This window comes from Triticum aestivum, chromosome 5B (genome assembly GCF_018294505.1).
Source record: "Triticum aestivum cultivar Chinese Spring chromosome 5B, IWGSC CS RefSeq v2.1, whole genome shotgun sequence".
NCBI lineage: Eukaryota > Viridiplantae > Streptophyta > Magnoliopsida > Poales > Poaceae > Triticum > Triticum aestivum.
Genome location: NC_057807.1, coordinates 542559089 through 542631177, shown reverse-complemented (window position 1 = coordinate 542631177; position 72089 = coordinate 542559089). Strand labels below are relative to the sequence as shown.

Sequence of the window (72089 nt, the reverse complement as noted above, 5' to 3'; positions counted from 1 at the left end):
TAGATGGTAACATTACCATCCACGTCCGTCTTCTTTTTAAAGATCCATTTGTTTTCTATCGCCCGCTGATCATCGGGCAAGTCTGTCAAAGTTCATACTTCGTTTTCATAAATGGATCCTATCTCGAATTGCATGGCTTCAAGCCATTTGTTGGAATCTGGGCCCGCCATCGCTTCTTCATAGTTCGAAGGTTCACCGTTGTCTAACAACATGATTTCCAGGACAGGGTTGCCATACCACTCTGGAGTGGAACGTGTCCGTGTGGACCTAGGAAGTTCAGTAGTAACTTGATCCAAAGTACCTTGATCATCATCATTAACTTCCTCTTCAGTTGGTGCTGGCACCACAGGAACATCTTCCTGAGCTGCGCTACTCACCGGTTCAAGAGGTAGTACTTCATCAAGTTCCACCTTCCTCCCACTTAATTCTTTCGAGAGAAACTCTTTCTCCATAAAGGACCCGTTCTTGGCAACAAAGATCTTGCCCTTGGATCTTAAGTAGAAGGTATACCCAATGGTTTCCTTAGGGTATCCTATGAAGACACATTTTTCCGACTTGGGTTCGAGCTTTTCAGGTTGAAGTTTCTTGACATAAGCATTGCATCCCCAAACTTTTAGAAACGACAGCTTAGGTTTCTTCCCAAACCATAATTCATATGGTGTCGTCTCAACGGATTTAGACGGTGCCCTATTTAAAGTGAATGTAGCTGTCTCTAGAGCGTATCTCCAAAATGATAGCGGTAAATCAGTAAGAGACATCATAGATCGCACCATATCCAATAAAGTGCGATTACGACGTTCGGACACACCGTTATGCTGAGGTGTTCCAGGCGGCGTGAATTGTGAAATGATTCCACATTTCCTTAAGTGCGTACCAAATTCGTGACTTAAATATTCTCCTCCATGATCTGATCGTAAGAATTTTATCTTTCGGTCACGTTGATTCTCTACCTCATTCTGAAATTCCTTGAACTTTTCAAAGGTCTTAGACTTGTGTTTCATTAAGTAGACATACCCATATCTACTCAAGTTGTTAGTGAGAGTGAGAACATAACGATATCCTTCACGAGGCTCAACGCTCATTGGACCGCACACATCAGTGTGTATGATTTCCAATAAGTTGGTTGCTCGCTCCATTGTTCCGGAGAACGGAGTCTTGGTCATTTTGTCCATGAGGCATGGTTCACATGTGTCAAATGATTCATACTCGAGAGACTCTAAAAGTCCATCAGCATGGAGCTTCTTCATGCGCTTGACACCAATGTGACCAAGGCGGCAGTGCCACAAGTATGTTGGACTATCGTTATCAACTTTACATCTTTTGGTATTCACACTATGAATATGTGTAACATTACGCTCGAGATTCATTAAGAATAAACCATTCACCAGCGAGGCATGACCATAAAACATATCTCTCATATAAATAGAACAACCATTATTCTCGGATTTAAATGAGTAGCCATCTCGAATTAAACGAGATCCTGATACAATGTTCATGCTCAAAGCTGGTACTAAATAACAATTATTGAGGTTTAAAACTAATCCCATAGGTAAATTTAGAGGTAGCGTGCCGACGGCGATCACATCGACCTTGGAACCATTCCCGACGCGCATCGTCACCTCGTCCTTCGCCAGTATCCGCTTATTCCGCAGCTCCTGCTTTGAGTTACAAATATGAGCAACCGCACCGTTATCAAATACCCAAGAGCTACTACAAGTACTGGTAAGGTACACATCAATTACATGTATATCACATATACCTTTGGTTTTGCCGGCCTTCTTGTCCTCTAAGTACTTGGGGCAGTTCCGCTTCCAGTGACCACTTCCCTTGCAATAAAAGCACTCAGTTTCAGGCTTGGGTCCATTGTTTGACTTCTTCCCGGCAACTGGCTTGCCGGGCGCGGCAACTCCCTTGCCGTCCTTCTTGAAGTTCTTCTTACCCTTGCCTTTCTTGAACTTAGTGGTTTTATTCACCATCAACACTTGATGTTCCTTTTTGATCTCTACCTCTGCCGATTTCAGCATTGAATATACCTCAGGAATGGTCTTTTCCATCCCCTGCATATTGAAGTTCATCACAAAGCTCTTGCAGCTCGGTAGGAGCGACTGAAGGATTCTGTCAATGACCGCGTCATCCGGGAGATTAACTCCCAGCTGAGTCAAGAGGTTGTGCAACCCAGACATCTTGAGTATGTGCTCACTGATAGAACTATTTTCCTCCATCTTACAGCTGAAGAACTTGTCGGAGACTTCATATCTCTCGACCCGGGCATGAGCTTGGAAAACCATTTTCAGCTCCTCGAACATCTCATATGCTCCGTGTTGCTTAAAACGCTTTTGGAGCCCCGTTCTAAGCTGTAAAGCATGCCGCACTGAATGAGGGAGTAATCATCAGCACGAGACTGCCAAGCATTCATAACGTCTTGGTTCTCTGGGATTGGTGCTTCACCTAGCGGTGCTTCTAGGACATAATCTTTCTTGGCAGCTATGAGGATGATCCTCAGGTTCCGGACCCAGTCCGTATAGTTGTTGCCATCATCTTTCAACTTGGTTTTCTCAAGGAACGCACTGAAGTTGAGGGTAACATGGGCCATTTGATCTATAAGACATATTGTAAAGATTTTAGACTAAGTTCATGATAATTAAGTTCATCTAATCAAATTATTTAATGAACTCCCACTCAGATTAGACATCCCTCTAGTCATCTAAGTGAAACATGATCCGAGTCAACTAGACCGTGTCCGATCATCACGTGAGACGAACTAGTTGACATCAGTGAACATCTCCATGTTGATCGTATCTTCTATATGACTCATGCTCGACCTTTCGGTCCTCCGTGTTCCGAGGCCATGTCTGTACATGCTAGGCTCGTCAAGTCAACCTAAGTGTATTGCATGTGTAAATCTGGCTTACACCCGTTGTATTCGAACATTAGGATCTATCACACCCGATCATCACATGGTGCTTCGAAACAACGAACCTTCGCAATGGTGCACAGTTAGGGGGGACACTTTTCTTGAAATTATTATGAGGGATCATCTTATTTACTACTGTTGTTCTAAGTAAACAAGATGAAAAACATGATAAACATCACATGCAATCAAATAGTGACATGATATGGCCAATATCATATAGCTCCTTTGATCTCCATCTTCGGGGATCCATGATCATCTTCGTCACTGGCATGACACCATGATCTCCATCATCGTGTCTCCATGAAGTTGCTCGCCAACTATTACTTCTACTACTATGGCTAACGCGTTTAGCAATAAAGTAAAGTACTTTACATGGCGTTTCTCAATGACACGCAGGTCATACAAAAAATAAAGACAACTCCTATGGCTCCTGCCGGTTGTCATACTCATCGACATGCAAGTCGTGATTCCTATTACAAGAACATGATCTCATACATCACATATATATCATTCATCATTCATCACAACTTTTGGCCATATCACATCACAAATCATATGCTGCAAAAACAAGTTAGACGTCCTCTAATTGTTGTTGCATGTTTTATGTGGCTGCAATAAGGTTCTAGCAAGAACGTTTTCTTACCTACGTAAAAGCCACAACGTGATTTGCCAACTTCTATTTACCCTTCATAAGGACCCTTTTCATCGAATCCGCTCCAACTAAAGTGGGAGAGACAGACACCCGCTAGCCACCTTATGCAACTAGTGCATGCCAGTCGGTGGAACCTGTCTCACGTAACCGTACGTGTAAGGTCGGTCCGGGCAGCTTCATCCCACAATACCGCTGAAGCAAAATAAGACTAGTAGTGGCAAGAAAGTTGACAACATCTACGCCCACAACAAATTCGTGTTCTACTCGTGCAAAGAGAACTACGCATAGACCTAGCTCTGCTACCACTGTTGGGGAACGTTGTAGAAAATAAAAAAAATTATACGCTTTCACCAAGATCAATCTATGAGTTCATCTAAGCAACGAGAGAAAGGAGTGCATCTACATACCATTGTAGATCGCGAGCGGAAGCGTTCAAGAGAACGGGGTTGAAGGAGTCGTACTCGTCGTGATCCAAATCACCGATGATCCTAGTGCTGAACGGATAGCACCTCCACGTTCAACACACGTACGGTTGAGGAAGACGTCTCCTCCTTCTTGATCCAGCAAGGGGGAAGGAGAGGTTGACGGAGATCCAGCAACACGACGGCGTGGTGGTGGATGCAGCGGCAATCTCGGCAGAGCTTCGCCGAGCTTCTACGAGAGGGAGAGGTGTAGCAATGGGAGAGGGAGGCGCCAAGAGCATGGGTGCGGCTGCCCTCCCTCCCCCTCTTTATATAGGCCCCCTAGGGGGGGCGCCGGCCCTAGGAGATGGAATCTCCAAGGGGGCGGCGGCCAGGGGGGAGGCTTGCCCCCCAAGGCAAGTGGAGGCGCCCCCCCACTCTAGGGTTTCCAACCCTAGGCCCAGGGGGGCAAGGGGGGCGCACCAGCCCACCAGGGGCTGGTTCCCCTCCCCACTTCAGCCCACGGGGCCCTCCGGGATAGGTGGCCCCACCCGGTGGACCCCCGGGACCCTTCCGGTGGTCCCGGTACAATACCGGTGACCCCCGAAACTTTCCCGATGGCCGAAACTACACTTCCTATATATAATTCTTCACCTCCGGACCATTCTGGAACTCCTCGTGACATCTAGGATCTCATCCGGGACTCCGAACAACTTTCGGGTTACTGCATACTAATATCTCTACAACCCTAGCGTTACCGAACCTTAAGTGTGTAGACCCTACGGGTTCGGGAGACATGCAAACATGACCGAGACGCCTCTCGGTCAATAACCAACAGCGGGATCTGGATACCCATGTTGGCTCCCACATGCTCCTCGATGATCTCATCGGATGAACCACGATGTCGAGGATTCAATCAACCCCGTATACAATTCCCTTTGTCAATCGGTACGTTACTTGCCCGAGACTCGATCGTCGGTATCCCAATACCTCATTTAATCTTGTTACCGGCAAGTCACTTTACTCGTACCGTAATGCATGATCCCATGACCAGCCACTTGGTCACATTGAGCTCATTATGATGATGCATTACCGAGTGGGCCCAGAGATACCTCTCCGTCATACGGAGTGACAAATCCCAGTCTCGATTCGTGCCAACCCAACAGACACTTTCGGAGATACCCGTAGTGCACCTTTATAGTCACCCAGTTATGTTGTGACGTTTGGCACACCCAAAGCACTCCTACGGTATCTGGGAGTTGCACAATCTCATGGTCTAAGGAAATGATACTTGACATTTGGAAAGATCTAGCTAAACGAACTACAGGATCTTTGAGCTATGCTTAGGATTGGGTCTTGTCCATCACATCATTCTCCTAATGATGTGATCCTGTTATCAACGACATCGAATGCCCATAGTCAGGAAACCATGACTATCTGTTGATTAATGAGCTAGTCAACTAGAGGCTTACTAGGGACATGTCGTGGTCTATGTATTCACATGTGCATTACGATTTCCGGATAACACAATTATAGCATGAATAACAGACAATTATCATGAACAAAGAAATATAATAATAACCATTTCATTATTGCCTCTAGGGCATATTTCCAACATCTGCTTCTTTAGGGTCCTCGCGATAGTGATAAGCCTTCTGTGGAGGTTCTCTTGTTCGAGGAGTTTTTCTGGGATGATGAGTGCATCATCGTCTGGGCTGTTCTCTTCTCCGGAGATGGGTTGGTGAATTTTACCCTCGGGATCGGCGTTATCATCGTCCCCTGGCTCATCCTGCTCCATCGCTGGGTCCAGGGGGTCGCTGTTTCCTTTGGAATCAACCGAGGTATTATTATTTCTTGCACTGTTGTCGTTGTTTTTACTGTGGCGGGATTTAGAGCGGCGTCTACGGCGCTGCTTTGGTGGCTTATTGAGGGGATTATCCTTCGTTGTATCGTCACCATCGCTTTCTTTTGGTGTGTCCACCATATATATATCATATGATGAGGTGGCTGTCCAGCACCCTATAGGTGGTGGTTCCTGTTCTTCTATAGCATCATCGTCCATACCGTCGATGTCTTCGGAGTCAAAGTCAAGCACGTCGGTTAAGTCATCGACAGTGGCTATGACGTGGGTGGTGGGTGGGGGACGAATTTCTTCATCGTCCGCTCCCCACTCGAGCCGGACATAGTTCAGCCAAGAGTCTCCTGACAAGGAAAGAGACCTTAATGAGTTTAGCACGACAACTAAGGGCGAGTGCTGAAAAATATCCGCGGCGGTAAACTCCATGACCGGTGCCCCATCAGATTCGATAGGCACGGATGCATGCAGTTCGGATCTTCTGGCCGGAGACGAGTCCGAGGGTCCGATGACACCACTCTCACAGGAGGTGGAATCAGTGTTCGGCTCCGACGCTGATGAGTGTGCGGCCTCCGCGATGGGGTCCATCCACCCGTCCTCGGAAGGCACGATCTGCTCCGGATTGATTCTTGGCACCACCGCGGGCGCAATCTCCCGAATACTGTCCGACGATAGATCAAAGTCATGCCCGCCGTGACCGTTCGGCGCACCCAACATGGGTTCAAATCAGTCAAAGGTCAAGTCTCCGCAGATATCGGTAGTATAGTTTAAGCTTCCAAACCTGACCTGATGTCCAGGGGCGTAGCTATCGATCGCTCTAGATGGCCAAGTGAATTGGCCCGCAGTACAAAGCCGCCGAATATTAAGGTCTGTCCGGGAAGGAAAACCTCCCCTTGGACTGCGTCGTTGAAGATGATTCAAGGAGCCATCAAGCCTTACAGTGACGACACAGTGGAACTCTCAATGAGAGCACCAATATCGGTGTCAAAACCGGCGGATCTCGGGTAGGGGGTCCCGAACTGTGCGTCTAAGGCTAATGGTAACATGAGGCAGGGGACACGATGCTTTACCCAGGTTTGGGCCCTCTCGATGGAGGTAATACCCTACTTCCTGCTTGATTGATCTTGATGATATGAGTATTACAAGAGTTGATAAACCACGAGATCATAGAGGCTAAACCCTAGAAGCTAGCCTATGATTATGATTGTTGTTGTCCTGCGGTCTAAACCCTCCGGTTTATATAGACACCGGAGGGGGCTAGGGTTACACAGAGTCGGTTATAGAGAAGGAAATATACATATCCGAATATCCAAGCTTGCCTTCCATGCAATGGAGAGTCCCATCCAGATATGGGACGAAGTCTTCAATCTTGTATCTTCATAGTCCAACAGTCCGGCCAAAGTATATAGTCCGGCTGTCCGAGGACCCCTTAATCCAGGACTCCCTCACCCCCCCTACTAGGCGTGCCCCCTGTCTCGTGGGCCCCCTGGTGCCCTCCGGTGCCCATCTTTTGCTATATGAAGTCTCTTACCCTGGAAAAAATCATAAGCAAGCTTACGGGATGACACTCCGCCGCCACGAGGCGGAACCTTGGCGAAACCAATCTAGGGCTCCGGCGGAGCTGTTCTGCCGGGGAAACTTCCCTCCGGGAGGGGGAAATCATCACCATCGTCATCACCAACGATCCTCTCATCGGGAAGGGGTCAATCTCCGTCAACATCTTCACCAGCACCATCTCCTCTCAAAACCCTAGTTCATCTCTTGTATCCAATCATGTATCAAAACCACAAATTGGTACCTGTGGGTTGTTAGTAGTGTTGATTACTCCTTGTAGTTGATGCTAATTGGTTTACTTGGTGGAAGATCATATGTTTAGATCCTTATTTCATATTAATACTCCTCTGATCATAAACATGAATATGCTTTGTGAGTAGTTACGTTTGTTCCTGAGGACATGGGTGAAGTCTTGCTATTAGTAGTCATGTGAATTTGGTATTCATTCGATATTTTGATGATATGTATGTTGTCTCTCCTTTAGTGGTGTTATGTGAACGTTGACTACATGACACTTCACCATTATATGGGCCTAGAGGAAGTCATTGGGAAGTAATAAGTAGATGATGGGTTGCTAGAGTGACAGAAGCTTAAACCCTAGTTTATGCGTTGCTTCGTAAGGGCTGATTTGGATCCACTAGTTTCATGCTATGGCTAGGTTTACCTTAATACTTCTTTTGTAGTTGCGAATGCTTGCAATAGGGGTTAATCATAAGTGGGATGCTTGTCCAAGAAAGGGCAGTACCCAAGCAACGGTCCACCCACATATCAAATTATCAAAGTACCGAACGCGAATCATATGAGCGTGATGAAAACTAGCTTGACGATAATTCCCATGTGTCCTCGGGAGCATTTTTTTCATTATAAGAAATTGTCCAGGCTTGTCCTTTGCTACAAAAAGGATTTGACCACCTTTCTGCACTTTATTTACTTTCATTGCTTATTACCCGTTACAAATTATCTTATCACAAAACTATCTGTTACCTACAATTTCAGTGCTTGCAAAGAATACCTTACTGAAAACCGCTTGTCATTTCCTTCTGCTCCTCATTAGGTTTGACACTCTTACTTATCGAAAGGACTATGATAGATCCCCTATACTTGTGGGTCATCAAGACTCTTTTCTGGCGCCGTTGCCGGGGAGTGAAGCGCCTTTGGTGAGTGGAACTTGGTAAGGAAATATTTATATAGTGTGCTGAAATTTTCTGTCACTTGTTATTATGGAAACTAATCCTTTTTGAGGGGCTTGTTCGGGGTATCTTCGCCCCGGCCAGTAGAGTAAAGAGTTGCTCCTCAACCTACTGAACCTATTGAAAATGTTTACTTTGAGATTCCTTCGGGTATGATAGAGAAACTGCTAGCTAATCCCTTTGCAGGAGATGGAACATTGCATCCCGATTTACACCTTATCTTTGTGGATGAAGTTTGTGGATTATTTAAGCTTGCAGGTATTCCTGATGATGTTGTTAAGAGGAAGGTCTTCCCTTTATCTTTGAAGGGAGACTCATTGACATGGTATAGGCTATGTGATGATACGGGATCTTGGAACTATAAACGATTGAAGTTGGAATTTCACCAGAAGTTCTATCCTATGCATCTTGTTCATCGTGATCGTAATTACATATATAATTTTTGGCCTCGCGAAGGAGAAAGCATCGCTCAAGCTTGGGGGAGGCTTAAGTCAATGTTATATTCATGCCCCAATCATGAGCTCTCAAGAGAAATGATTATTCAAAAAATTTATGCTCGGCTTTCTCTCAATGATCGCACCATGCTCGATACTTCCTGTGTTGGTTCTTATATGCTGAAGACTATTGAATTCAAGTGGGATTTATTGGAAAGAATTAAACACAACTCTGAAGATTGGGGTTCCAACGATGGTAAGGAGTCAGGTATGACACCTAAGTTTGATTGTGTTAAATCTTTTATGGATACCGATGCTTTTCATGGATTTAGCGCTAAATATGGACTTGACTCTGAGATAGTAGCTTCTTTCTGTGAATCTTTTGCTTCTCACGTTGATCTTCCTAAGGAGAAGTGGTTTAAATATAATCCTCCCATTGAAGTAAAAGTAGTTGCACCTGTTACAGTTGAAGAAAAGACTATCACTTATAATGATCCTATTGTTCCTACTACTTATGTTGAGAAACCACCTTTTTCTGTTAGAATAAAGGATCATGCTAAAGCTTCAACTGTGGTTCGTAAGAGTAATACTAGAACATATACACCTCTTGAGCAAATAAAAGTTGAACCTAGTATTGCTATGGTTAAAGATCTCTTGGATGATAATATAGATGGGCATGGTATTTACTTCTGTGAACAGGCTGCTAATATTGCTAGACCCGATGCTAAGATACATAGACCTGTTGTAGGCATGCCTGTTATTTCTGTTAAAATAGGAGATCATTGTTATCATGGCTTATGTGATATGGGTGCTAGTGCTAGTGCAATACCTCATTCCCTATATGAAGAAATTATGCATGATATCGCACCTGCTGAAATAGAAGGTATTGATGTTACTATTAAGCTTGCCAATAGAGATACTATTGTACCAGTTGGGATTGTTAGAGATGTTGAAGTCTTGTGTGGGAAAGTTAAATATCTTGCTGATTTTCTTGTTCTTGGTTCCCCACAAGATGACTTTTGTCCCATTATATTTGGTAGACCCTTCCTGAATACTATTAATGCTAAGATTGATTGCAAAAAGGATGTTGTTACAATTGGCTTAGGGGATATGTCTCATGAGTTTAATTTTGCTAAGTTTCGTAGACAACCCTGTGATAAAGAATTGCCTAGTAAGGATGAAATTATTGGTCTTGCTTCTATTGCCGTACCTCCTACTGATCCATTAGAACAATATTTGCTAGACCATGAAAATGATATGTTTAGGAATGAAAGAAGGGAAATAGATGAAGTATTCCTTCAACAGGGTCCTATTCTGAAACACAACTTACCTGTTGAAATCCTAGGGGATCCCCCTCCACCCAAGGGTGATCCCGTGTTTGAGCTCAAACCTTTACCTAATAAACTTAAATATGCTTATCTTCATGAAAAGAAGATATATCTTGTTATTATTAGTGCTAACCTTTCAGAGCAAGAAGAGGAAAGATTATTGAAAACTCTAAAGAAGCACAGTGCTGCTATTGGATGTACTCTGGATGATCTTAAGGGCATTAGTCCCACTCTATGCCAACACAAAATAAAATTGGAGTAAGATGCCAAACCAGTTAGAGATCCTCAACGACGGTTAAATCCTAAGATGAAAGAAGTGGTAAGAAAGGAGATACTAAAGCTCCTTGAGGCATGTATAATTTATCCCGTTGCTGATAGTGATTGGGTAAGTCTTGTCCATTGCGTCCCTAAGAAGGGAGGTATTACTGTTGTTCCTAATGATAAAGATGAATTGATTTTGCAAAGAATTATTACAGGTTATAGGATGGTAATTGATTTCTGTAAATTAAATAAAGCTACTAAGAAAGATCATTACCCTTTACCTTTTATTGATCAAATGCTAGAAAGACTATCCAAACAAACACATTTCTGCTTTCTAGATGGTTATTCTAGTTTCTCTCAAATACCTGTGTCAATGGAGGATCAATCAAAAACTACTTTTACTTGCCCTTTCGGTACTTTTGCTTATAGACGTATGCCTTTTGGTTTATGTAATGCACCTGCTACCTTTCAAAGATGCATGATGGCTATATTCTCTGACTTTTGTGAAAAGATTTGTGAGGTATTCATGGATGACTTCTCCGTTTATGGATACTCTTTTGATGATTGCTTGAGCAACCTAGATCGAGTTTTGCAGAGATGTGAAGACACTAGTCTCGTCTTGAACTGGGAAAAGTGCCACTTTATGGTTAATGAAGGCATTGTCTTGGGGCATAAAATTTCTGAAAGAGGTATTGAAGTTGATAAAGCTAAAATTAATGCTATTGAAAAGATGCCATGTCCCAAGGACACTAAAGGTATAAGAAGTTTCCTTGGTCATGCCGGTTTTTATAGGAGGTTCATTAAGGACTTTTCTAAAATCTCTAGGCCTCTGACTAATTTATTGCAAAAAGATATTCCTTTTGTCTTTGATGATGATTGTGTAGAAGCATCTGAAATACTTAAGAAAGCTTTGATCACTGCACCTATTGTTCAGCCACCTGATTGGAATTTACCCTTTGAAATTATGTGTGATGCTAGTGATTATGCTGTAGGTGCTGTTCTAGGGCAAAGAGTTGATAAGAAATTAAATGCTATCCAGTATGCTAGTAAAACTCTCGATACTGCCCAGAGAAATTATGCTACTACTGAAAAAGAATTCTTAGCAGTTGTATTTGCTTGTGATAAGTTCAGACCTTATATTATTGATTCTAAAGTAACTATTCACACTAATCATGCTGCTATTAAATACCTTATGGAAAAGAAAGATGCTAAACCTAGACTTATTAGATGGGTTCTCTTGCTCCAAGAATTTGATTTGCATATTATTGGTAGAAGGGAGCTGAGAACCCCGTTGCAGACAACTCGTCTAGGTTAGAGAATGTTCTTGATGACCCACTATTTATTGATGATAGCTTTCCTGATGAACAATTAGCGGTCATTAATACTTCTCGTACTGCTCCATGGTATGCTGATTATGCTAATTACATTGTTGCTAAATTTATACCACCTAGTTTCACATACCAGCAAAAGAAAAAGTTATTTTATGATTTAAGACATTACTTCTGGGATGATCCACACCTTTATAAAGAAGGAGTAGATGGTGTTATTAGACGTTGTGTACCTGAGCATGAACAGGAACATATCCTATGCAAGTGTCACTTTGAACCATATGGAGGACACCACGCTGGAGATAGAAATGCACACAAGGTATTGCAATCCGGTTTTTATTGGCCTACTCTCTTCAAAGATGCTCCTAAGTTTGTCTTGTCTTGTGATGAATGTCAAAGAATTGGTAATATTAGTAGACGTCAAGAAATGCCTATGAATTATTCTCTTGTTATTGAACCATTTGATGTTTGGGGCTTTGATTATATGGGACCTTTTCCTGCTTCTAATGGGTATACACATATTTTAGTTGCCGTTGATTACGTTACTAAGTGGGTAGAAGCTATTCCAACTAGTAGTGTTGATCATAACACCTCTATTAAGATGCTTAAAGAAGTTATTTTTCTGAGGTTTGGAGTCCCTAGATATCTTATGACTGATGGTGGTTCACATTTTATTCATGGTGTTTTTCATAAAATGCTTGCTAAGTATGATGTTAATCATAGAATTGCATCTCCTTATCACCCACAGTCTAGCGGTCAAGTAGAGTTGAGCAATAGAGAGCTCAAATTAATTTTGCAAAAGACTGTCAATAAATCTAGAAAGAATTGGTCCAAGAAACTTGATGATGCGTTATGGGCCTATAGAACTGCATATAAAAATCCTATGGGTATGTCTCTGTATAAGATGGTTTATGGGAAAGCTTGTCACTTACCTCTCGAACTTGAACATAAAGCATATTGGGCTATTAAAGAGCTCAACTATGACTTCAAACTTGCCGGTGAGAAGAGGTTATTTGATATTAGCTCAGTTGATGAATGGAGAACCCAAGCCTATGAGAATGCCAAGCTGTTCAAAGAAAAAGTTAAAAGATGGCATGACAAAAGAATACAAAAGCGTGAGTTTAACGTAGGTGATTATGTGTTGCTATTCAACTCTCGTTTAAAATTTTTTGCAGGAAAACTTCTCTCTAAATGGGAGGTCCTTACGTTATCGAGGAGGTCTATCATTCAGGTGCCATAAAAATCAACAACTTCGAAGGCACAAGTCCGAGGGTGGTGAACGGTCAAAGAATCAAACACTATATCTTAGGTAATCCTGTAAATGTTGAAACTAATATTATTGAAACCGTAACCCCGGAGGAATACATAAGGGACACTTTCCAGAACATTTCAGACTCCAAAAAGGAATAGGTATGTGGTACGGTAAGTAAACCGACTCCAGAACAGTTCTAATGGCATTTTTTCTCCGTTTTGGAATATTTAAGAATTTTGGGAAGCAAGAAGTAATCCGAGAAGGACACGAGGCCTCCACGAGGGTGGAGGGCGCGCCCACCCTTACTGGGCGCACCCCCTGTCTCGTGGGCACCTCGTGTGCCTCCCGGACTCCGTTTTCTTGCACGTTACTTCTTTTGGTCGGTAAAAATTCATTATATAATCTCCCGAAAGTTTTGACCACCGTATCACGCAAAAATCTTCTGTTTTCGTTTCGAGTTGTTTCTGCCGCAGATTAGAGCAACATGTCATCCCAGGATTCAGAGGGAGAAAGCTATGTGGCTGATTACCTTGCAGACCCTAAGGTCTACGGGGACTTGGAGCATTCTGGTTGGACCACTAAAGAAGAGGAAGACTACAAGCCTAAGGGAAAGGAGGAGACGAGCTCAGATGAGGATGAAGTCCCATTACCTCAACCTGGGGACATGCATGTGGAGTTTAAAAAGTCAAGCCTCCCTAATAGAGCAAAGAAGCCAAAGATCGAGTTTATCCCTTTTTGTCTCTTACAGGAAAACAAACAGGAACTATGCAAAAGAATATTAAGCCTTGAATAGGAGATCGATGATCTAAAGGAGCCAAATACTATCCTCAAGCGTAAATTGAGGAACAAGCCTACATCATCAACAACTCCTTCTTCACCACCTCCGAGGACATAATCACTTGGGTATGGGCACTCCCCTTGGCAACTGCCAAGCTTGGGGGAGGTGCCCCGGTATCGTATCACCATCACACTCCTATCTTTACCGTTTTACTTAGTTCGATCCTTTTAGTAATATCTTAATCTAGTAGGTTGAACTTTTGGTATGAATTAGTTTTGAGTTTTGCTTTGTGATCCCTTAAAGTAATCGAGTCCGTGATCTATATAATAAGGATTAGTGTTGAGTCAAGGGCTTTGCTATCCTGTTATGATCTTGAGAAAAATAGAAAGAATAAAAAGAAATAAAAGAGTTCATATTGATCTTATGGATAGTAAAGACTTCACATATAGAAAGTATGAGGCTTAAAAGTTGTTGAGAGTTGATGAACATAGCTTTGGTCATCGTTGCAATTAATAGGAAGTAATAAAGAAAGAGAGGTTCTCACATATAAATATACTATCTTGGACGTCTTTTATGATTGTGAGCACTCATTAAAGTATGACATGCTAAAGAGTTGATGTTGGACAAGGAAGACACCATAATGGGTTATGTTTTCTCACATCTCAGTTAAAGTATATTGTCATGGATCATTCGAACATGTTGAGCTTGCCTTTCCCCCTCATGCTAGCCAAATTCCTTGCACCAAGTAGAGATACTACTTGTGCTTCCAAATATCCTTAAACCCAGTTTTGCCATGAGAGTCCACCATACCTACCTATGGATTGAGTAAGATCCTTCAAGTAAGTTGTCATGTTCTAAGCAATAAAAATTGCTCTCTAAATATGTATGACTTATTAGTGCGGAGAAAATAAGCTTTATACGATCATGTGATATGGAAGTAATAAAGGAGATGGACTACATAATAAAGGTTCATATCACAAGTGGCAATATAAAGTGACGTTCTTTTGCATTAAGATTTTGTGCATCCAACCCTAAAAGCACATGACAACCTCTGCTTCCCTCGCGATGGGCCTATCTTTTACTTTATGTCTTTTACATTATGCAAGAGTCAAGGTGATCCTCACCTTTCCCTTTTTCATTTTATCCTTTGGCAAGCACCTCGTGTTGGGAAGATCCTGATATATATATCCAACTGGATATAAGTTAGCATGAACTATTATTGTTGACATCACCCACAGGTGAATATGTTGGGAGGCGAAATTATAAGCCCCTATCTTTCTCAGTGTCCGATTAAAACTCCATAACCATAAGTATTGCGTGAGTGTTAGCAATTGTAGAAGACTATATGATAGTTGAGTATGTGGACTTGCTGAAAAGCTCTATTCTTGACTCTTTCTGATGTTATGATAAATTGCAATTGCTTCAATGACTGAGATTGTAGTTTGTTAGTCCTCAATGAAGTTTCTGAACCATACTAGACATTGTGAATAGATTGTTACTTGAGCATGAGAAATCATATGACAAAAATCTATATATGTTGTTGTTATAAGAATGATCATGATGCCCTCATGTCCGTAATGTCCGTATTTTATTTTTATCGACACCTCTATCTCTAAACATGTGGACATATTTTTTGATTTCGGCTTCTGCTTGAGGACAAGCGAGGTCTAAGCTTGGGGGAGTTGATATGTCCATTTTGCATCATGCTTTTATTTCGATATTTATTGCATTTTGGGCTGTTATTACACGTTATATCACAATACTTATGGCTATTCTCTCTTATTTTACAAGGTTTATCATGAAGAGGGAGAATGCCGGCAGCTGGGATTCTGGCTGGAAAAGGAGCAAATATTGGAAACCTATTCTGCACAGCTCCAAGAATCCTGAAACTCCACGGAAGTCATTTTTGGAATTAATAAGAATTATTGAGCAAAGAAAGTACCGAAGGGGGCCCACACCCTGGCCACGAGGGTGCCCCCCCCCTACTGGGCGCGCCCCCTATCTCGTGGGCCCCCTGGTGGCCCTCCGGTGCCCATCTTCTGCTATATGAAGTCTCTTACCCTGGAAAAAATCATAAGCAAGCTTACGGGACGAAACTCCACCGCCATGAGGCGGAACCAATCTAGGGCTCTAGCGGAGCTGTTCTGCCGGGGAAACTTCCCTCTGGGAGGGGAAATCATCACCATCGTCATCAACAACAATCCTCTCATCGGGAGGGGGTCAATCTCGATCAACATCTTCACCATCACCATCTCCTCTCAAAACTCGAGTTCATCTCTTGTATCCAGTCTTGTATCAAAACCACAAATTGGTACCTGTGGGTTGCTAGTAGTGTTGATTACTCCTTGTAGTTGATGCTAATTGGTTTACTTGGTGGAAGATAATATGTTCAGATCCTTAGTGCATATTAATACTCCTCTGATCATAAACATGAATATGCTTTGTGAGTAGTTACGTTTGTTCCCGAGGACATGGGTGAAGTCTTACTATTAGTAGTCATGTGAATTTGGTATTCGTTCGATATTTTGATGAGATGTATGTTGTCTCTCCTCTACTGGTGTTATGTGAACGTTGACTACATGACACTTCACCATTATTTGGGCCTAGAGGAAGGCATTGGGAAGTAATAAGTAGATGATGGGTTGCTAGAGTGACAGAAGCTTAAACCCTAGTTTATGTGTTGCTTCGTGAGGGGCTGATTTGGATCCACTAGTTTCATGCTATGGTTAGGTTTACCTTAATACTTCTTTTGTAGTTGCGGATACTTGCAATAGGGTTTAATCATAAGTGGGATGCTTGTCCAATAAATGGCAGTACCCAAGCACCGGTCCACCCACACATATCAAATTATCAAAGTACCGAACGCGAATCATATGAGCGTGATGAAAACTAGCTTGACGATAATTCCCATGTGTCCTCGGGAGCGCTTTCCTCATTATAAGAAATTGTCCAGGCTTGTCTTTTGCTACAAAAATATTGGGCCACCTTGCTGCACTTTATTTACTTTCATTGCTTATTACCCGTTACAAATTATCTTATCACAAAACTATCTGTTACCTACAATTTCAGTGCTTGCAGAGAATACCTTACTGAAAATCGCTTGTCATTTCCTTCTGCTCCTCGTTGGGTTAGACACTCTTACTTATCGAAAGGACTACGATAGATCCCCTATACTTGTGGGTCATTAGAAACAACCACTTCTTCCCTTTCTCAACCAAGAGGTTGATGTCTTGCAACATGATCCTCGATTCCTCCGTCTCTCTCGCAAGCCGTAACCTCTCTTTCTCGAGCTCAAGACCATGCATTGTCACTATTTGCTCATGATCACACTTGGCAACCTTATCTTGCCTCTCCAATTCGACTTTATCCTTCTCCAACATCAACCTCTCTTGGTCGAACTCCATCTCCTCCCTTTGCACAGCAATGAACATCTTGAACATTTCCTCCTTCACCTCCTTGGCATAAAAAAATACCCATCCAAGTGGCGGACATTGATACGTCCATTTTGCATCATGTTTTTATGTTCATATTTATTGCATTATGGCCTGTTATTTCACTTTGTGATACAATTCTTATGCATTTTCTCTCTTTTTTACAAGATTTACATGAAGAGAGAGAATGCCGGCAGCTGGAATTCTAAACCAAAAAAGAGCAAATCTGAGATACGTATTCTGCACAACTCCAAATGTCCTAAAACTTTACGAAGAATTGTTTTGGAATCTATAATACCTAAATAGTTTATCCCCACTAATCTATTTCTCTTGACATGCAGGCTATCCACATCAGCAGCACTGCCCCGTCAGCGTTTAATTAGAGGATTACAAGCGGGACCCACCATAGCAAAAAAATGAACATGTTGCCTTCAGTTACCGCTGTTGGTAGGACCAACCAGAGAAACTAACGACAAATGTAGTCCAGCCCGGCCCATCGGTCTCGACTCTTTCCCCTAGCGAGCATGCCCCCGCTTTCCTCCATCACTCGGTTCCCCGCTTTCCCCTGTCTCCACTCCGGCGCGCCGCCAGCCAGGATCCCATTTCACAGGCAACACCTCCCCTCCCCCCTGCGCGCCGCAGCAGGCACACCCTACCTCGCCGACACACCACTCCTTCTGCGGCGGCCACCTCCTTCCCTCCCCCTTCACCCTCCTCCATACTTGCGATGGCTGCCACGACTACTTCGCAACGGTGCAGTGCCTGATGGTATCGTCATTGGGGATCGGTGTCGGGCTCCATGGAGTTTGCTACCTCGATGCAGAGGCCATGTCATCAGTGGAGCGTTAGGCAGAGGGCTTGCAATGTCAGGCAGCGGCCTGAGTCCAGCTGAATTTGTCCAAGAAGGCCATGTGGAGGCTTCCTTTCCAACTGCTCAGCCATGGGCTCGCTGCTGCCCATCCAAACATGGTGTCGGCGTCAGCAGTCCACCTCCTCCTCGGATGTCGCCCCGGCTAATTCAGCACAAATTTATACACTTCCCTCTTGGTTATTGATTTACTGGCAACAACAACAAACTCCCGACTACAACGATACTATTCATCCACTTGAAGGTACTGTACCATACTCTATTCTTCACAAGAGTATTTCTCTTTTCTTATAATCCTGCATATATTCTTATGAAAAGGACCATAGTAACATTACATAGCCCATTGCTTCTACCGGCCCACCCTGTGTATCTTCCCTGGTCACGATGGATAGCGAACAGACAACTGACTAATTGATGTCGGACGCTCCCTCTCCTAATAATGTTCCGGCCGCTCCACTTCCTCTCCCCACCATCTGCGCAGGAAACTGATGGATTGCTCTTTAAAGTTTGCTCGGCCTCACCTCATTTCCTTCCCATCTGGTCTCTACCACACCACTCATGCATACTGCCTCCGGTGAGCAACTCCCTGCCATTTCCTCCATGTTCTCTATGTATGATTGTATCACAAATTTGCACTTTCTCAGGTACTATGTGTTCAACGATGCTCAAGTAGTCATCTTCATTGGGTTTCCCTACTGCACGCGCATTCGGTTCTGCCTCCTACTGGTACATAATATTCCCAAATTCTCCTATGTTGCTAATTTTGTTATTTGTTTGCTCAATATAATTTTGCTTCATTCAATATGTAACGGTGCTCTATATGGAACAATTGAACACATACACCTTACATTTTATAATCATTTTTGTCCCAAATTATTTTCATTCCAATTAGACAAAACACCAAGGCGTCCTCTGAGAATACTCCTCCAATTGATAATCAAACACATATTAACATAAAAGAATGAATCCAGGTATGCTTCATAAACCTACATACTTATTTAACTCTGTCACATCAAATTTATGCTCCCTGTCTATAATGGTTCAGAAGCCTCCATCTTTATAACACTCTGATTAATCTTCCTTCTGATCAGATCTGGAGTAAAAAGAAGAATAGACTTTACCGAGCATGATGCCAACAAATCTATCAGGTATGACAATACTCACATGCCTATGATGCGCAAGGTTTACGCATGCTCTCTTTTTATATAAAATGATCGGTTCGCTTACCATATCTTATCTTAGTGCAGATCAAAGGAACGTGAGCATAGTCCTTCCAAAGGATACAAGAAACAGTAGGTATTACTTCTCACAGCCTATATATAAAATAATTCTCACAAATACAATTTTCCCCTTAAAGTAATTACAATGCTAGATGTTCTCCTTACGTAGGAAAGCAGACAATAAAAATCCAAGAACCAACGATGGACAGCACGAGTAAACCAAACATGCAGACCAAATAGGTACTTCAGTTTTTAATTCCAACCTTTGTATCGTCCTATTTGTGTCACTTCCAACTTTAACAATCCTATGCTTCGCAATACACACATGAGAACTTCCTCTGTCCTATACCTACGACCAGCAATAGATCATTTCTTCATTTCATACTCATTTTGCTGAGCTTCCATTGTAACCCAGGAACCTTTTGTTTGGCACAACAATACATTAGCCATTCAATGCAACCACATGCATCTGCATACATGTGTTATAAATAAGGATGGCAATTTTACCCATGGGTACGGGTAGCCGCGGGTACCATACCCGCATGGGTATGGTATGGGCACACTTTTATACCCATGGGTAGTACCCATACCCCACCCGTTAAGTCATGGGTAGGGTACGGGTATAGCCTTGTATCCGCGGGTATACTCATACCCTGCCCGCTTGTAAAAATAATGTTAAGTTATTGTCAATTAATTATTAATTTGTCATGTGACTCGTTTACTCCTATTAACTTATGAGTATGTTGTGATTTCTAAATTTTGATAGAAGTCGTGTACCCATCTGCTTGTATTGAGCTAAGATATTTGAGTTTTTTTTTGTCAAATGTGCTATTAATGAGTGTAAAATTGTGAACAACTTGTGTACTAGTATTTGTTCTACCCGTTGGATACCCAGTGGGTACGGGTATCCGTCGGGTATGGGTATGGATAAAGTTTTAAACCCATGGGTACGGGTATGGGTAGAATTTTCTACCCACTGACTATACGGGTATGGGTATGGTATTGCTCTACCCTGCCCATACCCTACCCATTGCCATCCTTAGTTATAAACCAGACTCATAACTTGAAATTTCCTACAATTATTTCTTAATCTGAGCGGTTTAACTGACAATGTTTGGTTCAAAGCCTGGGCACTTTGCCCCAGACCTACATGATGAAAAGTTGTGATTTGCTAGGCTAGCCTTGTAGGTGAATGTTTTGTTCATATCCTTGCTTCCTGCTATGTCCTTGGGTGCTTATAAATTTTAGATCTGCCATTCATGTAACACACCTAGACTGAAATCTTATATTTCTCTTCATGACAGATGTTAACATGTGGAGCAGACAATCAAACAGGAAGGGTCTTACTATTCATGCCAGATGTTAACATGTGGAGGAGACAATCATACAGGAAGGGTCTTCATTAGTGGATAATGCTTGAATGCTACGTTTTGTCATAAATCTATAAATACCAAATTGTGTTTCTACTATGTTTCGAATGTTAACATCAGGATCTCTATTATAACGCCATCTCTGTTTATTCCTTTACAGAGTATATATGTATCTCTTCAAAACTCTCATAAATTGCAGAAAATGCCGCCTAGGCTAGCCTTCAGTGCTTATAATTTTTTAGATTTTAGATACCAACCCTTTGCTGCTACTGGCTCAGATTAAGACCTGTCTGATTCAGAACCATGTCGAATCACATGACATGGAACACCTAGGCCAGGGAAATTACACTGCCGGGACAATAGTTTACTCTATTTAATTTTGAGGTAATTACAGTGGTGGTGTCACAACTTGGCGTGGACGGTCACTTTGGTGCCACAAGTTGTGGTGTACATCAAAGTGGTGATATAACTTGGCTATAGCGTGCACATACGATGCTTTTCTCGTTTTGATACGGATTAAGTGCTGACTAAGCAAGCCAGTTGGGCGGGGGTCCCGCTGTCAGTGACCAGAGGGCTCGGGAGCGGGCTTGTGGCCGGAGATTTTTCAAAAAACCTCTTAGATTTACTATTTTTCGCAAATAGGCCCCGCCTTGGCTGTACAATGCTGCCCTTTCGTTTTTGCCTATATGACCTCGCGTATCGTGAAAAGAGTGCGGAGACCCTGCCGCTTCGACTCCCTCGGCTCGAGCTCTCCTCGTATGTTTCTCCTCTCATGCGTTAGAAGGCAGAGGCAGCGTTGATATGGAGGATGACGTGGATCAGCGGCATCGACAACGATGGAGCCCCGTCGCGCGCTCCTGGCGAGGCAGCTCCTGTGTACGGTGAGCAAGACCTTGTTTTCCCCTGCACAATCCCTTGTCGTCCTTGTTTTTCATAGGGTTTTTGTTAGTTTGATCGGCCACAAAAAATCTAGGTTTTCTTGATGATTTTGCCTGCGGATGGAATTTAGTTTGCGGATGAAGTTGAAATCCCCCTGCGCATTCGGTTGTCTCTAGGGTTAAGCCCAGGTTTAGTACACCCCTGCTTTTTTAACTAAAGATGTGAACAGTTAACTCAAGATGTGAATAGTTGTTACTGAATTTTTCGACATCTGTTATCTGAAGATCTGCATTGCAACTGTTAATTGAAAGTTGGGACATGTATGTATTTATCTGATGTTTTTATGCAGTGTGCACTAATTTTGGTGGCTATTGTCTTCCAAAATAGGTGAACATGTAGGCCAAGTTAGGCCTTAACATGACTATATTAGATTGTTTGGTAATGCTGACTGAAACTATGTGTTTGCATTGTTTTCTTGAACTGAATGTTAGCTCTAATAGCTGGTTCACTATTCACTGAATATGTATTTGTCTTGTTATCTGAATATTATTGCACTGCATATTGCAGGTGATTTTGATGGACTATTCATAGTTGAGATTCACCACAAGGGATTTTTCTGTGGAACTGGCAGTAATAGTACGTATATGGATTATGCAGTGGATTGGTTTGACAATTGTGTTAGTGACACATGGTCTATATTGTGGATTGAAGATTTTCTGAAACAGCTAGGTTATGAGAAAGGTACTGGACATCAGCATGATGTGTTTTGGTGCCAGCCTGGAAAGACACTTAGTGAAGGAATGAAAGAAATGAAATGTGATGCTGACAGCCTTGCAATGATAGCAGCTACCACACAACACAAGAATTTGTTGCTGATCATAGATCATGGAGAGACACTGAATAGTTTGCTGAGAGATGATGCACTAGGTGAAGGTGTTCCTGAATTGCCAAAGAGGGAGAAAAAGGAAAGCAACTGGAGTAGGCAGAGGAGCTGGGAGAGGGACTGGGAGTGCAGCTGGGAGAGGACTTGGAAGAGTCACTAGGAGAGGGACTGGGAGATGAGTTGGGAGAGGGACTGAGAGAGGGACTGGGAGAGGAGCTGGGAGTGGAACTGTGAGAGGGACTGGGAGAGGTCACACTAGAGGAAGGACAGGACCAGGAGCTGGACTATGGAACATCATGTTTCCACCAGATGAACCCAGATCATATGTGCAAGCAGAGGAGGTCCCGGTGACACAAAATGCACCAACTGAGGAGTGGCTTGATGATTTCCAGACCTTGTAGACCAAGCTGGATAGTAGACTAGTTCATCAATGAACTGGAAGAAATGCACCAACTTTTGTTCTCTGGAATGTTAGAACTAAATTTACCTTCTGCTTTAGTGTTATGCTACAATGCATATTTCCCTTTTGGTCAAGTTCATTTATGACTGTTATATGATTTTGAAGTTTAGCTGACTGTGAAATGAATGGTTTATCTGAAACTGAATGTTTCTCTGATTTTAATTCAGTTACCGCATGTCTGTCAGTTATCTAAGTTTTGACATATCTTCGGTTATATTCTGTTGATGTTACTGTCGGCTTCCTGTCCATCTCAATGATCAGATGTACCACTTACTTTCTTTAGCAAGTATACTTATATAATGTTGAGTGTTGTTTCATTTATTAAATTAAACATTCAGCTTCACACTCTCTTTAGAACAACCAGCAGTGTCAAATGCAATACTTAGTTAAATAAGAATTTGACATGAAGCCACTGTACAGCCAAGGCGGGGGCCTATTTGCGAAAAAATAGTAAATCTAAGGGCTTTTTTGAAAAATCTCCGGCCACAAGCCCGCTCCAGAGCCCTCTGGTCACTGACAGCGGGACCCCGCCCAGCTGGCTTGCTTAGTCAGCACTTAATCCGTATCAAAACGAGAAAAGCACCGTATGTGCACGCTATAGCCAAGTTATATCACCACTTTGATGCACACCACAACTTGTGGCACCAAAGTGACCGTCCACGCCAAGTTGTGACACCACCACTGTAATTACCTCTTTAATTTTCTATTTAACTGGGACAAGCTAATTACAATATGGTAATTCCAACCAACTATTTTCTTTGCTAGGAATCCAACCGAACAATCACCATGCCCAAATCTTACATGCATGTGCCATATAAATATGTACATTAACCTGCTAATTGAAACCACAAGATAAATACCATATATAACATTCTATATATTCACTGCTAATAATTTTGTTGTGTATTAACTATTTTTAAAACAATATCTTTCCGTTAAACGTTTTTTTGTCCATTGTATCCCTACAAGTTCATCTTCCCTACAACTAAATATTGGCTTTTGCATGGACAACCAGGAGGAAGCTAACATGTACGACTATTACATACATAGTTGTTTTCTACGCAATTAATGACATGAATACTTATTTTCCTACGGCATGCAATCTGATTCACCATGAAAAGTTCTGCCACCTTCAGCAACGCATCCAACTAGAGAAGCACACAAAAAATACATAGAGGCTATTACGAAACATGAAGAATGCTACGAAACTGCCAACAACCAGCGCCACTTTCCAAACGACACGACAAAAGATCATCCATTCAAGGCTGGCAAATACATCTTTGAGTACATCAAGAAAGGAATCCCACATGTACATGTCTTATGAAACTATTATGCATCTATCAAATAATCAAGTCAAATAAATTCATCACTTCTATTTTCTCAACCGAATTTCAGCAAAATAATTTCAATAAAATTTCGCAGCAACGCGCGGGGGAATTACCTAGTATACAAAAAATACTGGGCGAAGAAACAACAAAAGGGGACCCACCAGGTGGCCACAAGCCTGTGGGCGCGCCCTACCCCTAGGGCGTGCCTCCCGAGCTTGTGGGCCCCCTGGCCAGCCCTCGGTGTCCATCTTCTGTTATATGAAAGGTTTTGACCTAGAAAAAAAATCATAAGGAAGCTTTTGGGACGAAGCGCCACCGTCTCAAGGCGGGACCTGGGCAGAAGCAATCTAGGGCTCCGGCAGAGCGATTCTGGCGGGGAAACTTCCCTCTGGGAGGGGAAAATCAAAGCTATCGTCATCACCAACGATCCTCTCATCGTGGAAAGGTTAATCTTCATCAACATCTTCACCAGCACCATCTCCTCTCAAACCCTAGTTCATCTCTTGTATTCAATCTTGGCCTCAGAACCCCAGATTGGTATTTGCGGGTTGCTAGTAGTGTTGATTACTCCTTGTAGTCAGTGGTGGAGCTAGCAATTGAGAACAGGATGGTCCGTCCCCCAACCCCTCCCCCCCAGTTTTTTTGATAAAAACTATGACATGTGAACCGTTTTAATTAAAGCTATTTTGTCTTAGAAATAGATCAATATGGTCTTAGAAACACACTAAAATTTCTAAGATGTGCAAAATTTTATTGTGTTCTAAGACCATACGGATCTTAGATTTTTTTTATGTTCTAAGTAATTACCAATATTACAAAGAAATAGATCAATATAGCCTTGGAAACACACACAAATTTTCAATTAAAGCTATGTGGGGCAAAAATGATGAGTCATGTGTGATACGTCTCCGTCGTATCTACTTTCCCTAACGCTTTTTTCTCTTATTTTGAACTCTAATTTGCATGATTTAAATGAAACTAATCCGGACTGACGCTGTTTTCAGCAGAGCTACCATTGTTGTTTTGTGCAGAAATAAAAGTTCTTAGATTGGAACGAAACTTTACGAGGAATTTTTATATGAATAAAGATAATTTCTGGAGCGAAGAACCACCGGAGGGGGCATCTGGATGGGCACAACCCATCAGGGCGCCCCCCTTCCAGGCATGCCCAGGTGGGTTGTCCCCACCCGGTGGCCCCGCAGACCCTGAAACCGACGCTATAAAATCATATTTTTTAGAAAAAAACAGGGAGAAAAAATTATCGCGTTTCACGAGATGGAGCCCCTGCCATCTCATGTTCTTCATCGGGAGGCCAGATCTAGAGTCTGTTTGGGGCTCCGGAGAGGGGGATCTTCGACCTTCGTCATCACCAACCCTTCTCTATCGTCAATTCCATGATGCTCCCCACCGGGAGTGAGTACTTCCTTCGTAGGCTCGCTGGTCGGTGAGGAGTTGGATGAGATTCATCATGTAATTGAGTTAGTTTTGTTAGGGCTTGATCCCTAGTATCCATTATGTTCTGAGATTGTTGTTGTTATGACTTTGTCATGCTTAATGCTTGTCATTTTGCGCCCAGGTGCCATGATTTCAGATCTGAACCGTTTATATTATCATCATTATATATATGTTCTAGATCCATAGTGTGGACCATAGTGTGTATGCGAGTGTGGCTTGCCTAAGATGTGGCTTGAACAAAACACACACCTAAATTGGTCAAACTTGCCTAACCTTAAATGTGGCATGGATGCAGCGGCGAGCGGGCCCTAGGCGGTTTTGGACCAAACCCAAACTGATCGTGTGCGGAGAGATGTTGCACTAATCCAGAAATCTTAGGGAGCAAAACAAAAAATTCAGAAAAACGCTATCCTACCTCTCGCGCGTGCGGCCTTCACGACCCACCCATGATGGCGGCGGCGGCGGCGGCGGCGGCGAGGCGCGCCGCCACCGGCCTCTTCCCGCTGCTCCTCTCCTCACAGTCCCGAGCCTTCCCGCGCCACGGAGAGTCCCTAGCCCTGCCCGCTCTCGTTCGCCCCCGCCGCCTCCTTTCCCACCCCGCCAAGCTCTTCTTCTGCTCCGCCGCCGCCTCCTCCAATGGCGCGGCCCCGGAGAAGGCCCGGGACATGCACCTGTACAACACGAGGTCGAGGAGGAGGGAGCCGTTCCGTCCGCGCGCGCCCGGCGGGGAGGTCGGCATGTACGTCTGCGGCGTCACGCCCTACGACGACAGCCACATCGGCCACGCCCGCGCCTACGTCGCCTTCGATGTCCTCTTCAGGTTCGTCCGTCCACTAGTCATTCAAGCTCGGCGCTGCTGATTTCATGGCAGTTTTGGTCCACTTGGCTGTGTCCTGTGTTTGTGCCAGTGTGTTCGTGTGGGTCAAATGGTGAAAATCAGAAACGATTTTGCAACTGTAAAAGCAATGCTAATACCTAATAATTGAATTTAATAGGCCATTTTATCTCTGTATATCTCTAGATGGAGAGGCCAGAAGCAATTTGTCCATTTGATAGTCAACACTTAATAGTACCCATTTTTGTGATATGCCCAGCTCAGTTTAGGAAGTTCTAACATTAACACCATAGCAAACTGTGCTATAATGGTCCAGTTATTCGACTAAGCTTGAATATGCTAGTAAAAATTTTCTATGGGCTTATGCACCCGCTGATAGTCTGGCATTCTAAAACACTATGCATGTAATGTCACCAGTGAACATTTGGTCCTCTCTTGTTTTCGTCAAGTAATTTTTTTTTCCCAGGTAGGGAATGGGAAGCACTGCATCTGATTATCTTTGGTCTCCTGACATGTAATTATGGCCATCTTAGGTACTTGCGTTATTTGGACTATGAAGTACGCTATGTTCGGAACTTTACTGACATCGATGACAAGGTGATTTTCAGGTTGAATTTGTTTGCATATAACTACAAGTGATGTTTGGTTCTTAGTTTTTAAACTAATTTAACAAAAAATGCTACTATTGTATTTATAGCTTCTCTTGCATCATCTCCATTTAAAAGTTGTCAAATTATAGCATTACCGTCCAGAAAAATGATTATGACCTGAACTGAAATAGAGAAGGCAGAGGTCTTCTTTTGATGCTCATGTAATGTGAACAGTTCACTTCAGACTTATCCCTGAATTTAGTTTGCTCAGTTCATATCCACTGCATTCAGTTCGCTGCTAATTGTATTAAGCTAGTTTACCTGGAAAACTAGAAAGAAAATTTAAACACCGATTACATCTGCACAGGAAACCTGAGTTGCACTTCTGGAATTCTGTAGATAATTGCAAGAGCTAACCAATTGGGGGAAGATCCTTTTAGCTTAAGCAAAAGATACTCTGATGATTTCCTGTCGGACATGGCTCATCTTCAATGTCTACCACCATCTGTGGAGCCCCGTGTTTCAGATCACATTGATCAGATTGTAACCATGATAAAACAGGTAAGTTGTACTTGTAACGTGGCTCATTGGTGTCGTACTGTCTTGTGTGCACTACTTTTTACATATCTGTATGTGTGTGTGTGTGTGTGTGTGTGTGTGTGTGCAGTTGGTTGTTGTTATTTATCTTTTGTTTTTATACTGCTTTCTGCAATAGCCTTGCTAAGTGGATTTGCTCCTATATTTGGTTGAAATACCCTTGTTTGGACGTACTCTTATCCATCCAGAGCATTCGGTTGTTATCATTATAATGTGCTGCTTTCATGGGGTTGGTCAATGCATTTGAGCTTCATTTTTAAGCAGGTTATCTAATAAAAATAGAATTCTTGTACAAAGGACATCCATTTCCAAAGTAGGTTGTTACCATGGCAACCTAGGAATTTGCTATTACATTCAGTATACTCACATCCTCTTCATTTATGAAAAAAATAACAACCTGAGATTGCACTAGTTCTTTGCACATGTATAATGTATATGGCAATGTTGGATGTGATATAATTCTGTATATGCGGCTGTGGACATGAAGAACAATACTTTGTGTTATTGATGTTTAGTACTCCCTCCGTCCCACAATATAAGACGTTTTTGCAAGCTACGTCTTACATTGTGGGACAGAGGGAGTATGTCTTACTGTTAATCTGAGTTCTATTACCTATATAATATGTTTACACAAATCCAAAATAAATTACAGACACTTACAGTTCTCATATTTTCAGAGTATCATAATAGAGTTCTTTTCTTTTGGTTTGACTTCCTTTTTTTATGCTATTTTTCTTGGAACAGATCATCGATAATGGTTGTGCATATGTAGTAAGTGGGGATGTCTATTTCTCTGTTGACAATTTTCCTGAATATGGGAAGTTATCGGGTCGAAAACTAGATGATAATAGAGCTGGTGAAAGGGTTGCAGTTGACGAGAGAAAGAAAAACCCAGCTGATTTTGCCCTATGGAAGGTAATAGACGTCCCATTTCCCCATTTCAAGTATGTAGATTGTTCCGTGTCTGCTCTGTGAAGAGTTGATTTAGATATTTACTTCAGCACCAAGTTAGTTGATTTTGTGTGAACTGTAGGCTGCAAAAGATGGGGAGCCATGGTGGGATAGCCCTTGGGGCCCGGGTAGGCCAGGATGGCACATTGAATGCAGTGCCATGAGTGCACAATACTTGGGCAATTCTTTTGACATTCATGGTGGCGGGGAGGACCTGATATTTCCACATCATGAGAATGAAATTGCTCAAAGCTGTGCAGCATGTTGTGACAGCAGCATAAATTACTGGGTGCACAATGGTTTTGTCAATGTAAATGGCCAGAAAATGTCTAAATCGCTTGGTAACTTTATCACTATACGCAAGGTAATTCATTACATGAATACTGTGTTTTCTGAATAACTATACCCTGCTTTCTCAAAGATTGCCAACTTTTTCAGGTCATAGAGCTGTACCACCCGCTTGCATTGAGGATGTTCTTGCTTGGTACCCACTACAGGTCACCAATCAACTACACAGTTGAGCAGCTTAATGTTGCATCAGATAGATTGTACTACACTTATCAGGTATATTCTATCTTTATATATTCATGGCTTCATGCTATTGCTATCTTTTTGCTACTATGTTCACATGAACTGCTTACATGCTTAATAACATGTCATATCAGGTATATGCTATTAGTCTATACTATGTCATATTGTTTCGAAATCAAAGTGGTGGCTCTCTGTGGCCGTTGGGGTAGTGGCTACAAGAATGTTTGAATAACACCAACCAGTTTAAACAACATTTAGTCTATTTATATGAATTTACTTGTAAGTTGTAGGCGCCTGTTGGATATGAGGATCACTTTGGATGCAGGAGCCGACGAACCTGTCAGGCCTTCATTTTTTGGCTTTTCTTTTAACTGTGTTCATACGCCAAAAGTGACCATCCTAGAAAAGTAAAGCCAGTGAAGCTTTAAAATGGCGTGTGCAAAAAGGGAACTGTTATTCCTATGCCAACGTACTTGCATATCTACAATGTACTTGCGTATATACAAAATTTTCAGGCCTTCATATTTTGACTTTTCTTATAACAAGGATGTGTACATATTCCAAATGTGGCCTTCCTACAAAAATAATGCCAGTGAAACCTTACAATGGCATGCACAAAAAGGTCACCATTATTCTTATGCCAACGACCTTGCGTATCTAGAGGCAAATTTAGCGATTTCACTATTAGTTAGATACACTATGCCTTTTGTCTCATGTTCTTGAAGCGGACTTGCAGCATGGTTTCAGTGCTAATTCTGCTGTACAACTTTCAGTAACTTAATAATCAATGCTCAACCTGGACTAGATGTTGTTATCCTGGTCAGAAATTTTAATCTGAGCCTTTTGTGGCCTAGGCTGGCTTAATCTGAAGAACTGTTTTTTTTCCTATACTGATATATTTATATATTTTGACCTCCCTGATTTCATCCTGCCTGTTTAGAAGTGCTGACAGATCAGCCCAAAATTTAGAGTTACTATTTCATCCATGGTCTTGTGCTTCCACATGGTGTCACTCGACAGTGTTGCTTTAGAATCCATGGGAGTACAGTAGTAGTCGCTCTGTGTCTCTAGCTGAAGTCAGTCAGTTTACAGCCAGCAACGGGTAGCTTTTGTATCCATGCCTGAGACTATAAAATTGCTCCTTGTGCCTGACTAGTCGGAACTCTCGACTTGTGTTGGCACTAAAAGTTACATTTCACCATTCTTGTTATTTCATCAGGCGATACTTTAAATGCCATTACTTGTAATTCATGTCCTTATGCTGAATCATTTCCTACATACAGACATTGCGCGACTGTGAAGAAAGCACCCAGCAGGACCAAAGCAGTAGCGGAGGTTCACTACCTTTTACTACCACGCACTGCATCGAGAAGCTTCACGAGGATTTCGAAACCTCGATGTCCGATGATCTTCACACTTCGGTGGCGCTAGCTGCTATTTCCGAGCCGTTGAAAGTTATGAATGATTTGCTGCATACTCGTAAGGTAAAGCCAGTGATAATAAACTTGTGGAGGTACATTTTGGATTCACTACTCTACTCAGGTAGAAGTACTAGTCGCCTTGACTACTTTCTTTGCTCTGGTGTTGTGTTTGGTCAGGGAAAGAAGCAGGAGAAACGGCTGGAATCACTCGCGGCGTTGGAAGAGAAAGTGAGAATGGTGCTTTCTGTCCTAGGGCTGATGCCTTCGAGCTACCATGAGGTGAGAGCCGCGTTGTGTAAACTGAAAACAGCAGATTGGTGGCCAGCCACTGTTGTGATGCTTGGTTCTGGTGAAGAAGACAAATGTGTTTCCATGCTGTGCATTCTACTAGTGTTGATGATCCACTGAGGACGACGACCTTGTGCTGTTGTTGTTTCTCAGGCTCTGCAGCAGCTGCGGGAGAAGGCGCTGCGGAGGGCGGGCGTCACCGAGGAGCAGGTGGTGCAGAAGATCGAGGAGCGGACGGCGGCGAGGAAGGCGAAGCAGTTCGGTCGGTCGGACGAGATCCGGGACGAGCTGGCGGCCCTCGGCGTCGCCCTCATGGACGGCCCCGACGGCACCGCCTGGAGGCCCTCCGTGCCGGCCTCGGAGCAGCCCGTGGCTGCCAAGAGCAGTACATGAACATGAACCCCCAGCGCGGCACCCTCTCCAGCCGGTGACAGTTTTGAGAAACCGCAATGTATGTATGTTATCGAGTCCATGACCTGCAGTAGTGAATGAAATGTAGAGAGACAGAGAAGAGTTTTGATCGATGCCTGCAATGTGCCAACAAAAAAATTGTGCCAGAAAGTCTATCTATCCATAATAATAATTGTGCATTTCTTTTTCCTGGCTGCCAAAGGAGGTACTGGCAACTAGCAAAGCCAGGTAGCAACGGTTTCCACGTGACCGTATCGGGGCGTGGTCCCACCGGTCGGTGGCCGAGGGGCGACCCCAGCCACACGCTCGTCGCCGTCCCCTCCCCGCCGCGGAGCAGCGGCAGTGGCACGCGACACGCTTGCTCCGCTGCCCATGGCCGCTCGTTCCGCCCCTCGCCGCGTGTACGCCTCCCCTCCTCCTCTCCGAAACCCCACCGAGAAATTTCAAACTCCACTGCAGCGCCACGCCTAGCTCCCGAGCCCGAGCGAAGCGGCCATGGCGATGGCGGCCTCCTCCGCGCTGCAGCCCGAGCGCTGCCTCCTCCCCCTCGCCGGGCCCCGCCGCCGCATGCTCCCGCCGCGCCTGCTCGTCCTCCCGCACCGGCGCCGCGGGGCCGTGAGGCGGTTCTCCTCCAGAGACAGCGGGGGCGGGCCCGCGGGCGCCGTGGAGAAGCGCTCCGTGGTCCCGGAGGTGGCGGCGGAGAGGAAGGGAGGAGGGGATGTGCTTGCGGAGGAGGTTGAGGAGGAGGAGGCGCTGGAGCTTCGGTGGCCGCCCTGGGAGGGGCTGCCGGAGCGCTACAGGCTCATCGGCGCCACCTCCCTCGCCTTCGTCATCTGCAACATGGACAAGGTGCTTGCGCGCGCTCCGCTCTCTTTCTCTCTCGTTTAGGGGCATTTCTTACTGCTTAATTGGCCTCTATCCGCTAGCACGGACGGTGCTACTGACACGCCTTGCGGTGGTCCGCGAGAGCAAATCGGAGAAACTCAAGATGGGGGAAAAACAAAGCATGGCTTAAAACTGGGGCGCAGGTCCGCAACTAGACTGAATTTAACACCATTGTTGCGTCAAGGCGTCGACAGAAATGCACGCGCCACATTTGGGAGAACACTAATACCGGTTTGCTCATGATCAAAGCAAGCGGTTACCATTTACCACCGCGCATCTGCCACGCTCAACAGGTTTTGATGCTTGGGGCGGCGTCTTCTTTCGGTTTTCCTCTAGCCGCATGCACGCCGCAGAGAGGGCGTAGCTGTGAGAAACTTCAGCTCAAGCCTACCGGTTGGAATTTTCCTCTTACGACTTTGCTTAACGGTTAATTCCATACCAAACATGATATCTGTCAGGTTGTGCGATATCCGTTCTGGCATTCGTCTGCATCCATATTGCACGTATTTTTTGTCGTTGTTGATGTCGACCGAAGTGTTTCTGCACCATTAATTGTCTCGCTGGCAAACCATCTGACTTGCTCAAGGTTGTTAATGCGGTCTTGATATGCACTTCTTCACTTAGCGTAGCTAATTACTTCTATGTGTGGCTTATCTAGGCAGTTCAGTTTTTGTTTCCTCAGGAATTTCTGCTAAACGCAACTACTCTACCTTTTCAGGTTAACTTGAGTGTTGCGATCATTCCAATGTCACATCAGTATGGTTGGAGCTCATCGACTGCTGGCCTAGTTCAATCATCATTCTTCTGGGGCTATGCTTTGAGTCAACTACCTGGGGGCTGGCTGGCAAAATTGATTGGTGGAAGGTTTGTTTGGGGTAACAAAAAGCCTCCTGTACATTTTATAAATACAAATACAAAGTTATCTTTGATTTTGCATACACAAAGATTTTTTGCATCATAAGTATAGTTATTGACTGCTGGTGACTCTAATATGGCATTGTCCCAAATAAAAGTTAAATGTCATGATGACAGTTGTTTCTTCTTCACCTATGCTATCTAACTAAAACCATCTGTCCGTACCATCGGAAGAATCTTTAGACTAAGTGTAGTAGGTAAGGAAAAATGCAAAAGAGAAGTATGACGTGCTAAATGCTACTCCCTCCAATCCAAAATAAGTGTCGCAGTTTTGAACTAAGGTTAGTTCAATCTTAATTCAAACCTGCGACACTTATTATGGATAGGAGGGAGTATAATATGGTTTGTGAGTTCTACCTGGCTTTATAATGTTATTTTGCCTCTTTTCCGGTTGCATATTTTTATGTTATCAGTCTAGCTTGACTCTTAAATTCTTAGCAACAAAAATTCATAGGCGTAAACCAACAATAAATGAATTAAGAAACAAGCATGTAACTTGTTTAGCAGGCGCTTCTTGCATAACTCAAAGGCCATCTCTTATAATTTGATTTCTTATAATTTGATCATAAATTTTTTCTCATCTTATATTTCTCATATAATGCATATTATTCATTTATTTATTTTCATATTGCAATAATTGTTTTTCTCATATGCTAATTGCAGGACAGTGCTTAAGGCCGGTGTTCTTGTGTGGTCTTTGGCCACAGCTGTTATTCCTGTTGTAGCAGGATTCATGCCAGGACTTGTGCTATCAAGGATTCTGGTATACCTCTACTCATTAGTTAGCCTCTAGAAACTTCTTGTTCACATATGATCCGGTACACTTAACTTCTTTTGTGCTTTTTTTACCATGTTTTGTACATTGGTTTTATTTCTGTATTAGGAACACATACCCATACAAAGCATACTTTCAACCGAGAGTGATGGCTGTTATTATTTGGGTTAACGTTTCTGTGTATTCTGAGCATAAATTAGCATAGACTGGGTTACCTATAAAAACATTTTTTTAAGATGATGATTGCTATATTATTTCATATGCACATTTCCAGGTGGCAGGTGTATCATATTTATGTAAAAATGTGTTTTGGTGCAAATAAGTGTCCCTTCACCTTACCATATAAAGCACCCCATGCATTATTGCAGTACCTGCATGTCAACTTTGGTTTTTGGAGCATTCCCATGCGATGACAATACCTAGTTTCTTTTATCACATCTTCATGTCAGTACGGTGGGAGTGTTCCTAGTAATAATTTACTATTTAAATATTTATCCTTGTATTTATTCATTTTAACTTTGTTGCTATGCTAGGTAGGCATTGGAGAAGGAGTCTCACCATCAGCAGCTACAGATTTAATTGCACGGTAAGCCTAAAATACCTTCTCCTTGGACACAGGCTACCATTTACATCTCCTTCATGTGAATTTCAGGCTGCTTCCTAAAATTTTAAGCAGGAATTTTCACGGTTCTCATGTAGTTGTAGAGATATTTATTAGAAATACCCTGTATCGATGATGGTGAATCTTGTGACTATACACTCTTCGCTAGCTAACTAGTGTATTGGCATTGTTTTTGTGGATATTTAATGTTTAGATGGATTCTTTTTTAGCTACCTGTGCTTAATCGCAGGTGGTAGCTATTCACGTTCTTTTATTGAAATACATAAAAGATTGATGTACGTCTTATTCTGGATTTTTTATGACGATTATATTGCATAACTTTCTCAATGGTTATTGGTGTGGATATGATGTAGCTTTTCTGTTGACACGTTTATGAAAGAAAAAAGAACTATGTATTATTACTCCCTCTGTTCCTAAATACCTTTCGTCCGAAAATACTTGTCATCAAAATGGATAAAAAGAGATGTATGTAGAACTAAAATATGTCTAGATACATCCCCTTTTATCCATTTTGATGACAAGTATTTTCGGACGGAGTATTTGTCTTTCTAGAGATTTAAACAAGTGACTACATACGGAGCAAAATGAGTGAAAAATATGTCTATATACATCCGTATGTGGTAGTCCATTTGAAATCTCTAAAAAGACAAATATTTAGGAACGGAGGAAGTACTTGTTATGCTTAAAGGAAATCCAATAGAAAGCTACCTTATCTCCCTGCTGAGATCTTAATTCTATTGAACATGATAGAAGGTAGTAGAATTATTGCTGCTCTCTGGAAGAACATAGAATAAACATATTAAACTTGAGAAGCATCATTCTCATACATTATTATTGCATATTTAACTGCTATGGCTGCACATTCAGGACCATTCCTCTTAAAGAAAGATCAAGAGCGGTTTCTGTTGTTTTTGGTGGTTTAGCCTTTGGAAGTGTCTTAGGGTAAGTGTTTTGCAGTATTTTCAAGATATATTCAGATGCACGTAAAAGTTTTGGGTCTAAGCAGAAACTTTCATCTTTACAGAAATCCTGATAGATTATCAGACCTTTGTAACCTGATGTAACTTTTTGCTTGGTTCTAAAACAACATTGCATTGCATTTTGACTGTATGACATTATGATTACACAACTTAATTGACAATGGTACGAGATAGTTAACTCCTGGTCTATGATAATATTACAGACTTCTGTTCGCCCCTCCCATCATTCAGAACCTTGGCTGGGAATCTGTCTTTTACATATTTGGTCTTCTTGGAATTATATGGTAAGCAAAAAACTTCTTAGCAGCACATAATTGAATATTTCTTCTGGTTAGCTTCATCTTCTTTTATTTCCACAGGTGTCTAGTGTTTGAATCTGTACAAGAACTACAGCCAGGTGACAATGAAGATATATTAAGTAAGTGCACATCTATTTTACAAGTCTTAACAACCATGATAGAAACTGTCCATTGAGACTTGCAATGAATGTTACTTTTAATCATATCTCTTTTTTAATATACTCCGTTTGTATGTGTTATAGAAGAAAATGAATTGTGGCATGCTAGTTTAGCTGAAGGAATCATATTGTGGCCTTAATGATATCATTGTGTGTTTTTTCATAAGCAGATATGACATATCTAGTGAAAAATCATAGCTTGATGCAATTACCCAAACCATCTTGGTTTGTGTAATCGTATATGAACTGTAGAATATTCGGCAACCTTGTATAGCCAGGTTGTCAGTTTGGTTTGATCTTGTGATCATGATTGTACAATCTGGTCTTCGTAACCTCTATGTCAAGTTTGATCTAACATAAGTGCCATGCCTGACCCAAGTTTACGTATCGTGGCAAATCCTATATGTGCACTTCTGACTGTTTGAGCATAAAGGTAACTTGAAAAATTCCCCCCAAAAGATCAATGTGATGTTGACACAGATTTATGTCAGAAAATCATGTAGTCTATTAAGTAACAGCTGTTAAACTTGGAAGAGAGAAAAGGGATCAATGTGATGCTGACACAGATTTATGTCAGAAAATCATCCTTTCAATCTAACACTAATCAGTTTTAAATATGAGAAATTTCAATTGTACAGCAGATACATTGAGGACTACCTCAAATTTGGTAGTTCCAAATTGATTTGATGTACTAACCAATATGTTTACATGATTATGTTTTGAGTGTGGTTTGCACTAGATTTATCGGTACTATTACAAAATAGCATTCAATATGTTCAGTATTAAGTATTCTTTGAGCTTAGCTTGTTTGCTAAAAATATTTGTTCATTATGATCTTACCATTTCTGCGCAATAAGTACAAAATTTCAACTACAATACCTGAAAATACCATCTACTTTACAGATCTTGAAAATACTTCTGCTGGATCTAATGGTCATGTCTCATCATCTGTGCCTTCAAAGTCATCGGACTCATCACTTGAAGAGATGACAGACTCACTAAAGGTTTGAGAGCTGACATATTCACTATAGTTTTTTCCACCAGTTGAAAAGTAGCTATTGGCATGTCACTTAACCTCTTTGTTAGAACATAGAAGACATGAATCAAGTTAAAAGTGTTACAAAGTTGTGAGATCGATGAAAAAGTTCCAGTATCAAGTTATATCAACTACATCAAATGATCTGAGAAACTTTTCAGTTCATTGGCAAGAAATATGTTGGTTGCTAGAGTGTTTCAAATTGTGAATTTGTGTGAACTGTTTGCCGTTGTAAAAGTGTGAAGACTCGAGAATCCTCTCAAGTAGTTAGTATGTGCAATATAATCGAAACTATCGTTGGTGTGGATTTTGTGCTAGCTTCTGCAATTTAATTTGCTCGAATGAAAATTTATTTTAATCTCTTTGTTTACATGCCATTCTTAGTTTTGTTTACTATATACCCAGAATAGCCAATAGACTGTTCTGCTAGTCTGTTGCTACTGTGTGGTGAGACTGCAAAATATAAATGCTGCCATAGACTTCAGCCGGGGTTGCAGAAAGATGCGCACTGTACTTGGAAGACATCATTTTGTAATAACGAACGATAAGCCAATGAACCAACGAAAACTGTGCCTTCCAGATAAGGAATTTTTCACCTGTATCACATGGCCATCTTGGTCTAACTATAGCACATAACTATGCTTTTGTTAACTTGCATGACATTAAAGGCATACCACTGAGCCTTTCCCTATTTGGATGTTGTATACAGTACATGTTGGGCTTTCCCCCATCTAGCGACAGTTCAGCACGAGTGCTGTGACCTATTTCACTTGGCTGTAGATGTAATTTATAACTCCCAATAAAATAAGGTGACCCTGTTGATGGGAGTGATGCATTATTATGTATTAAATAGTGTAGGTGCTTGATTCACAAACATTACTGATATAGCAAGTTTTATCCTTTGTGTTGTAGGATGTGCCTTGGGGGGAATTCTTTAAAAGCAAGGCAGTGTGGGCAATGATATACACTCACTTTTGTGGAAGCTGGGGCCACTATACTTGCTTGTCTTGGCTTCCAACATTCTTTAGGTTTGGCACTTTGCATTTTGTCTTGTCATTTTTCACTCAATGTATCCCCTTTCGATTAACTAACTGTCTTATTTTCATGAACTGTCCCTAGTGAGTTGGACACACCTATTTCTTTTACTATTCAACATTTTGGTGCTACTATTGAGATTGAATTGCTAGGATTTCGTTCACTAACTTTTCAGTGTGTTAACACCCTATATGAACAACTTTCTTGCACGTGCACACTTTTCCTACTCGTTCAGTTCAGTTTTCTGAAAGTGGATTGACTTCAACAAAGATAGAACCAAATGGAACAGGAGATTTTTACATATAAATTTTCTGAAACTTGTGCTCAAGTTGAGACTGGACATTATAGATTTACGTGGCGCTGTATTGCATAGCTGCTTTCGTATCATAGTCGCATTTGTTGTGATACGTCAATTTAATAATGCTTTAGAAGTCCAGCAAAATGTTTGGGGGAATCCAGTCTTCTTTCTGCTGTTCAGTACATTATGTCAAATATTTGTAACAATGTCCTTGCTTTTTTGTGATATATTCCTGTTCAATTCTTATGCAGTGAGGAGCTAAACTTGAACTTGACAGACGCTGCATGGGTATGTACATGCTTTCATTTCTTATAATTACAGGAACACCCTTGTAATGAAAGCCTCATATCCCTCCTCGTTCTTACTATGTGATCATGGTGTGTCCTTGTTTTTCATTTACAACTACTGCTCCAGTCTCATGTCTTATGAAGTCCCATATTTGGTATTTGTTGTAGGTGTCAATTCTTCCTCCTTTGGGTTCAATGGTTATTACATCTATTGCAGCACCTTTTGCAGACAACTTGATATCAAGTGGAGTTGACACCACAAAGGTAAATAATTGCCTTGAAGATGAAAAAGGAATAATAAAAAATCTGCTTGCTCTGATTTTAGTTGACCCCCTTTATTAGGTTCCTATATGGATGCTCCTAGAGTTTATTTGTAAAGTTTGGAATATTTAAAAATCACCACTGCAAATTGCCACGAGATGTCTAGTTTTCTTGTGTAAGTAAGGCCTTTTTACAGGACAACGAAAAAGTTGAGTCTAAGTTGATTAATTTCTTTTGTAGGTACGGAAAATATGTCAAGCAATTGCGTTCTTGTCACCTGCAGCTTTTATGATGCTTTCCTCTGTCGATCTTGGACTGCCTCCCTGGGTCGTTGTTGCTTTCCTTACAGGTGGTATATCACTCTCCAACTTCGCATTATCAGGTAATTGTGCTAAGCTTGCAGCAATTCCTTTTCCTTCCATGTTTCCAACATCCAAAATCTTAATGTTTCGGTTTACAAACAGGTCTTTATTGCACCCATCAAGATATATCTCGTGAATATGCAAGCATTCTCCTGGTAAGGCATGCAACTTATAACCGTTTTCTGGAAAAAAAAATCTGTGTTTGTCCTGTAAAAAATGGAATGGTAAAAAGAAAACAAAATTCCCTTTGTTTGGACCAGATATTTGGTTGTAATTTTGTTTGTTACTATATCGGACCCTGGACAGGGATTCGTAATTAAAACCCTTGAGATTTTACTTGATAGTAAATGCATTTCCAGAGGAATACCCCACATCCTAGTGTTTCTAGTTTTGGTAGTTTCAGACTTTTAGTGCCTACCGCTAACGAGTCTGTATAATTCATCAAACAATGGTTGTTACTGAAGGCACTGGTGGAAAGGGGAAGCAGAGTTGGCAAGAGAAAAGGCAATTTCTTCTATGGGTGGTTGTTGACTCATTGCCTTTCCATTCCAGGGAATCACAAACACCGTAGGGGCCGTGCCTGGAATCGTTGGTGTCGCGCTAGTCGGCTATCTTGTCGACACAACTCATTCTTGGAGTGTATGCTTGCCAACACCACAAATCTGATCCATCTCCTTGACCTGTATTTTCTATCACGTATCATTCTAACAACTCATTACCGTCTTTTGTACATGTGCAGATGTCGCTCTTTGCTCCTTCGATCTTCTTCTACTTAACGGGCACTGCCGTCTGGTTGACATTCGCCAGCAGCGAGCCCCAGGATTTCAACAAGTTGGCGTCTGAGTCATTAACAGAGAGTAATCAGTAGTCGAAGGACCATTCAGAAGGAAAATCCGTTGGGAGTTTAGCTCACCCTGCCCAGCAAATTTATGGAGCTCCTGGGCACTGGATAGACTGGTAGGAACAAGTAGACAGTGTATGTACATGTCCCATGGGCGTCCAGATACTGTAGAGATCTCTGTATATTGTATAGGCCTTTTCTGCGGTGCATGTATGTTTAGTATGTTGTGGCACAATTTTGGAATGGAAGTGCCTGTCACTGTTTTCCATTGCTGGGAGCTGTGTTGTCCCATTCAACATCCATGCAAAGATAGGTTTTTAGACAAAAAAGGTTGAAAGAAGTCTCAAATGCTTCTTCGGTTCTTCTATTAGATTGACATGCCTTTTCCTTACAAGTTGTTCAAATCCAAACATTCAGATAGCAGTGATACAAACTCTGCAATATTCACTCACCAGAAGCATAAAGAAGTTGAACCCAAAAGCCATTCAAAGCACATGTGACAACATGGAGTAACAAGAATTAGATTGAATGGTACCACAGCTCCAATAAACACAGCACATCAACACCGAAATGTTAAGACTACTTGCACAACGCAGGAAACAACATTAGAAGTTCAATGTTCTACCCTATGAGACATCAAACCACCACGACACAGAAGCTACATAGGTCGGTGTGTACCAGACCCGCTCAATCATCATCTAGACAGCAGATAAACTAAGGGACTGAAACACAGACAGCAGGAAGGCAGATCATTTCTTCTTCTTGGCCGGCGGCTGGTCCTCATCTTCCTCATCCTCCTCATCGTCGTCCTCGTCATCATCATCGTCATCCTCGCCATCTTCACCATCATCATCGTCATCATCACCATCATCATCATCGTCGCTCCCCGCACCAGCGTCATCGCCGTTCGCCTCAGGGTCATCATCCTCGTCATCGTCCTCACCTTCTTCACCCGAGAAGTCCTCCCCAGCATCAGCATCATCATCATCAGCATCACCAGTTTCATCATCCTCATCTTCATCATCATCATCGTCGTCATCAGACCCTGCATCCTTGTTCTCAGGAACCGTCTCAGATTTGATTCTGCCAAATTGCCTTCAGCATTGCACAAACCAGTCAGCAACAGAAAACTATACATTGCAGTGGATGTCATATGCAGAATAGGGTAATGACTTTACTTGATAATTTCTTGCTGGTCCTCAGTGAAGATATCTGCTCCATTGTTTACAGCTTCCATCTGAACATGATTCAAGTCATGTCAGCACAGGAAGATAGGTAGTAATAAGAAATAAGGTTATCATAACAATTCAATGATATAAATAAATGCATATACAAAGCTTATTCAACCGTGGTCAGTAAGCAATCCCTTTGTATACAGAATAACCACAGCACTACAATTTTATTTATTATTGACATAAGAGATGACATTTAATTCTACAGTCACAGTGCAAGGATTTTCAATAAAACCAGTTTGGGCTTTTCCGTTAACATCACAAAAAACCCTGCTTAGGCTTTCCTCAAATACGACACTCATGCGACAGCCACAGTACTTTTTTTTCATTAAATTAATTCAAGGGCTTCCGTAAGAGCTAATTCCCAACAGCAAACGTAATCACGACAATTTTATTGGAACTTAATAAAACACTACCAAAAACATTACTGAGAACCTAACCGTTTTTTTTATATAGTGGACCTATGGCCAATCACACGCGACAATTGCTAGGAAACTACCACTATAACGGTAACCGTTATCCATTCACACACCTAAATCTTATTCACAGCATCATTTACTGCTCTAACCAAACAGGGCACGGTAACAAACCCACGTCCCGAGTCCGAATGACACTCGGAAACGAAAAATAATGTGCTCCATGATGGGACACAGGTGGAGTCCAAGCGCCGGAAGTAGTTTTGGGTAATCATCGTGCTCTACAACTGGCAAAACCCGACAATAACAATCTTCCCTGCTTGGCAGAGTTGAGGCTTGGAATCATCAACACCTGCCCTGATGCAATGCAACAAGATATTTTCTCTGCTTGGCACAATGTACCGACCTAGGTTTGCACCTGCAAACGAACCTCCCCTGATGCAGCCACCCAGATCTGCCTAGATGCCCTAGATCTACCCGCAGAAACCAACCGCGGAAACTAAACAAGCACTGTTTAGCAGGACACAGAGGTCAAAATTGCCTAAGCATTACGGTCAAGAGCATAGGCCTCCAGATCTAGGGGCCAAACCAGCCGGATTCCTTGGGTCAAACCCTCAGGGACGCAAACCACACCATGCCTTCGCCTAACGAAGGAGGAAAATTCAACTCCACCAGCGCTGGAATCACGGTCAACGAGCCAATCTGGTAGCAACTCGTAACAACAAACGGAATAACAAGGGAGGCAGCACGCGCGCGCAGGCACAATAACAAGGCGGAGTAGTAATAAATAGTGGAGAGGGGCGCCGGAGGCTCACCGCGAGAGCGAGGAGAACCAGCAGCCTCTGCGCGGCGACGGCCAGCGCGCCCGCCGCCTGGCTCCCGTGGAGCGCCGTCGTCGTCGCCACCGCCGCCATCTCTGCACGGAAACCGGCGAAGCAAACGGGTGAGGCGCGGTTTCTGGGCGCGGAAGCGGCCAAATCTGGGCTCCGGGCCCGGAACCCTAGAGCGGGGCGGAGCGGGGGGGAGGGGAGGGAGCAGGCCGTACCGTACCTCTGTTGCTGCGCCGAGGGGGGGAGGAAAGAGATGACGGGATAGGAGGGGCGAGCGTGCGCCGGATTTCTTGGGGCGGAGGCTTTAATAGTTGGGAGGTGTGGGGGGTTAGGGTTTTGGGCTCCGCGGTGGACTGTGGGTTAGGCTGGGGTGGAGTGGAGGCGCGGCCGTGCCCGTCCCGTCCCGTCCTAGGGTTTTGGTGCGACGAGGGGGCTGACGGCTGGGGCCGGGCCGGGGCCGTTGGAGATGGAAGACGGCGAGGTGGGTGGTTCCTGCGGCTGCTGCAGTCCACTGGCTTCCATCGGCTTGGATTTGGGCTGGCTGCCAAGCAGGGCCCATCTGCCAGGGAGTTGCCTGCTGCGCTGTCCAGCCTACCTTATATATTGTCCTTAACAAGAAGCCCTTGTTTGACCAAGCTCATGTTCCAATAGCAGAAGCAGCGTGAGGATCAAGAGCACGTCATCGCCCACCAGCATTTCATTGTCCAAAAAATAAAAATAAAAATCACACATCCACACTTCTGCTCGAGGATGAAGAAAGGAGTTCGTCATCGGTCACCGAGACTTTAAGTGGCCGGTCATGAATCTCGCCTCTTGCGATCTTACTTCTCTAGGCAGGGTGTTCATTGCGAAGGAAGTGCGCGCGGCTGCCAAAAGTTATGCAAGTATCAGGGCGCCGGGGCCCGATGGCTTTACATGCATCTTTTTCCAGTTAAGTTAAAATTTGTAGTCGCCTATTCAACCCCCCCCCCCCCAAGTCATTCGCTTCGATCCTTTCAGTGATCGAGCCACTTGGCTCTTTGTTTTGTTTCTTGTAAACTCTTCTTATTTAATGTGATGTGACAAAGCTTTTGCCCGAGTTTCAAAAATGAAGAATAAAATCACACATTCAACCATCATCTGGTGTGAATACTGTATTATCATTGGTGATGTCACAAAGTGAAGTAGAAGCAAAGACGGTTTGAATGTTAACCTTGATTCAATTGATAATCATATTTCCCAAGGGCACATGTAATAAACTAGTTTGTTCATATACCACAAGGGTCTATATGGCATACATATAATTTGAATGTGTCTCTAGCACAAATGCTCTATCTACAAGAATGGCGTGCTAGCACTTTAAGTGCACTAGTACATAATTAGATATTAGAAGCGTGCCTCGAAAGTGGTTTTGTTCAAGGCAAAGCAAAGCCACATGCCCCATCAGAGGCGGTTGTTTTTGTTACCCAAAGTACCGAGGGCGGTTAGAGCTCTGAAACCACCTGTAGTAAAAGGTTGAGGTGTTGGTACTATGGAACCGCTTGTAGTTTCCATACATCACATGTATTTTTAGTATCAAAACTACTCCTGGTTTGTGATACATCACACACACCCATTTCCCTTCTATCTCGATGTGGATTCTCCTTCACCCTTCTTCATTTTTATTTTTTTGCCCCTCCCTTCCATAACCCTAGCACCCTGTCACATTCACCTCCCCCGTGCATACCAAATCTTGAGCGCGACTTTGATGGGGACCGCCATCCATGGAGGCCTCTGATGAACCAAGGTGTGGCCATGTCAGATCTGGTGGGCTGCATATTAGACCGAGGCGGCTCACGAAGGGGAGGGGCACGGTTGAGGCTATCTGGAGGAGAATGTCATTGTCATAAACCTCCACCGGCAGAGTACATCACCGATTTATAGGTAAAATTGAGAATGATTTACTAAACTACATTGAGTTGTGAACTTTAAACGATTTCGTTCATACATAGGTCTTGAGTCGCAGTGTGACCCAGTACATATAGAATTAACTAAACTATTTGTGGTGGCTGCGGTAATGGCGCGGGGCGTGCTGCCGCGGAATGTAGCATTGGCAGACCCTATCTTGCGGAAACCGGCCAGGGTGGTCTTGTCTCACGATGTCCATGAGAGGATGGCAACCTAGATCTCACAGAAATAGGCCAGGGCAGCTGCGTCCTATGCCAGAAATGAGCCATCATTGGGGCGAGGGTAGGCACCCGTTCCCTAATCCGGCGGTCCTTGGAGCCCATCTTCCGAGCAGCCTCCATTGTGAACTCCAAATCATCCCACCACAATGTTGTTGTTCTTTCTCCTCCTGCTATTGCTTGATGGGTGGTGGGGGGGTCTTGGCAACGTCGGCCATTGGGTCGCAATATGCCATTGAGAAAGTAGAGAAGTGGAAGGGGAGGTGCAAGAGAGGGGAGTGCAGGGGAAGGCGCCGACCATTTATATCCGTGACCGGCTGGCGACCGAACAAGGATTGAGGGTGGGTGGTTGGGTAGGCGGCAGGGTGGCCTTTAAGGGGCCCATTTCGTGGTGGGAAACACGACACAACTTTGGTTATGGTGCAGCCTCCTCTTGTTGCAATGTGAGCTTGCATATTCCCTCCCTTCTATTTGACCTTGCATGCAACGATTTAATGCACCACCGAATCTGACACATGGGATGGAGGTAATTAAAATTGGTACTGACAAACTAGAAAAGCAAAAAAATGAGATATGCCCTTTAAGATAGAAGGGTGTTAGTAATAATCATCCAAATTATTAAGTATGCATACATCACTATTAAGTATCTAGAAAATGAAATTGTTGTTTATTTTGTGCAAATAGGGTTTTGTACACATATCATTGCTATTGCGATATTTTAATATGCACAAATCACCATTTTTGTTGTAAAAGTGTTTTGTGCAGCGTAACTAAAGTGTCACATTGGTGGTGTAGCTTTATTTTGTGTGTACATCATGTCAAAGTTGTTATCTAAATGGTGGCAACTATTATAGTACATAGCTGACAACTCATGAGAATTCTTTCTGATGTAGCATGGCAATCTTATCTGTTGATAGTTAACCATGCCATACTATCTATAGCACGTCAATTCTTCCCGCTCTAGCATGACAATTCCTTTGTATTTAGATTCATGGCAACTGTAATTGGGGGGGGGGGGATGAAGGCTGCCAGGCAGACAACCATGATCTACATGGTAAAAGCGAAGGATTGACACTAGTAGAAAACAAGGTACTAGTCCTGGTTCCAGAGGGCCTTTAGTCCCGGTTCTGGAATGGGGACAAATCAAACGGGACTAAAGACCAAAACCTCTAGTCCGGTTGCTTACGAACCCGAACCGAGACAAAAGGGGCTCCACGTGGCCGCTGCGGGGCGCCCAAGCAGGAGGACCTTTAGTCCCGGTTGATAACACCAACCGGGACCAAAAGGCAGCCACACGTCAGCAGCTCACACGCACTGGGGTTTTTGTTTTCTTTAAAGGGGGGTTTATGGGTTTTGGAGGGTTCATTTAGGGGTTTAATATTGTGTTAGCTAGCTGATACGTCTCCAACGTATCTATAATTTTTGATTGTTCCATGCTATTATATTATCTGTTTGGATGTTTAATGGGCATTAATATGCTATTTTTTATTATTTTTGGGACTAACCTATTAACCGAGGGCCCAGTGCCAGTTTCTTTTTTTTTGCAGAAAAGGAATACCAAACGGGGTCCAAACAAAATGAAACCTTCGCGATGATCTTTCTTGGACTGAAAGCAAACTAGAAGACTTGGAGATGAAGTTGGAGATGCAACGAGGAAGCCACAAGGCAGGAGGGCACGCCCCCACCCTCGCGGGCCCCTCATGGCTCCCCTGACCTAGTTCCTTCGCCTATATATACTCTTATACCCTAAAAACATTAGGGGAGCCACGAAACCACTTTCCACCGCCACAACCTTATGTACCCGTGAGATCCTGTAACATCCCAATTTTCATTTTGGATGTTATACATAGATCATTATATGCATATCATATTTTGTTTGCATTTTGGTTGTGATCCTAGAAATCTTAAGCAACTCAAGGACCCAAGGAGAGAGTTGGAGGTTTCACTAAATTTTCATATTTGAATTTATTTCAAATTTGAAAAGAGGATCAATTTGATTTTAATATTTTTCTCTCCAATTATTTTCAATAATGAAAATAAATGAGAGAAGATAATATGGCTTCTTCAAACAAAAGAGAAAAATAATGGAGTAGAAATTTTAAAATCAAATTATTCTTATTATTTGTATTTTTTTGCTATTTTATTTGAATTAGAGAAAACTTGCATTTTTTTGAAAATCACATTTTTAGTCCAGAAAAATGTTCATCTTGTCCTAAATATTAGGTTTGGACGATGAAAATTGTTTCTGGAATTTTTTTATATTTTATTAGGATTTTTCTTTCGTGGCGAAATTATTTAAAAAAAAACTCTCTGGATCAACTGGGCCGAAACCCACCCGGCCCATCCGACTCGTGCCGCCTTCCTCTCCCGTGCAGATGCCGGACTCCGGCAGGAGGAGTCCGGGTCAGCCACCATCGTCGCCCCCTGCCCAAGGCAACCCCCCGAGGCCCTTTATATAGCCGCCGCCGCCACCGCTCGCCTCCTCACCTTGCCCCGCCTCCCGCAGCACCGCCACCGCCATAGCTCGCTGCACCGCCGCCCGTGCTGCTACAGTCGCCCGCGCCACCGTCGCCTTGTGCCGCCGTTGCCAGGAGCCCCGCCGCCCGCACCGCCGTACGTCGCCGCCCGACGCCGCCCGCGCCCGATCCGATCTCGTCGTCGGCCGGTCAACTCCGGCGAACCGATAAGAACTGCCCGGTTCAATCGATTTTATCTTATTTTTTTCAGTTTTAGGTTAGATCGATTTTTAGTTTTCTTAGTCTAATTAGTAAACATTCACCCGTTCGTTCGGTTTAACGAACGGTTTTCGTTTGTTTAGTTCTATTAACGAACGCTCGCACGATATATTTTTCTTTTTAGTTTTATTTTTGGCTAGGGACCTATCCGCGAATAAGTTTTATCACGATTTAGCCCCTGATCTTAAAACTAGCATAACTTTTTGCTCTTTTGTCCAAATTAGATGAAACCAGCACCTAAATCTTCGTAACGATCTCTTCTTTCCAGTTAACAAACTTGAACATGTTTTTGACGATTTAAAATTTGAGTTTAGTTCAGATTAGTAAACGATCTTGTTTCGTTCATTTCTTGAGTTTAGTATCTCCGTTTGAGTTGATTCTTTTTGCAAATCGTAGCTAATCATATGTACCTACTGTTAAGATCTAATCCACATGAAAATAATGCTGTTAGGTTTTGTTTTCTATTTAGTTTAGTCATTTGCTTAATTCGAGTTCTATTTGGATCTTTTTTCAATTTCTCTTGTTTCGTTTGAGTGATTGCTTATGTATGCTACTGTTTGTCTATGGTAGATTACCCAAAGTGTGAAGCTTGTTACTACGAATCTCTAAAGTTTGCAGATCGTTAGCAAGGCAAGTTACACTTTGATCATACTCTTCTATACCCATTTTTTATTATGCATTAGTTATGCCCCTCAAATATTTGCATGAGTAGGATTGGGAACATGTGGTTTGGTTGTAGTACTTGAGGTAGGAACCTAATACCTTTTGATCACCCCGGGAATATACATTATGCTTTATTAATGCTTATCCATGCTCATAGATGGGGATTGGATCGTGATTCACATGGAAGTTATGAGAGTTATTAATTTGGATAACATTAAGGTGGCAACTTTAATACACATCTGGGTGGATTGGTTGGGGCACCTGGGGAACCCAGTGTTGTCCATTAAGGGAAATCCCGGGGTACCCGTGTGATTTTTCCTCGGTTCGCCACCCAGACTCAAAGGGATCATATGATATTTCATGACTAGAAACTTCCGTGTGCAGCCACAAGCCATTATGGGCTCTGGCATAGTTGAGTAAGTTGTATGAGCTCTCGAAGAGGTGGACTAGCAAATGTAGAGGGAAAGTAGGTGTACCGGTCTGCCAGAGTAGAGAGTTAATACTTCAGAAAGACTATGTCTCGATCTTCCGATCATGGATGCGGTCGAGTCTTGTGGGGAAAAGTGCACAACCTCCGCAGAGTGTATAAACTAATCATGGTTAGCCGTGTGATACGTCTCCAACGTATCTATAATTTTTTATTGTTCCATGCTATTATATTATCCTTTTTGGATGTTTATGGGCTTTACTTTACACATTATATCATTTTTGGGACTAACCTACTAACCGGAGGCCCAGCCCGTATTGCTTTTTTTTGGCTATTTCAGTATTTCGAAGAAAAGGAATATCAAACGAAGTCCAAACGGAATGAAACCTTCGGGAGCGTGATTTTTGGAACGAACGTGATCCAGAGGACTTGGAGTGCAAGTCAAGAAGCAGCCGAGGCGGACACAAGGGTGGAGGGTGCGCCCACCCCTACAGGGTGCGCCCCCCTATCTCATGGGGCCCTCGGGCAGCCACCGACCTACTTCTTCCTCCTATATGTACCCACGTACCCCGAGAACATCCAAGGAGCCACCGAAAAACTATTTCCACCACCGTAACCTTCTGTATCCGCGAGATCCTGTATTGGAGCCTTTGTTGGTGCTTCGTCGGAGGGGGAATCGACCATGGAGGGCTTCTACATCAACACCATAGCCCCTATAATGAGTTGTGAGTAGTTTACCACAGACCTTCGGGTCCATAATTATTAGCTAGATGACTTCTTCTCTCTTTTTGGATCTCAATACCATGTTCTCCTCGATCTTCTTGGAGATCTATTCGATGTAACTCTTTTTGCGGTGTGTTTGTCGAGATCCGATGAATTGTGGGTTTATGATCAAGTTTATCTATGAGAAATATTTGAATCTACTCTGAATTCTTTTATATATGATTGAGTTATCTTTGCAAGTCTCTTTGAATTATCAGTTTGGTTTGGCCTACTAGATTGATCTTTCTTGCAATGGGAGAAGTGCTTAGCTTTGGGTTCAATCTTGCGGTGTCCTTTCCCAGTGACAATAGGGGCAGCAAGGCACGTATTGTATTGTTGCCATCGAGGATAAAAAGATGGGGTTTATATCATATTGCATGAGTTTATCCCTCTACATCATGTCATCTTTCTTAATGCGTTACTCTGTTCGTATGAACTTAATACTCTAGATGCATGCTGGATAGCGGTCGATGTGTGGAGTAATAGTAGTAGATGCAGGCAGGAGTCGGTCTACTTGTCGCGGACGTGATGCCTATATACATGATCATGCCTAGATAATCTCATAATTATTCGTTTTTCTATCAATTGCTCAACAGTAATTTGTTCACCCACCGTAATACTTATGCTATCTTGAGAGAAGTCACTAGTGAAACCTATGGCCCCCGGGTCTATCTTTTATCATATAAGCTTTCAATCTACTTTTATTTGCATCTTTACTTTTCCAATCTATATTATAAAATACCAAAAATATATTTATCTTATCATACTATCTCTATCAAATCTCACTTTCGCAAGTGGCTGTGAAGGGATTGACAACCCCTTTATTGCGTTGGTTGCGAGTTCTTTGTTTGTTTGTATAGGTGCGTGGGACTTTTGAGGAGCCTCCTACTGAATTGATACCTTGGTTCTCAAAAACTGAGGGGAAATACTTACGCTACTATTGCTGCATCACCCTTTCCTCTTCAAGGAAAACCAACACAAGCTCAAGACGTAGCAAGAAGGATTTCTGGCGCCGTTGTCGGGGAGGTCTTCGCTCAAGTCAAGACATACCAAGTACCCATCACAAACTCATCTCCCTCGCATTTACATTATTTGCCATTTGCCTCTCGTTTTCCTCTCCCCCACTTCACCCTTGCCATTTTATTCGCCCTCTCTTTCCCAATCTCTTCCGCTCTCTTTCGCTTGCCCTTTTCTTCTTCCTCGCTTTGTTTGCCGTTATGCCTGAAATTGGGGAGATTATCATCGATATGAACAGTAATGATAACATGGAAAATTCTGATGCTCCTGCTGAAGAACCCCCTATCTTGCATACTAAAAAGTTTCGAATCGGTAGTGGTAACATTATTGGAAAAGGGGTTATTCAAGATTTCTTTCTTTACTTGTGCCGGTGCTTTACCTTCTATGGGTGGTTCTATTCTTCATAGAACTAGTAGTCTTGCGGATGCTATCACTATGCTTGTAGTTGAACTTGAAAGATAATTTATGCATGTGCATCCTTGCATACAAAGAATTTTCCTGGAATTTTCTAACATTGAGCATTCTTCTATTAAATGCGCCATTACTATCTTTTTGGCTCATGGGTTTATATTTATAATAAGAGAGGCCAAAGAAATCTTTGTGCACTATAGGGTGGACGCCGGTCGTCCTCCCATAGAGGCGATCCTCTTTGATCAAGAGGAAATTAGGCGTTTTCAATCTTTGGACTATGTTGCTTTCAATGAAAACCTTAGAAAAAAGGTTCCTACCAATGTCCTAGTTGATAGAATTTCTGAACTTAATAATGACTTTGCTCTTCGAAACAATGAGCTAGGATACTCTCTTGAGTATAGGCTCACGAAATTCTGCCAAAAGAATGCTTATAATGATGAATTAGTTGTACAATATGAAGGGCCAAAGGAGGAACCCATTCCTCCTGTGATTGATCTTGGGGACTTTTGTCCCATTAAATTTAGCCCTTTTGATTACTTTTGCTTGCCTCAAAGAAAACTTGCCGCTGAATGTAGAGAATATGAGATGAGTTTTCAAGGTCTATCTTATTATTATGGCACTACTTAGATCTATCCTCGCTTTTATGCCTAGCTAGGGGCGTTAAACGATAGCGCTAGTTGGGAGGCAACCCAATTTTATTTGTGTTTTTTTGTTTTTGTTTCTGTTTAGTAATAAATTTTGCATATACCTTCTGTTTAGATGTGTTTTTATGTTTTAATTAGTGTTTGTGCCAAGTAGAAACTATAGGATAACCTATGGTGATAGTTAATTTGATTCTGCTGAAAAACAGAAACTTTGCACGCACGAAATTAGTTTTGTTAAATCACAGAAACATGATTTTGCGTTGACTCTTTTTTCTGTAGATCAATAGATAAATTTTCCAGGACTTCCTATTTGGGTAGAATTTTTAGAGTTCCATAAGTATTCGTGGGTTATAGATTGCTATAGACTGTTCTGTTTTTGACAGATTCTGTTTTTCGTGTGTTGTTTGCTTATTTTGATGCATCTATGGCTAGTATTAAGTGGTATGAACCATAGAGAACTTGGAATACAGTAGGTTTAACACCAATATAAATAAAGAATTAGTTCATTACAGTACCTTATGTGGTGGTTTTGCTTTCTTTCACTAATGGAGCTTATGAGATTTCCTGTTGAGTTTTGTGTTGTGAAGTTTTCAAGTTTTGGGTAAAGATTTGATGGACTACGGAATAAGGAGTGGCAAAAGCCTAAGCTTGGGGATGCCCATGGCACCCCAAGATAGTCAAGAATAGCCAAAAGCCTAAGCTTGGGGATGCCCCCGGAAGGCATCCCCTCTTTCATCTTCGTTCATTGGTAACTTTACTTGGAGCTATATTTTTATTCGCCACATGATATGTGTTTTGCTTGGAGCGTCTTGTATGATATTAGTATTCAATTTTTAGTTTTCCACAATCATCCTTGCTGTACACACCTTTTGGGAGAAGCCCACTTGATTGGAATTTATTAGAATACTCTATGTGCTTCACTTATATCTTTTGAGCTAGATAGTTTTTGCTCTAGTGCTTCACTTATATCTTTTAGAGCACGGCGGTGGCTTAATTTTGTAGAAATTGCTAGTCTCTCATGCTTCACTTATATTATTTTGAGAGTCTTTTAGAACAGCATGGTATTTGCTATGGTTATAAAATTGGTCCTAGAATGGTAGGCATCCAAGTTGGGTATAATAAAAACTATCATAGGAAGTGAATTGGATGCTATGATCAATTTGATACTTGATAATTGTTTTGAGATATGGAGTTAGTGATATTAAAGTCATGCTAGTTGGGTGATTATGAATTTAAAGAATGCTTGTGTTTAAGTTAGCAAGTCCCGTAGCATGCACGTATGGTTAAAGTTGTGTAACAAATTTGAAACATGAGGTGTCCTTGAATTGTGCATCCTTATGAGTGGCGGTCGGGGACGAGCGATGGTCTTTTCCTCCCAATCAATCCCTCTAGGAGCATGCGCGTAGTGCTTGGTTTTTGATGACTTGTAGATTTTTGCAATAAGTATATGAGTTCTTTTGACTAATGTTGAGTCCATGGATTATACGCACTTTTACCTTTCCATCATTGCTAGCCTCTTCGGTACCGTGCATTGCCCTTTCTCACCTTGAGAGTTGGTGCAAACTTCACCGGTGCATCCAAACCCCGTGATATGATACGCTCTATCACACATAAACCTCCTTATATCTTCCTCAAAACAGCCATCATACCTACCTATTATGGCATTTCCATAGCCATTCCGAGATATATTGCCATGCAACTTTCCACCGTTCCGTTTATCATCATGACACGCATTACTATTGTCATATTGCCATTGCATGATCATGTAGTTGACATCGTATTTGTGGCAAGGCCACTTGCATAATTTTTCATACATGTCACTCTTGATTCATTGCCCATCTCGGTACACCACCGGAGGCATTCATATAGAGTCATATCTTGTTCTAGTTTTGAGTTGTAATTCATGTGTTGTAAATCAATAAAAGTGTGATTATTATCATTATTAGAGCATTGTCCCCCCCCCCAAAAAGAAAAAAAAGAAAAAAAGAAAGGCCAAAAAAGGGAGGCCAAAGAAAAAAAGAAAAAAAAGAAAGGCAAAAAAAGGCCAAAGAAAAAAAGAAAAAAAAGAAAATAAATAAAAAAGGGGCAATGTTACTATCTCTTTTCTACACTTGTGCTTCAAAGTAGCACCATGTTCTTCATATAGCGAGTCTCATATGTTGTCACTTTCATATACTAGTGGGGATTTTTCATTATAGAACTTGGCTTGTATATTCCTACGATGGGCTTTCTCAAAATGGCCTAGGTCTTCGTGAGCAAGCAAGTTGGATGCACACCCACTAGTTTTCTTTTGTAGAGCTTTCATACATTTCTAGCTCTAATGCATCCGTTGCATGGCAATCCCTACTCCTCATGTTGACATCAATTGATGGGCATCTCCATAGCCCCTTGATTATCCTCGTTGATGTGAGACTTTCTTTTTTTGTCTTCTCCACACAATCCCCATCATCATATTCTATTCCACCCATAGTGCTATATCCATGGCTCACGCTCATGTATTGCGTGAAAGTTAAAAAAGTTTGAGATTATTTAAGCATGAAACAATTTCTTGGCTTGTCATCGGGGGTGTAGAATTTGGGAGCATTTTTGTGTGACGAAAATGAAGCATAGCTTAACTATATGATTTTTGTAGGGATGAACTTTCTTTAGCCATGATATTTTGAGAAGACATGATTGCTTTGATTAGTATGCTTGAAGTATTACTATTTCTTATGTCAATATGAACTTTTATTTTGAATCATTTGGATCTGAACATTCATGCCACAATAAAGAAAATTACATTGAGAATTATGCTAGGTAGCATTCCACATCAAAAATTCTGTTTTTATCATTTACCTACTCGAGGACGAGCAGGAATTAAGCTTCGGGATGCTTGATACGTCTCCAATGTATCTATAATTTTTGATTGTTCCATGCTATTATATTACCCTTTTTGGATGTTTGTGGGCTTTACTTTACACATTTATATCATTTTTGGGACTAACCTACTAACCGGAGGCCCAGCCCGTATTGCTGTTTTTTTTGCCTATTTTAGTATTTCGAAGAAAAGGAATATCAAACGGAGTCCAAACAGAATGAAACCTTTGGGAGCATGATTTTTGGAACGAACGTGATTCAGAGGACTTGGAGTGCAAGTCAAGAAGCAGCCAAGGCGGCCACGAGGGTGGAGGGTGCGCCCCCTATCTCGTGGGCCCTCGAGCAACCACCGACCTACTTCTTCCTCCTATATATACCCATGTACCCCGAGAACATCCAAGGAGCCAACGAAAAACTATTTCCACCGCCGTAACCTTCTGTATCCACGAGATCCCATCTTGGAGCCTTCGCCGGTGCTCCGGCGGAGGGGGAATCGACCACGGAGGGCTTCTACATCAACACCATAGCCCCTCCGATGAGTTGTGAGTAGTTTACCACAGACCTTCGGGTCCATAGTTATTAGCTAGATGACTTCTTCTCTCTTTTTGTATCTCAATACCATGTTCTCCTCGATCTTCTTGGAGATCTATTCGATGTAACTCTTTTTGCGGTGTGTTTGTCGAGATCCGATGAATTGAGAGTTTATGATCAAGTTTATCTATGAGAAATATTTGAATCTCCTTTGAATTCTTTTATGTATGATTGAGTTATCTTTGCAAGTCTCTTCGAATTATCAGTTTGGTTTGGCCTACTAGATTGATCTTTCTTGCAATGGGAGAAGTGCTTAGCTTTGGATTCAATCTTGCGGTGTCCTTTCCTAGTGACAATAGTGGTGGCAAGGCACATATTGTATTGTTGCCATCGAGGATAAAAAGATGGGGTTTATATCATATTGTATGAGTTTATTCCTCTACATCATGTCATATTTCTTAATGTGTTACTCTATTCTTATGAACTTAATACTCTAGATGCATGCTGGATAGCGGTCGATGTGTGGAGTAATAGTAGTAGATGCAGGCAGGAGTCGGTCTACTTGTCGCGGATGTGATACCTATATACATGATCATGCCTAGATAATCTCATAATTATTCACTTTTCTATCAACTAGCAAAGTGGCCCGCTCGATGCGCGGGCTAGAGTTTTATAGATTCTAATAAATAGACCATATTATTGAGTTTGTCTAATAGAAATTGGAACCAAGTGTGATGACATTTACAAATATAATTCTTTAGTGGACATAGTTCGGAGGGCAACACATAAAGTATTTATTTACTTATATGAAAAAATGCATTATTTATGTAATAATAGGTTTAGTTGACTGTCATTTTAAATTTGGTACCTACTGATATCTAAATATGGCCAAGACATTTGTAAGCATATTGAGATAAAGTTGTGATAAAGTTGTGAGAAACTACAAATGTATTAACCGTGTATTATTACTTTGTCTAAATACGTAGTACAAAATTCCTATTACTCAAAGATGGTACTATAATCTCGTGAAAATAATATGCATTCAACTTGTGCTCAGTAAAATAATAGATCCAACAAAAGGTGAGAAATGGATAAAATGACTCACAAAGGAGCACGTAAATCCTTTAGTTGTTCCATGTTGGTACCCTACATCAAGTGTTTTTTGAAATATTTTGTACAAAAGGTTAAATAATGAGATGGTGTGCTATGTTGCTCAATTAAATGCAGAATAAGTAAAAATCTTAGATCAGACTGACTGAAATTTTTGAGTTGAAACTATGAAATTATGCATGCAAGTAGATGTGAACTCTACTTTTTTCTTAAACACATGTAGCTAGTTTAGTACATTTGGAATGTCTATGGATACTTATCATTACTGCCTATAGAGATTATATATACCAATTTTATACTTGTATTCTATGTTAGACATTTTGATAAGCTACTATTTTATGGTAGTACACACGTTTTGGTCATCTCTGCTTACAGAGACACCTCTAATCTTGAAAGACTGATGATGCCAATGTTTTGTGAAAAAACAAAATTCTTAATTTTAAGATGTTTGAAATATAATCTTGTGGATCTTGCTAACTGAAGATAGGACTACTGTGCAGTACATGTGGACTACTCTGTTGGTACGTCCGGAGGTCATGTGGTGCAGCCAAGTTTTGAGGAAAAAATGAGTATATATGAGTGTTACAAATTTACAAAGCATGTTCACAATGGAGCAATCAGTGGGATAAATCATTTATTCAGTAAATGTAGACAGAAGCTATAATCTCTTATCGCTCAGCAGGAATGTTTCTGATGGGTATGCTTATGGCATGTTTTAATCAGTCACGATGCCCCTAAATCAAACAGGACAATCATGTCCTAGTACAGGACCTCGTTTTTTTCTAATCAAAACCTAAAGTGACCAAAAGAATGTATCAGCTAGCTTGTACATTCTTCTAAAAAGAAGCTGGCTTGTACATGTGCTGGTAGATGCCGAGTACATATTGGTGCAACCGGCCGTCAACTATCACTAGTAGAAAAACACTAATTAGTCCCGGTTCGTAAGGGCCTTTAGTCCCGGTTCATGAACCGGGACTAATGGGTCGTTACAAATACCTCCACCCATTAGTCCCGGTTCAAACACGAACCGGGACAGATATGCCTCCACGTGACCGGTCCGCCGAGCCCAGTCAGGGGAGCCTTTGGTCCCGGTTGGTGGCACCAACCGGGACCAAAAGTCTATGTTTTTTTTACAAAAGTGGCTGCTTTAGGGGTTTTGGGGGTTATTTTTAGGTTGTTATTAGCTAGCTAATAGAGAGAAGTGTCCTCTCTTATATCTCCGTCCTTGGTTTATCAACGATACTGCTATGTTCATTTCACCCGCTGATATAACATGCTCATGCATGCTCGCATCATACATCATCATATATAATAGCAAGTCGTACTAATATCATGCATCATCATACAACTTCTACTCGTTATTAATAATAAGTCATACGATAATCATCCTCATAGTCATCGAACCCAATCCTACATAATTGTTCTTAGCACATGATCATCAGTATCAGGTAGGACCTAAACACCCTTAAGGTAAAATAGCATAAAACAATATAGACCTTGACTCTCCATTATGAAGAATGGCGATCATCCTGTCTCCAATTCTTGCCCTTCGCTGCTTGTTGCTTCCAAGAAGCTCCTTACGACTGTCCATACATTTTTTCCATTCTTTGATTGTTATGTCTCCACTTCTTTTAGAAACCCGGTATGGACAGTTGAGATTCGTAGGACGACCTGGTTGTATGTTCAAAACATGAAGGCTACCATGCGTATACATCAGATGAGGCACACAATCATTTGGGATTATCTGTTGAAAAACATAGTAATAACTTCGTAGTTAGCAATGATGTACTAGTTTTAGAAGTGTGCAAAAAGATGCACGGATGTTGTAATAGTAAAAAATAATCTTACCAGGGTATCTCCATGGTAGTTACCGTAGTTCAACACGTGCACTAGTGGCACGTATTGACCATAATGTTGAGGAGTTTGATTGTAGATATTGTAATTCTCAAGATCAGTACAAAATGCGACCAGATGATTTTTCTCCTGATAAGTTAATTTGGAGCCTTCGGTGTAGTAGGTTCTGTCTACCATCTTCCGCACATTCTTTAAAGAATGAAAATAAGCTGTCAATGGAGATAATTTGTCAACTATTTTGAAATAAATAATATAAATTACTTAATAACTATGTTAAGCTCACATGGGGGAAGATTCATGGTGACAAGCATACCCTCGTCAAGACCATACATCTTGCAAAGTGCTTCCCAATTTTTGCAACCAAAATGGGTTACACTCTGAGCATTGTACAACTTTACTTGAAAATCCACACCATGATGGGTACTTAGAATAATTTTTTTGGTTTTGAAACTTTCATGGTCTTCAAAACTCATCCTCTCCAAGACATAGCGTCTTGCAAAGCATGGGATAAGCTAGTCGAATTGGAAAAGATGAAAAATATTGTCATGATTAAAATAGTTGAAGTCATGATTAATTACGAAAAAAAACTATTATCGTCGGTTGCGTACCGTATGAACATCGAAGGTCTCCTCGAGCTTAATGCTGAAGCGACGATCTTCGTCCAGCTCAATGAACCTGTCACAGATACCTCGGTCGTCGTGGCACCAGTCGCACTCCCCCGGGCGGTTTTCATCGTCCGAGTACGACATTTCCGGCCTATGTTCATAATTCCAATATTAAACTAGATTATTAATCACGGATTGACTATCGGTGATGTACGTAGCTCCTCCTTTCATTCTCGAGTGCATTATTACATCAAATTGTCTAGCACACGGGAATGAAGGAGAACTTATCCAATATGAGCATTCAATAAGCAAAACCAAATCATAAAATAAAGTAGTATTCAAATTAGCATGCATTCAATAATTATAAGCAAAAGTACATCATCTCTTGGTATCCGTACATCGTCGAATTCTATCACTAATATAGCATCACTAAATACAACTAGAACCGTAGCGCCCGACGGGTATCGACGCGGGCGGTGGACACCCAAAGATAAGGAACCATCACATGATCATAGCTCCAGTGAGATCCCTGAAGAACCTGCCAGGTATTGTCGAACCTGCCCTCCAATGCAACCATGTAGCGACGGACGTGCTCGTCCTCCTCGCTGACACGGTGACGTACCACCTCCGCGGTGTCCGGAAGCCCCGGCACCGTCACTGGCCCACGTGACCGCCACCAAACAAGGATCGGGTCAACAACGGGCTGCCTCCTCACCAACCTACGTCCCCCAGAAGGTAGCACCTCCCAATACCAGCCCGGCGGGGCCCAGTCCCGAACATGGCCCTGATCAAGCAAGCCTCCACCACCGAGTCGACGGCGACGAGGATGCGGGATAGACATCACCGACGTCGATGCGGGAACTACTTCTATATATAATTAAATAAAGTAGTTTTATTAATTAAATCAACTATCTAGTTCAACTACTAATTAAGCACTTACTATAAATAAATAAAGTACTACTTACTAAAAACAAACTACTTCTATATATATAGTAAAATAAATTAGTTTATTAAATCAACTAGCTAGTTCAACTATATATATATATATATATATATGAAGCACTTACTATAAATAAAATAAAATAGTACTTACTAAAAATATGAACTACATATTAATTACACAATCTAAATTACACAATATGAACTACATATCTAAATTACACCACATCTAATCTAACAAAAAGATCTACACATCTAATCTAACAAAAAATCTACTAACATAAAAAAATCTAACATAATATGAACAAATTAATTACACAATCTAAATTACACAATATGACACATCTAATCTAACAAAAAAAATCTACTAACAGAAAAAAAATCTAACATAATATGAACAAATTAATTACACAATCTAAATTACACAATATGAACTACATATCTAAATTACTACAAATCTAATCTAACAAAAAAATCTATGAACTATACAAAAAAATCTAAAAAAATCTAACAAAAATAAAATAAAGTTGCTCACGACCGGCGACGGCGACGGCGACGGCGACGGCGAGGTGCAGCAGGGCGGGCGGCGACGTCGGGGTGGCGACGGCGTTGGGGCGGCAGGGCGGGCGGTGACGACAGCGGGGCGGGGCGACGACGGCGCGCGTCGGGGCGGCAGGGCGGGCGGCGACGGCGTCGGGGCGGGGCGGCGACGGCGAGGTGGCGGCAGGGGACGGCGCGCGGTGTCGGGAGAGATTGAAGTCGGGGCGGGGCGACAGTGCTACTTATATAGCAAAGGCTTTGGTCCCGGTTCGTCCCTCCAACCGGGACCAATGCCCCTCTTTTGTCCCGGTTGGAGCCACCAACCGGGACCAAAGGCCTCTTTTCGGCAGCCCAAAGGGCGGGAAACGAAGACCTTTGGTCCCGGTTGGTGGCTCCAACCGGGACAAAAGAGGGGCATTGGTATCGGTTGGTGGCAGCAACCGGTACCAAAGAGGGGCATTGGTACCGGTTGGCACCACCAACCGGTACCAATGGACCCGTCTAATTTTTTTATTTTTTGTAGCTGTTTTTAGTTGATTCTTTCTGCAGCTATTTTTTTAGTCCCACCTCGCCAAGCGAGAGGCACTCACAACTGTTTATAAGTCCTGAGTGCAGAGACGATGAAGAAGAGGCTCAATGCTCACCTACACGTTGGTTAGCTTCAAGCCTTGAGGAATAGGGTAGACTACACAGAGCTATGTGCAGTGCAGTTGACACTATTCCGAAAGGCTTGAAGCAAATTAACGAGCATTGCGCCTCTTTTTGATTTTTAATGACTTATTTTTAATAGTTGTGATTAACTTAACTAAAAAATGAGCATAGATGCTTATTTTTAATGACTTATTACAACTCAGAAATAAAAAGAAAAAAATAAATATAGCAGAAAAGAAAAAAACTATATAAAAAACTACTCAGAAATAAATAGAAGCAAAAATAGTTGTGATTAACTTTACTAAAAAAATGAGGATAGATGCTTATTTTTAATGACTTATTACAACTCAGAAATAAAAAGAAAAAATAAATATAGCAAAAAAGAAAAATAAACTATATAAAAAACTACTCATAAATAAATAGAAGCAAAAATAGTTGTGATTAACTTTACTAAAAAAATGAGCATAGATGCTTATTTTTAATGACTTATTACAATTCAGAAATAAATAGAAGAAAAAAATAGTTGTGATTAAATTTACTAAAAAATAAGCATAGATGCTTATTTTTAATGACTTATTACAACTCAGAAATAAAAAGAAAAAAATAAATATAGCAAAAAAGAAAAATAAACTATATAAAAAACTACTCAGAAATAAATAGAAGCAAAAATAGTTGTGATTAACTTTACTAAAAAAATGAGCATAAATGCTTATTTTTAATGACTTATTACAATTCAGAAATAAATATAAGAAAAAATAGTTTTGATTAACTTTACTAAAAAATGAGCATAGATGCTTATTTTTAATGACTTATTACAACTCAGAAATAAAAAGAAAAAAATAAATATAGCAGAAAAAAGAAAAAAACTACTCAGAAATGAGCATAGATGCGCTTATAGAGAAAATTCAACCTAAATTCATAATAAATTTCTACTAACTTTAGAGAAATTCAGTATGAATTTAGGTTAAATCCCCTGTATAAGGGCATCTATTTTCATTTTGAGAGGAGCTGAACAAGGCAGAGAGGGAGGGGCTTATAAACCGGTCCGATTCCCCTTCGGTTGGCGAGGTGGGACTAAACTGTGACCGCAACGAGGACCAACCCTTTCGTCCTGGTTGGTGGCATGAACCGGGACTAAAGGGCAGCCTTTGGTCCCGGTTCATGCCACCAACCGGGACCAATGGTGGTGGGCCAGGAGCGAGGACCATTGGTCCCAATTCGTCCCTCCAACCGAGACCAAAAGGTCCAGACGAATCGGGACCAATGGCCCACGTGGCCCGGCCGGCCCCGGGGCTCACGAACCGGGTCCAATGCCCCCATTGGTCCCGGTTCTGGGTTGAACCGGGACTAATGGGCTGGACCGGCCTGGACCATTGGCCCCTTTTCTACTAGTGTATACTTCATCTAATCATCTTCGTTAGTGTGCTTGCATGCAACGATGGCGTGTGGCCCATCGTCCACGATACAGTCCAAGCTTACCTCCGTGACATGCGCGAGGAGCGCATTGCCCACATGAATTCATCGCAGTTGTCTCCACCACACTGTTTGCACTCCTCGAGAAGTTGGCACCACCGAGAGTCCCATGACCAACTTAATTCGACTGCATAGAGAGATGTTGGAGCAGCAGCCTTTTGCACCAGCCGCAAGTCATGAACCGGTGTCGTATTCCTTCCATTATGTCATACATCTCCTCCCTTCTTCCGCTGGATCTCGCGTATGAGGTCTGCTGAAGGATGCTCCAAGGTGTGTATGAGCCTTCTTGCCGAGGCCGCAAGTTTGGTGATCGTCGCCTGCATTGATCAGAGCAGGAGCCAACCGAGGTTCTTCTTGCCGCGTGTGCCTCCGCGTGGAGGCGAATGATCCAGTCATGTCAAGCTATCACCAAGGGTAGATTCCTGTATATGTGCAAGAAGATGACATCAACAGAGAGAAGATCACAAGGAAGAGCACCGATGGATTGACATTGACAACACATAATCAACCCGAGGAGAGGTTCCGTCAATCTCGGCGCCGACCCCATCCCTCTGCCTGGCCACTATGATAACATGAAGATGCGGGTGTACTGTGTTTACCCTTGGTGCTTGGGGTGATTTCCTTTAATTTTTTTCCTTATTATTAGGATATCATATTGGTGTTCATGTGCTGGCGGGTGCATATGATTAATGAAACTGGACGTTTGAGATTCATTAATGAAAATTATTTGAATAAATCAATGGTTAGACATTTTATTTTTTGAGTGAGTTTTTAAAATAATTCTATTTTTCTATTAACCCATTAATTACTTAATATATACTCCCTCTGTCCCAAAATAATTGTCGTTGATCTCAGCGACACTTATTTTCGAACGGGGGAGTGTTAGATAGATGGATAGATGAGAGTGTTAGATAGATAGATAGATAGATGATATATGTACTATCATGCAAAACAAAACATCATGCATGTGATCCATTCCCATACATATATCCGGGGCATGCAAGCACACATATATCAAAGGCTTGCGTGAACGTGTTTTTTTCCCGATGAATGCATTGCATGCATGTAGCAAGCTAGACATTAGCACACGTCCTGAGCTAGCTTCGGTTGTAGGGCTGCAGCTTTTTCTTCTTCTTTTTTTTGGTTGTAGGGCTGCAGCGTTTAGGAGCAAAGAGGCCAGGACGCTAGGGACATCCGTGTATCTATATCTATACTACTATTAAACAATCAAACAAGAATTTCTTTAAGCACACCCCACAAAGTGTACACAGATCCAATACCACCGCACGATTAGAGCCATTAAAATCAATCTAATGGTTAGACTTAACCTAACCCATTTTCTGTGTGCACTTAGCAATTTACATTGACTAACCGTACTCCACTGTGGAGGAAAATATGAAACTCCACGCCTGGGAAATTAGGAAACTAATAATCACAGGTGCATCACATTCTAGGAAAGTAAATCAGAGTGCATCCATCCTATTAGGAAACTAATCTCAGACAAATCCATCATATTAAAAAACTTATCTCGGACGCATCCATCCTATTAGGAAGCTAATCGCGAGCCACCTGCCGCCATTATGCACATCAATCGGATTTATTTTGTTTCATGACAGAGAAACCATATACCTTTCGCTATTTTGCCACATATATTTATTCTTATATACTTGTGCAGTTTCAAATGATCCAACATATCTGCAGTCATCAAACTTGAAGACATATTGTTTCTATACTACTATTAAACAATCAAACAAGAACTTCTTTAAGCACACCCCACAAAGTGTACACAGATCCAATACCACCGCACGATTAGACCCACTAAAATCAATCTAATGGTTAGACTTAACCTAACTCATTTTCTGTGTGCACTTAGCAATTTACATTGACTGACCATACTCCACCGTGGAGGAAAATATGAAACTCCATGCCTGGGAAATTAGGAAACTAATAATCACGGATGCATCACATTCTAGGAAAGTAAATCATAGTGCATCCATCCTATTAGGAAACTAATCTCAGACAAATCCATCATATTAAAAAACTTACCTCGGACGCATCCATCCTATTAGGAAGCTAATCGCGAGCCGTCTGCCGCCATCATGCACATCAATCGGATTTATTTTGTTTCATGACAGAGAAACCATATACCTTTCGCTATTTTGCCACATATATTTATTCTTGTATACCTGTGCAGTTTCAAATGATCCAACATATCTGCAGTCATCAAACTTGAAGACATACTGTTTAAGGCCTTATTTGCACCGCCTCTCTTTCTTTGTCTGCGCGCATCTTTCCTCCAATAATAATAATGAATGGCTCTTTCCGGATCAGGTATTACACTGTTACAAATGTATGCTGAAGCTACTCCTTATGAAAAGGAAAAAGAGGATGAATGCTTTCTATCTTCACCAGTTTTGTAGCATGTTCCAAATTGTTGGCTCTTTCTTATTTAAGGATTCATCATGTTTTTTGTAATTTAGAAGCTAACCTAAAAGCTTGATAAGGTTAAGCTTGACAAATACTCTGGAATATTGTTCCTTCCATCTTTATTTTTCTTTCTAACCCATTTCAGTTTCTATACGCACAGAGCGTCTTACGACATTGTAAATTAGTATGGTTGCCAACGCATAAACACATACAAAACCGGATAAATACTTTCTATCATGATAATTATTGGATTTCTTTTAGCCCTTTTACATTTCAGTTAGTTCTTGTCAATCATCTTTATTTTAATAGAAGTCGTTGTAGTCACATATCATCTTCTATTTCCTATTATCCATAGTAGGTAGTTATATAATTTTGGCAATCCACACAACCATAAAATATATATAATTTGATCCAAATTAGTCAAGTATATATTTTGCTACGCAGATTAGTAGAATAAAATAAGATTCGAGAATTAAGCATCTTGAACAATATAATTGCACCGTAAGGCAGTTTATACTTTTTTTTCCTGGCTACACTCGAAGAGAAGACTACACTACAAGCCTATATTACTGCATTAATAAATAATTGCTGATTTTATTTAAATAAGAATATTTTCCTGCGATTAGTCTATGAAGCAACATAACCACTATCGTGTCTCACTTTTGAAAATACAATTTGAGCGACATCAAACATTGTGTATCCATTTGATTTATATTTTTAAAAACATTTATTTTTTTATATTATGTGAATCTCACCTGATTTACGTTTGAGACGTGCGTTGCACATGCATGCTTACTAGTTGGAGGGAAAAAACTAAAAAGATAAGAAAGTTGTGGAACGAAACGTTTTCCTCCACCAAAGAAACAGAACGTTTTTCCATACATAATTATAATGGCAATGGTGGGTAAATTATTTGACTTGAAATCATATCTAATGGCTATAAAATTTTAGTCAATTAAATTAACGGTCAGATGGTTCTAATTATTGTGGTAATTTCTAGTTTATTTATCTTTTCTCTGGTTAACCCGTCAAGTATTTTTATATATAAATAGATTGCTCGACAGTAATTTGTTCACCCACCGTAATACTTATGCTATCTTGAGAGAAGCCACTAGTGAAACCTATGGCCCCCGGGTCTATCTTTTATCATATAAGCTTTCAATATACTTTTATTTGCATCTTTACTTTTCCAATCTATATTATAAAATACCAAAAATATATTTATCTTATCATACTATCTCTATCAGATCTCACTTTCGCAAGTGGCCGTGAAGGGATTGACAACCCCTTTATTGTGTTGGTTGCGAGTTCTTTGTTTGTTTGTGTAGGTGCGTGGGACTTTTGAGGAGCCTCCTACTGGATTGATACCTTGGTTCTCAAAAACTGAGGAAAATACTTACGCTACTATTGCTGCATCACCCTTTCCTCTTTAAGGAAAACCAACGCAAGCTCAAGACGTAGCACCGTGTCCCCGGTTATGGACATCTTGAGTATCTAGAATTGGATATTATTGTTGATCTCATCACTCTTTAATTAATTGAATTGGGTTTAATGATGATACTTGTTTAATGGGGATTTTGAGTTGGGGGAACCTTCTCAAATATTGGAACAACTTGGGAGTAGTTACATAAATTTATTACTTTGTTGTAGGGAAAAACTAGCTTTATGCAAAATCATAAACTTAGAGCCTCCACCAGCCAAATATTGCATGTAGATATAGTTCTTGCATTCATTGCTTTACAGTGTAACTCTACCAACATATTCAATGTGCTGACCTACATGGCTGCAACGTCTCATGTTGCAAACTACTCAGATGATGAATAAGGTGCGATAGGTCGTTGTCTTGTACTCAGCTATGTCATTGGAGTTTAGATGGCCTTCAGCCATATTATTTTTGTGTAATCATACTCTTTATGAGGACTCGATGTAATAAGTGTGTGATTGAACTCTGTTATAATTCCTCGAGTACTATGTGTGTCAGCATTACCGATCCAGGGATGACACTTAAGCACAGAGACTTCGGTCCATTGGGATTGTGGTTGCTACAGATCCCATCTAGGGACCTTTTCCGGCATCCTGCCGGAGGGGGATTCGATCATGGAGGGCTTCTACATCAACACCATTACCTCTCCGATGAAGCGTGAGTAGTTTACCACAGACCTTCGGGTCCATAGTTATTAGCAAACGGCTTCTTCTCTCTCTTTGATTCTCAATACCATGTTCTCCTCGATATTCTTGGAGATCTATTCTATGTAATATTCTTTCGCGGTGTGTTTGCCGAGATCCAATGAATTGTTGATTTGTGATCAAGATTATCTATGAATATTATTTGGTTCTTCTCTGAATTCTTATATGCATGATTTGATATCTTTGCAAGTCTCTTCGAATTATCGGTTTAGTTTGGCCTACTAGATTGATATTTCTTGCAATGAGAGAAGTGCTTAGCTTTGGGTTCAATCTTGCGGTGTCCTTTCACCAGTGACAGTAGGGGCAGCAATGCACGTATTGTATTGTTGTCATCGAGGATAACAAGATGGGGTTTTCATCATATTGCTTGAGTTAATTCCTCTACATCATGTCATCTTGCTTAATGCGTTACTCTGTTCTTTATGAACGTAATACTCTAGATGCATGCTGGATAGCGGTCGATGTGTGGAGTAATAGTAGTAGATGCAGGCAGGAGTCGGTCTACTTGACACGGACGTGATGCTTATGTTCATGATCATTGCCTTAGATATCGTCATAACTATGCGCTTTTCTATCAATTGCTCGGCAATAATTTGTTCATCCATTGTAATATTTGCTATCTTGAGAGAAGCCACTAGTGAAACCTATGGCCCCCGGGTCTCTTTTCCATTATATTGAATCTCGTTTACATCTTGCTAGTTTCCGATCTACTATTTTGCAATCTTTACTTTCCAATCTATAAACCAAGAATACTAAAAATATTTACTTTACTGTTTATCTATCACTATCAGATCTCAATCTTGCAAGTGACCGTGAAGGGATTGGCAACCCCTTTATTGCTTTGGGTGCAAGTGGTTGATTGTTTGTGCAGGTATTCGGTGATTTGTGCATTATCTCCTACTGGATTGATACCTTGGTTCTTAAAACTAAGGGAAATACTTACGCTACTTTGCTGCATCACCCTTTCCTCTTCAAGGGAAAACCAATGCAAGCTCAAGAGGTAGCAAGAAGGATTTCTAGTGCCGTTGCCGGGGAGATCTACGTCAAGTCAAGCCATACCAAGTACCCATCATAAACTCTTCTCCCTTGCATTACATATTCGCCATTCGCCTCTCACTTTCCTCTCCCCCACTTCTAAAACGATTTTCGAAAAACTTGGCCTTTTCTTCGCCCCTCTTTCGTTCGCCTCTTTTTGCTTGCTTCTTGTGTGCTTGTGTGTTGGATTGATTGCTTTGTCACGATGGCTCAAGATAATACTAAATCGTGTGACTTTTCCAATACCAACAACAATGATTTTATTAGCACTCCGATTGCTCCTACTACCAATGCCGAATCTTGTGAAATTAATGTCGCTTTGTTGAATCTTGTTATGAAAGATCAATTTTCTGGCCTTCCTAGTGAAGATGCCGCATCCCATCTAAACAATTTTGTTGATTTGTGCGATATGCAAAAGAAGAAAGATGGGGATAATGATATTGTTAAATTGAAGCTATTTCCGTTTTCTCTTAGAGATCGTGCTAAAACTTGGTTATCATCTTTACCTAAAAATAGTATTGATTCATGGAATAAGTGTAAAGATGCTTTCATCTCCAAGTATTTTCCTCCCGCTAAGATCATCTCCCTTAGGAACGATATTATGAATTTTAAGCAACTTGATCATGAGCATGTTGCACAATCTTGGGAGAGGATGAAACCGATGATACGCAATTGCCCTACACATGGCTTGAATTTATGGATGATTATACAAAAAAATTATGCCAGATTGAGTTTTGCTTCGAGAAATCTTTTAGATTCGGCTGCGGGAGGCACTTTTATGGAAATCACTTTAGGAGAGGCTACTAAGCTCCTAGATAATATTATGGTTAATTATTCTCAATGGTACACTGATACGTCTCCAACGTATCTATAATTTTTGATTGCTCCATGCTACTTTATCTACTGTTTTAGGCAATATTGGGCTTTATTATCCACTTCTATATTATTTTTGGAACTAACCTATTAACCGGAGGCCCAGCCCAGATTTGTTGTTTTATGCCTATTTTAGTGTTTCGAGGAAAAGGAATATCAGACGGAGTCAAAACGGAACGAAATCAACTGGAGAAGTTAATTTTGGAAGGAAACCAACCAGATGGGCTTGGAGTGCATGTCAGGGGAGTCCCGGGCTGCTCACGAGGGTGGGGGGCGCGCCCCCCTACCTCGTGAGCACCCCGGAGGTCCACCGACGTACCTCCTACACCCATATATACCTACGTACCCTAAAACTTCCAGAACAGAAGATAGATCGGGAGTTCCACCGCCGCAAGCCTCTGTAGCCACCAAAAACCTCTCGGGAGCCCGTTCCGGCACCCTGCCAGAGGGGGATCCCATCACCGGAGGCCATCTTCATCATCCCGATGCTATCCATGACGAGGAGGGAGTAGTTCACCCTCGGGGCTGAGGGTATGTACAAGTAGTTATGTGTTTGATCTCTCTCTCTCTCTCTCTCTCTCTCTCTCTCTCTCTCTCTCTCTCGTGTTCTCTCTCGTGTTCCATCTATGGCACGATCTTCATGTATCCCGAGCTTTGCTATTGTAGTTGGATCTTATGATGTTTCTCCCCCTCTACTCTCTTGTGATGAATTGAGTTTCCCCTTTGAAGTTATCTTATCGGATTGAGTCTTTTATGAACACTTGATGTATGTCTTGCGTGGGATAACCGTGGTGACAATGGGTTATTCTATTGATCCACTTGATGTATGTTTTGGTGATCAACTTGCGGGTTTCGTGACACTTGGGAACCTATGCATAGGGGTTGGCACACATTCTTGACTCTCCGGTAGAAACTTGGGGCACTCTTTGAAGTACTTTTATGTTGGTTGGATGAATCTGAGATTGTGTGATGCATATCGTATAATCATGCCCACAGATACTTGAGGTGACAATGGAGTATCTAGGTGACATTAGGGTTTTGGTTGATTTGTATCTTAAGGTGTTATTCTAGTACGAACTCTTTTATAGATCGATCCGAACGAATAACTTTGAGGTGGTTTCGTACCCTACCATAATCTCTACGTTTGTTCTCCGCTATTAGTGGCTTTGGAGTGACTCTTTGTTGCACGTTGAGGGCTTGTCATATGTTCTATCTATGTTATTATTGTTGAGAGAACTTGCACTAGTGAAAGTATGAACCCTAGGCCTTGTTTCCTATCATTGCAATACCGTTTACGCTCACTTTTATCACTTGTTACCTTGCTGTTTTTATTATTTCAGATTGCAAATACCTTTATCTACCATCCATATTGCATTTGTATCACCATCTCTTCGCCGAACTAGTGCACCTATACAATTTGCCATTGTATTGGGTGTGTTGGCGACACAAGAGACTCTCTGTTATTTGGTTGCAAGGTTGCTTGAGAGAGACCATCTTCACCCTACGCCTCCTATGGATTGATAAACCTTAGGTCATCCACTTGAGGGAAATTTGCTATTGTCCTACAAACCTGTGCATTTGCAGGCCCAACAACGTCTACAAGAAGAAGGTTGTGTTGTAGACATCAAGCTCTTTTCTGGTGCCATTGCCGGGGAGGCAAAGGTAAAAGGGCACTCACTCACACCCCGCCAACTAAGCTCTTTTCTGGCGCCGTTGCCGGGGTGGCTAGGTAAGTGAAGGTATATCTTTAGATCTTGCAATCGAATCTTTTTGTTTCTTGTTTTATCACTAGTCTAGTTTATAAAAGAAAACTACAAAAAAATGGAATTGAGTTTGTCTCATACGCTACATCTTTTTAATATCTTTCGTGAGTATGATGGAAAGGAAAATTGTGATCAAGTGCTAGAAGAAGAAATCTATAGAATGTTTGGCACTAAATCTTTGAATGATGAGCATGATTGCAATGTTGTTAGTACGAATTCCTTGAATATCCATGATGCTAATGATATGCAAAGCCACAAGCTTGGGGAAGCTATGTTTGATGAAGATGATATTTTTTGTCCCCCAAGCTTTGATGAGCAAATTTACTATGATGAAAGCATGCCTCCTATCTATGATGATTATTGTGATGACACGTATGCTTTAAAGAATAATCATGACCATGAAACTTGTCATCTTGATCTTAATTTTCAATCACATGATAGTTATATTGTTGAGTTTGCTCCCACTACTATTCATGAGAAATTTTTTGCTTATGTGGAGAGTAGTAAAATTTCTATGCTTGTAGATCATGAAAAGAATGCTTTAGGTGCTGGTTATATTGTTGAATTCATTCATGATGCTACTGAAAATTATTATGAGGGAGGAACATATGCTTGTAGGAATTGCAATAATATCAAGTTTCCTCTCTATGTGCTTAAAATCTTGAAGTTATGCTTGTTTGACCTTCCTATGCTAGTTGATCCTTGTTCCCATAAGTTGTTTGCTCACAAAATCCCTATGCATAGGAAGTGGGTTAGACTTAAATGTGCTAGTCATATGCTTCATGATGCTCCCGTTATGTTTCAATTCTTATCCTTTATGTGAGCATCATTGCCGTCATCATGCCTAGCTAGAAAGGCATTAAAGAAAAGCGCTTGTTGGGAGACAACCCAATATTTATCCTTATTGTTTTTGTGTGTCCACATGATTTTGCTACTGTAGTAATCATGTTTTATATCTTTTGTTTCAAGAAAGTGCCAAGTAAGACCTTTAGGATAGCTTACGGTGATAGTTGTGTTGATCCTGCTAAAAATCAGAAACTTTTGCACCTAGAAAATTAGTTTTGTTAATTCACAGAAATGTGCTTATGATCTGATTCTTTTTGCTATGGATTGGTACACGAATTTCTTAGGACTTCCTAATTTGGTAGGATTTTTGGAGTTCCAGAAGTATACGTTTGATACAGATTACTACAGACTGTTCTGTTTTTGACAGATTCTGTTTTCTATGTGTTGTTTGCTTATTTTGATGAATCTATGAGTAGTATCGGAGGGTATGAACCATAGATAAGTTGGAGTACAGTAGATATTACACCAATATGAATTCAGAATGAGTTCATTACAGTACCTAAGTGGTTGTTCTATTTTCTTATACTAACGAAGCTTACGAGTTTTCTGTTGAGTTTCGTGTGGTTGAAGTTTTCAAGTTTTGGGTAAAGATTTGATGGACTATGGAATAAGGAGTGGCAAGAGCCTAAGCTTGGGGATGCCCAAGGCACCCCAAGGTAATATTCAAGGACAACCAAGCAACTAAGCTTGGGGATGCCCCGGAAGGCATCCCCTCTTTCGTCTTCGTTCATCGGTAACTTTACTTGGAGCTATATTTTTATTCACCACATGATATGTGTTTTGCTTGGAGCGTCATTTTCTCTTGTTAGTATTTGCTTGCTGTTAATTATATTAATGTCTTGCATCTTTAGTTTCAATAAAGAAGTCAAGGATAGCCTTTGCCATGCTTATTTTGCTAG

General features: G+C 41.6%; 3 protein-coding genes across 6 annotated transcripts; 2 read left to right on the top strand and 1 right to left on the bottom strand.

Moving 5' to 3' along the window:
• Positions 1-26251: 26251 nt before the first annotated feature.
• Positions 26252-31652, top strand: LOC123113064 (cysteine--tRNA ligase CPS1 homolog, chloroplastic/mitochondrial). Of its 2 annotated transcripts, none has more exons than XM_044534185.1 (9): positions 26252-26661; positions 27210-27273; positions 27666-27827; positions 28608-28778; positions 28897-29178; positions 29253-29378; positions 30629-30829; positions 30944-31045; positions 31208-31652. In XM_044534185.1, the coding sequence occupies exons 1-9, from the start codon at positions 26288-26290 to the stop codon at positions 31445-31447; spliced, it is 1722 nt and encodes a 573-aa protein (XP_044390120.1). In that variant the 5' UTR covers positions 26252-26287; the 3' UTR covers positions 31448-31652. The 2 variants fall into 2 exon arrangements, with proteins under 2 accessions (XP_044390120.1, XP_044390121.1); XM_044534186.1 differs by having other exon boundaries at positions 26500-26661; positions 27634-27827.
• An 88-nt stretch (positions 31653-31740) lies between these two features.
• LOC123113063 (probable anion transporter 6, chloroplastic) lies at positions 31741-40572 on the top strand. 2 transcript variants are annotated; one of them, XM_044534183.1, is made up of 15 exons: positions 31743-32314; positions 33069-33214; positions 33929-34028; positions 34574-34626; positions 35530-35604; positions 35846-35926; positions 36002-36060; positions 37003-37103; positions 38048-38163; positions 38720-38756; positions 38924-39019; positions 39257-39398; positions 39481-39533; positions 39931-40017; positions 40118-40572. In XM_044534183.1, the coding sequence occupies exons 1-15, from the start codon at positions 31961-31963 to the stop codon at positions 40244-40246; spliced, it is 1629 nt and encodes a 542-aa protein (XP_044390118.1). In that variant the 5' UTR covers positions 31743-31960; the 3' UTR covers positions 40247-40572. The 2 variants fall into 2 exon arrangements, with proteins under 2 accessions (XP_044390119.1, XP_044390118.1); XM_044534184.1 differs by lacking the exon at positions 35530-35604 and having other exon boundaries at positions 31741-32314.
• Positions 40573-40724: 152 nt separating this feature from the next.
• On the bottom strand, positions 40725-43099 carry LOC123113062 (trigger factor). 2 transcript variants are annotated; one of them, XM_044534182.1, is made up of 4 exons: positions 42913-43099; positions 42683-42783; positions 41398-41456; positions 40725-41314 (listed from the first exon to the last, which is right to left on the bottom strand). In XM_044534182.1, exons 2-4 carry the CDS (start codon positions 42779-42781, stop codon positions 40969-40971), a joined length of 504 nt encoding a protein of 167 aa, XP_044390117.1. In that variant the 5' UTR covers positions 42782-42783; positions 42913-43099; the 3' UTR covers positions 40725-40968. The 2 variants fall into 2 exon arrangements, with proteins under 2 accessions (XP_044390117.1, XP_044390116.1); XM_044534181.1 differs by having other exon boundaries at positions 42918-43097.
• Between the last annotated feature and the right edge of the window lie 28990 nt (positions 43100-72089).

What these genes read in the sequence shown, in the direction of transcription:
- LOC123113063 (XM_044534183.1), top strand. Translation starts at nt 31,961, where the DNA reads ATGGCGATGGCGGCCTCCTCCGCGCTGCAGCCCGAGCGCTGCCTCCTC. An exon ending in TCATCTGCAACATGGACAAG is followed by an intron (nt 32,315 to 33,068) that starts GTGCTTGCGCGC and finishes CTACCTTTTCAG; the next exon opens with GTTAACTTGAGTGTTGCGAT. An exon ending in CTCCAACTTCGCATTATCAG is followed by an intron (nt 39,399 to 39,480) that starts GTAATTGTGCTA and finishes GTTTACAAACAG; the next exon opens with GTCTTTATTGCACCCATCAA.
- LOC123113064 (XM_044534185.1), top strand. Translation starts at nt 26,288, where the DNA reads ATGATGGCGGCGGCGGCGGCGGCGGCGGCGAGGCGCGCCGCCACCGGC. An exon ending in ACTTTATCACTATACGCAAG is followed by an intron (nt 29,179 to 29,252) that starts GTAATTCATTAC and finishes CAACTTTTTCAG; the next exon opens with GTCATAGAGCTGTACCACCC. An exon ending in ATTTGCTGCATACTCGTAAG is followed by an intron (nt 30,830 to 30,943) that starts GTAAAGCCAGTG and finishes GTGTTTGGTCAG; the next exon opens with GGAAAGAAGCAGGAGAAACG.
- LOC123113062 (XM_044534182.1), bottom strand. Translation starts at nt 42,781, where the DNA reads ATGGCGGCGGTGGCGACGACGACGGCGCTCCACGGGAGCCAGGCGGCG. An exon ending in TGGTTCTCCTCGCTCTCGCG is followed by an intron (nt 41,457 to 42,682) that starts GTGAGCCTCCGG and finishes AATCATGTTCAG; the next exon opens with ATGGAAGCTGTAAACAATGG. An exon ending in GACCAGCAAGAAATTATCAA is followed by an intron (nt 41,315 to 41,397) that starts GTAAAGTCATTA and finishes GCAATGCTGAAG; the next exon opens with GCAATTTGGCAGAATCAAAT.